Consider the following 66,836-nt stretch of genomic DNA (forward strand, 5'->3'; position numbering starts at 1 on the left):
CCACCCCCAGTGCTCATCGTGGGTCTCTGATTTAACCCCATTGCGGGCAGTTTGATTTTTCCGTGACAAGCGCTTCTTTGGGGCCCAGCGTGCGGTTGATCGTGGCCCATGGTCCATGTATCCTTTACAGGGAGGTGTGGCTGGCCGTGGGGAATGTTCCAGAAGTGCCGGCCAGGTCGGTCAGGGGCGAGGTCTGCCTGGGCGCAGCAGACCACTGGCCTTCCGTCTGTTTTCCCTCCCGATCCTGAGCGAGTATCGCTGAGAACCGCTGTGGGCTTGTTGGCTTCCACCCTGCTGTCGCATTGGGGCTGTCGCGCTCCCGAGGACCGGCCCGGTGCACCCTCGCCTCATGCCCCCGTCCGTCTCGGGCAGAGTTCTGTGTGTTGCACTCCCCCTTCCCCGACAACAACATAGCCCAGCTTAGTCAGCTTCCTTCAGGGGCGTTTCCACCTTTAACCGCTAACCTGACTCCCGTCCCTGCTGATGCGGGCGCCGTGTGGACAGTCAATGCAGCGTGTTGTCACCCCAGTTTGCCCCCCCCGCCGTGCCCCAGGACACACCGCCATGACCGCCACTGCTCTAGTGGCTCCGCGTGTTCTAGAACCTCGAGGACACGGAAGCTACTCCTTTGCGGATGGATGGCCTCCTGGGCTCGGCGTGTGGCGGCTGCCCGTCCACAGTCTGTGTGCCCTTAGCTCGTGTCCGCGGACACGCCGCTGTGTGTTTGCTCACTGCTGGACGTTTGGGTCATTCTGCTGTGCTGGGTGGGGCCACTTTGCACACTCAGTCATGGGTCTGTGTGGACGCGGTTTCATGTCTTTGGGGCAAATAGCGAGAATTTCGGGGCCGCAGGAGGCGTGCTCCTGTCTTCATAAGTTGCTGAGAAACTTCCTGGCCGGGCGCCCCGCACCCCCGCGGCACCCCCGGTGACACTTGGCCGCGGTCACACGGCTGCGTGCCGCTCAGGGGAGCTCGTACTTCCTGTCCGCTTCTCAGGCCCCGCGGCGCTGGGCTCCGCGCTGCCTCTCGCTCAGTCGACCGTGGATAGAGTCTCTCATTACGTCCCGCTTTCTCTCAGTGAGCTACTATTTCTTCCCATCTGTGACTGTATTTTTCATTTTCTTAGTGGTGTCTTGAAGAAAAGCTTTTAAGTTTGACGGAGGGTGATTTATTACTGTTCCCAGCGACAGTTCTTGCTTACAGAGCCTTTCTGAGAAATTTGCGTATCCCGAGGCTGTATGTGCATCTGTATTTCCTTCCAGAAAGCTGTGTTCTCGTTTCTGTGTTTCAGTTTATTGTTTTAAAGATTTTATTTGCAAGAGAGAAAGAGAATGAGCACGAGAGAGTGAGCTCACCAGCAGGAGCGGCAGAGGCAGAGGGAGAAGCAGGCTTCCCGCTGAGCAGGGAGCCCCACGTGGGGCTCGATCCCAGGACCCTGAGATCATGACCCGAGCCGAAGGCAGAGGCTTAACCCACTGAGCCCCCCAGGCACCCCTGGGCTTTGCCTTTCAACACAACTTGGAGAGCTCATCTTCTGATGAGTTAAACTCACTTCTATTATTGTAATTTCTGCTACACTGGGATCTGTTTGAGCTGTTTCTCTGGTTTCTCTGTTTACTTGTTCTATCCCGTCCCAGAAAAGAAAACTTGACCTCGCTGACTAATCTTGAGGGTTATACGTTCTACTTTTTCTCTCCTGGTGGCTGCTCCCACCTTAAGACCAAGGTTTATATGTTCAAAGAGTTTAATAAATTACTGTCCTGCTACCCGCCACCAAATAAAGCAAGCGCTTAGGGTGTCTTCAGGAACCTGCCCTGCTACACACCAGCCACCGCGGAAGGATCTAGAATTGTAGTGACTTGTCCATGTGGAGGGCTTCATTATTCAGTCGGTAGCAAATCTCATTAGGCCTTCCGGTGACTGTGGGGTTTCCTGCGTATAGGATCTAATTTCTGGTCACTCTCCCTTTTCTGCCCCGCCCAGCTGGGATGCCAAACAGGATCTCGTGTCCCTTTCCGAGACTCTGGACTCAGAGCGTGTTTTTACCCCATTGATGTCAGTGATAGTTCCACTGGATGTAAAATTGGAGTATTTTTTCTTCAACACTTCGGGTCGTTACGCTCCTGTCTTCGGACGCTGACCTGACTTCTAAGGAGTATTTCCATTGTCTTTGTCATGTTTTGCATTAAAGAATCTAAGGGTGTAGGGTTTTTTTTTTTTTTTTTTTTTTGGGGGGGGGGGGGGGGGCGGGGGGGGGGGGGGGGGGGGGGGCTGGAATCTGCAGCAGGCTCCCTGCTGAGCACAGAGCCCGACGTGGGGCTCCATCTCGAGACCCAGAGAGCATGACCTGAGCTGAAACCGACAGACGCGTAACCAGCTGAGCCCCCGGACGCCCTCTAAGCGTGTATTTCAAAAGTCAATCCCATTTGGTTTTCGAGCCTGCAGCGCGAGGTCTCAGATCTCCTCTAATTCTCTGATTTCTAAAACGATGTGATTTCCGCGCTCCGCAGCCCTTGTCCTCTTGCCGCCATCGTGGGACCCGCCGTGCGACACCGACACTGACATTCTCTCTTTTTCGTCCCATCTGAGCCCCGGGAGACGCCTCCCCACGGATGGTGCCGCCCGGGTTCCCGGGGTGTCCAAGACCGCCCGGCCACCGGCCTCTTGTCTCGTGCCGGGCTGCGCACCGCCCCGTGGCGCTCCTGGCCACGCTCCCCTCTCTGAAGGCGCCGTGACTCCTGGTGAACGGGGGAGAGCGCGCGTGTGCGTGGCGGTCTGGAGGCTGCGCTGTCGGCCCAGTTGGCCTCTTGGCCCCCCGATGCTCTGTCTCCCCGACCCCGCAGCTGTGCAGCACGCGCGTGTCTGTGTCCGTGAGCGCCTGTGTGGGAAGGTGAGCGTGTGCCCGCGTGTGTGTGGAGGCTCTGGGTGCTACCGTGGCCTCATGTGGACACGTGCAGTCAGCCATAGCGGAGGGCGCAGGATCACTGTCCCCAGCCCGCCGACCTGGGTCGGAGGCAGCAGGCTGCGCCGCGGCAGATCAGGGCGGGCAGGACGGGAAGCCGGTGCCCTCTCCTGCCTGGGCTCTCAAGCTGGATGGCCGCCCCCTCCCCTGCCTCCCGGACCGAGCAGCCCAGGGCAGGAGTCTGCGTCTGCCCCCGCTCCGCCACAGGGTCCCGCTGGCCAACCCTGGCCGAGCCTTCACACCCGGGGAGCCGGCCCCATGGCTTCTACTCACTGTGAGATGGCGGCCCCCACACTTCTGTCCCCCCTTCTGTCCTCAGAACCTGCTCTCCCCCGCCCAGACCTCTCACCCCGGGGCTCAACCTCCTGCCAGCAGCCAGCCCCGATCTCCGCCTGCCCTCATCATCTCTGTCTCAGGACCACGGAGGAGGTCCCTGAGGTCTCACCCACAGACCGTGTAAGAAGCTCAGAAGCCCCAGAGGCCTCCTAAGTCGAGGTTCAGACCTCACCCCACTGTGACCCTGGCCCTAGGCTCCGCTTTCTTTGTCCTCCCGCCATTCCTGGGGGGTGCCGCGGTCCAGGCCTCCCACGCTGCATCCCTGCTAGAGCCTTCTACCAGCGTCCACTTCCCTCTTGTTTCTGTCTCTGCTCAAATGTCCCCTCAGAAGCCTTTGTTGGCCTCCGCATCTAAAGGAGGCCTGCCCTGAGCTCTCCCTAGCACCAGGAACGGGGGGTGGTGTTGACAGGCTGTGGCAGGTGTGGCCCCAGACCCTCTGCTGGGAAGGTCTCTCCATGAGCAAAAGTGGGACATGGCTGGGGTGGGGCATGGCACCAGCTGCCCTATCCAGGCCACTGGGTGGGAGTGGGGGGCACTGGCACTGACAAGGCATGGGTCCAGCCGGTCAGGGTCCCCATGGGGAGGTGAGCCAGCCGCTCCTGTGTCAGAGATGGCCTGCTTAGGGAGGTGAGGGGCCCCCGAGACTGTCCAAACCCCACACCTCGCTGGGCCCAGGAGGCAAATCAGCCGGGGGGGGGCGGCTGGGCACTGCGTTTGAAGCCCACCCCACCCACCGTAGCTCAGAATGCAGCTGAGAAGTTGTGTCCTGGGGCACGGAGTCACGACGTAACAGGGAGACGGTGGGACAGGGGTCCTCAAGGCCATGGAAGGGTGGCACTTCTCTCTGAGGGCCCAGGGTGGGGAGCCCTGGCCTTGCCCAGGGAGGGATGGGCTCCGGGCCCCAGGGACACCCCTCCCTGGAGTGAGCAGCCCCCTTGGCCAGCACGATGCCGTTTATCTGAGTGCGGAAAACGGTACAAAGGAAAGGCGCCCCACCACCCTCCTTCGGCTCCCAGGTCCCTCCTGGACTCGATGCTCCTGCCTCTTCCTCCCGCCTGCACCGCCGTTCTCGGTGCCGAGTCTGGGGAGGGGTGCAGGGTCACTGTGGGCAGCATGGGGGCCATCCTGGCAGGAGAGAAGGGGGGACAGCTCTGAAGGAGGTGGCAGGCAGCGGACACCCAGCCCACCAGGCGCCGCAGACTCGAGACCCCCGGGTCTCAGCGTGGCCAGAGGGTCTGCTTCTCATGGCACCGCTCGTACGTGTCCCCCACCCAGGGCCCTTTACCCACTTAGGTCAGGTGCCCACTGCCGGGCACAGGTGGTCTCCACTCCTGACATGCTCACCCCTGGCCGGGGCCTCCCTGGGCTCCCCTGTTGCCCCCACATCTGCCCTTGGGCTGGTGAGACCCAGGAAGCCTCACTTGTACCTGCACCTCAGCCAGCCGGTAGGCCCTGCTCCTTGGCACCCGCACTCTGCCCGTGCTGCCCCCAGCTCGCACCTGCTCCCCGGGACCCCCTCCTCCCGCAGGTGGGGGCTCACCTGCTCCTCCTGGGGGTCCTGGAGGCTTGTTCCCTTCCAGCCCCAGGGTGCCCATGTGACTGAGGGCTCTGGGTTCGCCTGAGCAGGAGAGGGCTGTGTTAAGCTGAGAGGTGCAGGAGGTAATACTCTCCCTTCTTGGGGACCCTGTCCTGACAGACAGGAAGACGGGTGCCTGAGCCCCAGACAGACACCAGCTCTTGGCTCCACCAGGTCAACAGTGTGGTGGGGGCCAAGTGGGGGAGGCTCGGTGGGGGGTCCTCATGACAGCCCGGGCCAGCTTGTCGGAGAGGGGGTGGTCATCCCAAAGGCCGTGTCTGGAGAACCGTGATGGGCTGTGGTGGGAAGGGGCTTCCCACAAGCGAGGCCCTCTCCTCTAACCCGATGTGTAGCCAGAGGTGGGAGGCAGCACCCCTCCCTGCCGCTCCTTTCTCCCCATCCAGGCCCACGAGCTCTGTCTCCCCTATCAGCCTCCCATTCATCCTAGCACTTGAGCTGTGACCAGCGGTGGAGCCCCAGTCAGGCGGAGGGACATAGCACAAGATCATTAGACCAAGCCCCCTGCTGCGCCCAAGCACGTGAGGAGGACAGAAGGGAGGGGATGGCAGGGGCCCCTTTGAGGACCCCAGGAAGTCCATTCCTGCCCTAAGCAAACTCGGTGTGTGCTTGGGGGCCCCAGGAGGATGGGGAACCGGGCCCACAGGACCCCCAGCCCAGTACAGGGGGAGGGGCTACAGAGCACCTGACCCTCCCCACGGAGCCAGTACCTCTGTTCTCAGGGCGCAGGCCATCGTCTCCCGCTTCTCCAGGGAGCTGGGCCTCACCGAGTGTGCTGGGGGGCCCGGGGGCCTCCAAGATGGGTGTGGGGGGCCTGGCGCTCTCACAGAGGAAGGAGTGGAACTTCAGTACATGAGCTGGGGGTTGGGGTGGAGGGGGCATCAGCAGGGTGGGCGTGGAGTGTAGGGCGCCCCACATGCTTTCCCCCTCACTCCATGGTGCATGGCCAAGGAGAATGGCCACGCCAGGCTGGGCTTGCTGGTGACGAGGGGCCCAGGTTGCTGTGAACACAGAGGCTGCACGGGAGGCCCGGGAGCCTCTGGGGTCCTCACAAGGAAGCTGCACCACTCACCTTGGATGGCAGACTTGCAGGCCTGGCCCAGGAGCTGGTAGATGGTGGCCAGGGACTGTGGCTCGTCCTGCAAGGGAGAGTGGGCCACGTGGCCACGAGCCATGACCAGTGGCACAGGGGTCAGTGGCTCCCCATACTTCCCAGGAAGTGCCCAGACCCCAGAGAGGGGCCTACTCACCTTCTCTCCTCGCTCCCCTTTGGGTCCTGGTAGGCCCTTAAGCAGAGGAAAAGGAGAAAGTGACAGAGAAGTAAACTGACAGCAGAGGAGCCACATCTGGATCCCATCCTGGCTCCCCTCTGGGCGGGGTGAGGGCTGCATGCCGGGGCCCCAGGTCAGCTCCCCTCTGGGCAGGGTGCCCCCTGACTCTGCTCCCAGTGGGGCAGGGGTCCCACCCGTGTGGGCGGAGGAAGACCAGGCAGGGCGTAGCCTGATCCCAGGGAGCCGCAGGGAATGCCCCAGGGACAAAGGGCCTGCCCTTAGCAGGCAAGCACAGGACGAAGGCCCAGATACCCACGGGCCTGTACAGAGCATGTCCCCACCCATGGGCCTGCTTTCCTCCCCCTCCCCAGCTGGAGCCCCCACCCCCAGCTTATAGGCCCCATGTGCCCCCCCACCCGGAGCCCAGAGCCCCTGTGTCGGGACCCCTCTGTGAGGGAGCTCCAGGCCTTCTCTGCTCCGGGTGAGCCCCAGACCCAAGCGCTTTGGAGGCCTGGCTCTATGAGGCGGCCTGAGGCTTTTGCTCACATTTGCTCCCTGCCCCCCAACTCCTGGGGAGGTGGTAGGTGGGACTTACCATGGGCCCCACGGCCCCCAGGGGTCCTCTCTCCCCACTGGTGCCCCTGGCCCCAACCGTGCCCTGGAAGCCCTACAGAGGTGCGGGGTTAGCTGTAGGCCCCCCAAGAACGTAGCTCCTCCTCCCTCCCGCCCTGGCTCCCTGTGGTCTGGGTCCCTGCAGCCTCGGACCCAGAGTGGATCCCTTCACGCGTCCTAGCCTCTCATCCCCACCGCGGGGCTGCTCCACGCCCCAAGCCCAGGGCAGAGTCCCACCTGCCCCACCTCTCAGCCCTGACTCTTTCCTACAATAGCCCTTGACTCTATTCCAGCTGTCCTGACTCTGACCATCCGTTCGGGAGAGGCACCAGGCTGAGCCTGCCCGGCCTCTCCACCTCCTCCCCCGCCCTGCTCAGAGCAGCAGGGACCCCGCTGGCTGGGGAGGGCAGCCGAGGAGGAGAAGGGGCCCCGGTCGTGTCCTGCAGCCTGCCTCACCCACCCACCCTCCCCAGGCCCACCTGAGTCGGTTCCCACCATGTGGGTCTCATGCAGGGGTGCCTGGGGAAGTGGGAAAGACACTTGCACGGTGCTCGACAGGCCCCGTGGACCTCTGCAGGTTCCAGCCCAGGAGGAGAGGTCTCCTGTCACCCCCTTCAGCTGGGGCCTGCTCTGTGTTCAGCCCCAAGCCTGGGCAGGGGGGTGGGGTGAGGGGTTGGGGTAGAGCGTCGCAGGGCATGTGGTGCCTACCCTGGGGCCTGGAGGTCCAGGCAGGCCGGCGCTCCCCTCAAGGCCTTGCATTCCCTGAGGGCAAAGGAAGAGGCAAGCTGGGGCGGGAGGGGGACTGGCAGCCCTACATGCCGTCCCCCGGATGCCCACATGGTCGCAGACACGACCGGTCCCCAGGAAGGTGGCGCGCACCCCTGTGCGTCACTCTGAGAGCTGAGGCGGCCAGCCCAGCTCAGGGCCTGCCTCCCCGCCCCGGGGCACTGACCGTAGCCCCCTCCCTGCAGGCCAGACCGCCACCCCCAAGGCCTCTGGCCAAGACCCTCCTGTGGCAGGCTTCTCTCCCACCTTTGGTCCCTGGAGGCCGACCTTCCCGGGGGTGCCCTGGTGACCAGGATGGCCCTAGAAGGGAACATAGATGGCTGGCCAGGCTGAGGCCAAGGTCTGAAGCTGGGGAGGAGGCCCGGTTCCCGAGACCCACGTCCCCAGTCCATACCCTCCCCGCCCACGTGCCCCTAGTGGTCTGACCCCACTACCTTCAAGCCTGGGAGCCCATGGTCCCCTTTCTCTCCTTTGACCCCTGGCGGACCCTGGAGAGAAAAGAGACTCGACAGGAAGTCTGTTCTGGAGGAAGGGGGAGGCAGGACCTACCCCAGGTCCCTGCACGGTTCGGGCCTCAGTCCCTGGTGACCCCTGCTGACCTGCAAGACCCTCAGGTCCCATGTGTTTGGGTGGCCCAGGCTCTCAGATGCAGGCAGGGGAGGGGCTGAGAAGGCCTGGGGAAACTCTAGCAGCCCCTCCTTCAATCCTGTCCCTACTGGTACCCCTGGCCCTCCAGCTGACTTTGGTACCCAGACCCAGGCTTGTGCAGAGACGTCTGCACCGCACTGCCCACCCCAGGAGGGGTCCTGCGGCCACCCTCTCTATAGCCAGGAATGGACCGATGCCACAGCTCCAGGTCCCAGAGCCTGGGAACCTGTCCTCCCTTCTTGACCTGGAGGGATGCAGAAACCGCCGTGGCAGTCCCAACCCGGACGGGCAGTCACAGCCCTCCAAAGCCCAGGCCCCAGACTCAGGCCTGGCTGGAGCATCCTCCCCAGTCTCTGAGGGACAGGGGACACCCACTGTTTCCACTGCTTGGCATCATGGGGGTGGTGAGAAGATGCTCTCAGGTAACGCTCGTGAGCCAAGTGTGTAAGCGTACCGACCTCCACAAAAAAAAACGGCGGCCGCTCTCACACACGAGCATCAGTGAGAACGTCGCCAGTAAGACGCCGCAGACAGCTCCACGCAGCATGGCGGGAAGGACCCAGTTCAAGCAAGGCAGCCCAGGATCCAGCAAGACACTAAGATCAGTCACCAAACTAGCAGCTCCAGGATGAGAGGTTGTCAGGCTGTGTCCACAGCAGCAAACCTGATTTAGTACCCCCACTCGAGTTCCAGTCTAGTAAGACAAGAACGCACAGACGGGACGGCCACACCCCAAAGCCTCTGTACCCACCCCGCGCGCGGTCTGCACCGCCACGGGCAGTTAAACGTGGTCAAGACTCAGGCACATGGTGGTTTCCACAGAGCGTGAACGCCCCCAAGAATTAGTAAGAAAAGCGAGCCGGTGGAAAGGGTTCAAAGGATATTTGTCCAACAAGAAAATTCCAGCAACTTCCACGGGGAGCTGGAGCTGCTTTAGGAGAAAAGCCTGTTAAACTGGCAGCAACAGGGTCCCCTGGTCAGAGCGCTCAAGGTCAGGGTCATTTCTGGGGCTGGGGTGGGGAGCTGGCCCCTCCCTGGGGAGGGCACCTAGCTTCTAGATGTGGGGCTCCCTCTGCGTTCTCAGGAAAGATAGGGTCCGGCCCCATGGGACTCCCCACTACTCACCCTGGGCCCTGGGAAGCCCTGCTCTCCTGGGGCTCCGTTCCTTCCAGGGAGGCCCTGCAGGGGCACGGTAAGGGCTCAGCGCAGTCCCCCCAAGGGCCCCACAGTATTGGCCTGGACTGCAGTCCCCAGGTTTAGGTGGAGAAGGGGAAGGGTCTTCCAGGACAAGAGAACCCCAGCCTATCCTTGCCTCCCACAGACTCTGCGTAGAGCAGGCTCCTGTTCTGGCAGGTCCTGTTTCAAATCCTGACCCTGTCTGGTATGGGCCACGGAGCCCAGAGCCAGTGCCTGTCGACCAACAGTCTCACTGCAGGCCCTGCCCCATGGGTGATGGTCCAGGGCCTAGAGAGACGCCTCGCCTCCCAGAGTCCCCCAGCCAGAGTACCCAGGACAGAGGCCGCCCACGCAGCTGTGATGTGTGGCCAGGCCATGTCACACTCACTGGTCCACAGTGCTGCAGCCCCACGGGGAAATTTGGGATATACTGGACCCCACACAGAGAGGGCTCAGCTCAGGGGAGGGCAGCGGGGGCAGGAAGGAGAGGCTTGCTGGGAGGGTCGCATGAGGCTGGGCGCACGAGGCAACTGTGGGACGTGAGAGCCCCTCCCATCTGTGCAGCCGGCTGGGACCGCTGCTCGGTGCCATGGCCATGGAATGTTGCCAGGAGCCCCTGGTCACCCCAGGGGAGGAGAGGATGGACTCACTGGAGGTCCTTGGGGCCCTGGGGGCCCAGGGGTCTGCGAGGAACAGGTGCAGGCAGAAGAGAAGGCAAGGCAGGTCTCTCCATCCTTCTGGGAGAAAGGAGACCCCACTCATTTAGTGCGTCCCCAGCTGTTCTCATCTGAGCTAGAGCTCAGAGTAGCCACAGACTTTGGGGTTCTAGGACGCCTGGCAGGCTGGGAATGAAGGGCAGGGACCCCATCCTGGGCGCCACCCCTCAAGGCTGCCCTGCCTGGGCTGTCTCACAGTCCCTCCCAAGTCCCGAGCATGGCTAAGCCCAGGGTGGGTCCAGTGCGAGGAACCCGGCCACACCTGCAAGGTGTAGAGGCCGACTGAGTCTCTGGCGGTGCCTCTGGCTTTGCCGGCTGAGCCCCTTCCTGGCCCGCAGCATGCACCCCAGCAGGAAAGGGCAGTGGGCACCCCTGCAGCTGGGGACTTCCTGACACATTCCAGCCTGCCTGGCCCCAGGGCCTCAGGCTGCCCAGGGTGCCAGCTCTGGCCCAGAGGCCACCTCCTCCAGGAAGACTGTCCTTCTCTCCCCCAGCCCCATGATGATGGACATGCTTTCTACCCCCAGACTCTAGGAGCCTTGGCAGGCGCTGGCCCACCTACTGCCGCAGGGAGCTCGCAGCACACGTCCTCCTCTGCCCAGGAGTCACTGCACACGATGTGCAGCAGCTGGAGCTGGAACTACGACAGAGAGGGTCGGCCAGACCAGGCCGGGTTTCCGTGGCCCCCTCCGGCCCAGCCCGGCAGGACAAGTCCCATGCTCACTGTGGCTGAGCTGCTCCGGGGGTCCCGGGCCTTGGCCAACCTCCCCAGCATCACGAAGCCTGTGGCAGGTCGGCTGCCCGCCTCCCCAGTCGGCCTCTCGGCCACCTTCTGGCAGTCCACGTAGAGCCTGACCTTGGAGCGGCCCACAGCCACGTGCACCTGCCGGACACCAGCACGGGTTCCCCCACTGCCCCAGCCAGCCAGGGGGAGCAAGGGCCCATCACCAGGGTGGCAGGACCCTGACTCCACCTCAGGTCTCATGGGACAACCCCTCACGGGGCCTCAGTTTCCCCTTTATAAAGGAGACTGAATCGCACCCTCCCAGGGGGGCCCAGGAAGGGCTGGAATGCTCTCACACCCACATGAAGACATCTGTCTAGAGGGGAGTGCGGAGCAGAGGCTCAGACAGGCCAAACATGACTTTCCAGGAAAACGGGGGTGCAGGGGCGGGCCACGGTGTGTGACGGGGGCTGCGGGTGGGAGGCAGGCACGTCCTCCGTGTCCTGGGGGGGTCTGTCCCCAAACTCAGAGACTGGAGGAGGGTCTTGGGGGAGGCACACTCCAATTGTTCAGGAACCTTCCAGGACCTTGTGGAAGCTTCCAAAGAAAATCTTCCTCACTTCAGGCAGGTCAAAGGTCACCTCTTGCAGGGTGGCCCTGGGGTCGTGGTTGAAGTAGGTCAGAGACTTCCTGCCAGCTGCAGGGCAGGGGTGAGGAGCGCATGGGACCCCCAGAGCAGAGTGGGGCAGTCCCAGGCAGGGCAGCACACCAATGCACCCCAAGCCTCAGGGGCCCGAGCATGGACGTGGCTTTGCCTGGGGCATCCTGGGCTGGCGCGGCACAGAGCTCCTCCGGAAGCACAGACCCGGGCCTGGCACCCTCCCCACGGACTGACCATCCAGCAGGACCCCCAGGATGGGCTGCAGGTCCTCAGCCGTCATCTGCCATAAAGCGAAGGCCTCACGGGGAGTCTTGGGCAGCACACGCAGCACGAAGACCACCGTGTGCTCCGGCGGGGGCGCAGCCAGCTGGGGGCTGCTGTGGGGGCACAGGTGGGGGTGACTGCAGGCCCAGGAGCGGTGGGGGGGTCCCACCATCCCCCAGACCCACAGCGCCGCAGTGTGGGGGTCTGCGACCATGCTGGGCCTCTCCTGCCTCCATCCCCAACAGTAACGTGCGGTATGTGGGGGACAGAAGCACCCCAGGCTGGTGGGGGCTCAGCCACACATGCTCTGTGGCTGGGACCAAAGGCCACCCTACCAGAGTCAGTGTTCACGACACTCCTGGGCAGGGTCCTCCAAGACCCCATTCCCTGGGGGCTCTACAGGGGCAGAAGGGGGCAGGTCACGGGGGCCTGGCAGGAGTGTCTCTGGGCCTGTGTCCTGGGGTCAGGAGCCCACAAGCCCACAGGTGGCTCTGCCCTTGGGAGTCGACCCCGCTGACCCGAGCTTGTTGGTGTGCTCAGAACAGACAGGCAGGGGGTGTGTCTGTGCCAGCGCCCACTGGCGCATGCTGAGGGGTGGGAAGGGCAGGGAACAGGGTGTCAGGTCACCCAATAACATTGTTCCTGCAGGCCTATAGCCTCACTCTCTGCCCTTTGTTTGCTCTTAGGGTAACCAAGAGCCCAAAGAGCCAGCCCTGCACATTCTTGAGGTTCTCTAAGCAAACTGACCCCAGGGCCTTGGCACAGGCTGCTCCTTCTTCCTCGGTGCTTTTCCCCTTCCCTATTGTCTCCCTGGTGGCCCTTACTTGTCTGCCACTTCCTCAGCAGGCCATCTTGACCCTTCAACTCTTCCCAGCCTGGAGCCCCACTCTGGCAGCTATCACGGCAGGGGGGCACTTGCGCTGGGTGCCCTCCCCTGGGGTGGCTGATCGCATCTGGGGTGGGGGCCCCACCAGCAGAACCGTGAGCTCCGGAGGGTAGACAGTGAGCGCCTGAGAAAGTCTGTCACTTGCAGAAAAGGGACAAGGATGGCAGACCAGGCGTCGTGCCAGCCTCATCCAGGGAGGACAGATTCAGGGTTCCGGACACTTAGAGCAGCCCGCCCCGATAGAGACCCCAGATTCAAGCTCGGACGGGAGGAAGGGGCCACTGAGAAAGAGACCGGCTTCAGCCACCCACACGCAGAGGGAAGACCTGTCACCCCTGAAAGAAACGTTAGCACGGGAGCAGGTTGGGGTGGGTGGGAGGAAGAGGACGGTGAGGGAGGCATGAGCTCAGACGGGAGGACGGCGGCCGGCAGAGCGGCACCTTCCGCAGCCGCGCCCGTCACGCCAAGTCCTGAATCCGGGCGGCCTGTGGTGAGTGTGGTGCAGCGAGCTGCTGTGTGGTTTCCAAAGCTCTGGCACTGAGCGCGTACAACCCGCGAGCCTAAGGAAGGGCCATGCGGGGCGTGGCCCAATGAGCTGGATTCCACTGGCTCCACCAACAGAGTGGCCGTGAGGAGCCACGCCGCCTTGCCCACGGCCGGTCCCGGAGCAGCGCCCGCGGGCACCCAGGGGCTCGCAGCTTTGCCGGACCCACACACACCCAGGACGCAGGAGCTCCCGAGGGCACAAGCTTCTGTATCTCCAAGTCTGAGCAACGCTGGGGCTGCGCGGGAAAAGGACCCGCAAGTGGCCGCATTCCGCCCCAGTGAGATTTGTTCATCTGCAAAACCCTGCCTGCCCAGGGGGGTCACCTCGTCGGCTCTGGGGGGCTTGCACCTGCCACAGCCTCCCCAGGGAGACGGGGGGGCATCACGGGGAGGATGCGGCCACCCATCCCCGCTCTGCAGCTGCCCCCTCTGGGTCCCTGTCCACTCCCGGGCCCCCCACCTGGCCCGGCGGGTCAGCTGAGCATCCTTGAAGAGCGTGAAGGTCCAGGCGCAGCCGAACGCCGCACGCTCCATGGCAAGGCCTCGGAGGGACGCGTGCTCCTGCTCCCAGCCCGAAGGCCGCCATGAGGTCGAAGCAAGGGCTCCGTCCGGCCCCGGCCGCACCAACCCGCACCCGTGATATTGGACTGATACGGTCTTAACCGTGGGCTCACTGTCTGCGCTGCACAACAGGGAAGGTTTCCATGAAAACCCCGATCTCCCTTCTGCGACCTCTGTGCTGCTGGGTGGCGTGCGGAGCGCAACAGGCAGCACACCTTGCCAGCAGGTCCCCAGGGTCCAGGCGTCCAGGTGCCTGGCTGGGTCTGGGGTCTGGTTGGGTCGGGCTGGGTCTGGGTCTGGCTGGGGGCTGCCTGGGCATGAGGGTCTGGGGTCTAGCTGGGGTCTGGCGTCCAGCTGGGGTCTGGCTGGGTCTGGGTCTGGCTGGGGCCCAGAGGGGTGTGAGTGTGGGGTCTGTCTGGGTCTGGTGGTCTTGGTGCCCATTCACTCGTCCGGCCTGTAGCAGACACGGGCGCGCTCTCCCCTGCTCCGTAGACCGCTGAGACCTGGATCCTATATTTGGTGGCTGCCAGCAGGCTGGGGAGCGTCACATGGTTGCTGGGTCCTGGGACAGAGATCTGGGAGGGGGGACACAGTCACCTAAGCCCCCCACCCCAGACCATCTCTGCTCTCATTTGTCTGTGTTCTGCCATGGAAGTGTTGCCCCCCTCCACAGACAGGGTGGGCTCTCTCCCTGCCACGGCGCCCGGGACCTGGGGGCCCGTGAGGAGCCTCCCTGCTCCGCCAAGACCCACCGACTTCTCCGGTCCTGAGCCTGAGGCCAGCACGTAGGTGAGCCAGTAGTGGAGGACGTGGCCCTCGGGGGCGTCCAGGTGACTCGCAGGCTGCTGGGTGACTCGGAAGCCAAGGCCAGGTCGGAGGGCGGGCTCCGGCGTGCTGTGGGGTGGGCAGCACCTGGGGGCTCAGAGAGGGCGGCCTGGAGGACGGCCAGCACACCCCGCTGCCACATCCCTCTGCCCCCTAGGCTCGGCATGGGTGGGGCCACTGGCACAGTCCTGAGGACAGCCGGGGATGTGAAACCTTGCCACCTCCCACCCCGGAAACACCTGCCGGGGATGCTCAGGGAGAGCCTGTGGACCCAGTGGCCAGGCCACAGGGTCAGGGATTCAGGGAGCTGTCAACGGTTCTGGGAGTCTGAGATCCTGGGCCGGGAACTGGGCGAGTCTGGGGTCCCTCTGGGCTGTTCCTGGTCCTCAAGCAGCTGAGGGGCACAGCAGGGGTCACCTACGGGGGGTGTAGCAGAGGGACACCGGGTCAGGTAGGCCAGGATGGTGATCTCGTACCCCAAGTGGCTTCGGAGGCCAGGCAGGACCTCCATGCCCAGGCTCCCTGGGACAGAGATCTGTGGAGAGAAGGGACAGGCATGCGTCTTGAGGACAGGGGTCCTCATGCGGGGCTCTGCCCACAGGCTGCGGGAAGTTGGGTGCCCCGGGATGAAGGGCCAGGGTCTGAGCGCTCCTGAGTGGGGGTGGTCTTCCTCTCCCTGCCCCACACCTCTCGGGCCTTCCCATCTCCCATGGGCGTCCACTTGATCTGGTGGACAAGCACTCCAGAAGCCGAGGCGGCCTCCCACTCCAGCTGGACCTCGTCTCCAGGGAGCTCTGTTGCCGAGAGCTTGCTCGGGCTGGGGACCTTCCCCGGGAGACAGAGCGGGGACACCGAGGCTGGGGTGGCGGGGCCTGGACGAGCAACAGCGGGAGGAGGGGCCAGTGCACCCCGCTGAGGCTCGAGGTCCCACATGCTCCCACCCTGGGCAGCTCGCCAGATGCCTGCCCCCGTGCTCTTGGAGGTTTCACAGCTGCAGGATGACACCTGGGGGACCACACAGAGGGGAGCCCCGGACCCCTCCAACAGCCATACCCACATTTCTCCCCTTTCCCCAGGGCCCGGTTGCAGGCTGGGCTGGTCTGCTTCTCGAGGGGCCCCAGGTCCTACCCTCCAGGGCCCTGTGCTCCACCTCACACCTGCCGTGTCTACGTGCCCCCACCTAGCTCAGCACTGCCCACAGCTGCCCCTCAGCTGACGCGTTAGCTTGAACCAGCCATCGGGGGAGAGATGAAGCCGGCCTGGGGACCCCGGCCCGACCTCGGTGCACTCACGCATGGTCAGCTGGCCAGTCAGCGTGGAGGAGCCGCCCGCGGGGTAGAGGCAGGTGACGCAGACGGAGTAGGTGGTGGAGGAGAACAGGGGACCCAGAGTGGCTGAGGTGGCATTCCCAGGGGCCTCCACCTGTGAGGCAGACAGACACACAGGTGCAGGCCTGGGGCCAACTCTCCACACTGGGGAGGGGTCAGACTCTGGCAGGAGGGGACCCCGGCCCGGGACGTGTCCTAGATGGGGGAAGCTGCCACGCAGGCAGGGCCTCCTGGGCCCCCGCCTGCTCCCACCCCCTCTCTCAAAGAGCCCGACAAGCCTCTCGTGAGGCCCCGGGACCTGCAACCCACTGCCCGGAGGTGGCTTACAGGCCTGCGTCTGAGTCCTGGCTCTGCACCTGTCCCTTCCCTGCGCCTACAGCCTGGGGATCCCAGAGGCCGGGATGGAGGCTGCTACTCTCGGTCCCCCCACAGCAGCCCAGGCTGGGGCCCGGGGGCTCCTCCAATAGCCAGCAACTGTGAGCGCAGGAGGGGGCTGGAGGGCTGGGCCCTGTGTTCACCTTGTCCCACTGGACCCCAGGGCCCCCAGGCAGGGGGCCTGCCCCGAGTGGCTGCCCTCACTGGAGACAAAGCCGACCCTGAACAGCACGGGCCTCGGGGCGCCCTCCCAGAACACACGGGCCGAGTCGTGACTCACGTCCAAGAAGCCGAGGTGTCTGCGCGGCGCCAGGGCAGCTGGGGGACATGTCACAGCCTCAGGGACCGGCCCGCACCCACTCCCCAACCAGCAAGGCCACCAGAGGGCTCTGGGAACCAACACCTGGGGGAAGGGGCGCTTGTCCAGGGGGCAGCCGCCGGGGGGTGGACGCTTACCGGTCCTGGCACGGATGCCCCGGGCCTCGCTGGCCTCCGGCCCTTGCAAGCTCTGCACCCGGACATCGTAGTCTGTGCCAGGCTCCAGGCTGTCCCGCAGCACCTCTGGCTGCCCCACCCGCACCTGCAGGGGTGCGGCAGGCAAGCTGGCCCCTGCCCGTGGCACTGCCCAGCCCCGCAGCCCCCAGAACGCCCTCCTCTGCCTCCCCTCCCAGGGGGCCTTAAACCTTTCTGCCCTCTTCCTGGTGGCGCAGGGGGGCTGGCGAGCATCGCACCAGGTACTGCGTGGCCTCTGCCGATGGCCGCCAGGTGAAGCGGACGGTGGTGGGTGTCACTGCAGCCAGGGTCAGTGCCTGGGGCGGAGGCAGAGGCGCTGGGGGAAGGGGGACACTTTAGGGACACAGCACCTTGCAGAAAGCATACGCACACACACGTGGGGGCCTCACTCTAGTGACAGAGGGCCCCGGGCCATGCAGAACTTGCGGTGGGTCTCAGTGGAGACGGAGATGGGAAGGTTGGGGGCACCCACAGACCCATCCGACTCTGCCCCCAGACTTCGCTTTAGGCCACGTTTCCAGTGGACAGCTCTGGGGAAACATGGCCGCCCTGTGGGTTTCTGTTTAAGACTGCCTGCCCTGAGGGTGGAGGTGCCAGGATCCTAGGTTAGAAACCCCATGGAGAAGCCACACGGCGTAGGGTCCAGAAACGGCAAATCTACGCTGACAGCCGCAGACCGGGGAGTGCCAGGGGCTGAGGGGTTGGGGGGCCAGGGGCAGCAGCTTGGGGGCCCGGGCTTCTCTCTGGTGAGGAGCTATTCCACAGCCAACTGTGGACAACGGCAGGACCCACGGCTGCTGAGCCTCATACCACACGGTTGAGTTGTTGCAACGTGGGAATTACGTCTCAAGAAAGCTTTTAAGGGGGCTCATGGCGGCCCGAGAGGGCAGGAGATCCACAGCAGGCGCGAGCAGCTCAGAAGAGGACACCGAGGGTCAGGAAGACCCAGTGACACCGCAGGCAGGCTGAGACCAGGCCACGGTCTGCACCACCCCTGCTGGTGGGGGTGACCCCCGAACCCCAGCGTGATGCCATCCCACCCACCTGTGGTCACAAGGCCCCGTAGGCCCTCGCCGACCCCAGCCTCACCGACAGGGAACACAGACACCAAGTACTCGGTGCCGATGGTCAGGCTGTGAAGCGTCATGGACGAGGTAGGCCCATCCAGCACCATCTGGAACAGGAGCCACAGTTGAGCCTGTGGGGTGGGCAGCGCAGGGGTGTGGGGCGTAGGTGTGCAGGGTGCAGGGTTGCGGGGCAGGAGCAGGGGTGTGGGGCACAGGGGTGGAGGGTGCAGGGTTGCGGGGCAGATGCAAGGGTGTGGGGCAGGCACAGGATCAACTCTGGTAGGGCTGAGGTCAGTCCTTGCTTCCCACGGTGACCTCGGCCACCACACAGCCATGGGTGGCGTAAGGATGCACGCCCACTCCTTTCCACTCGCGCTTGTGGGCCACCCTCACCGTGCCCTCCATCCTGCGGGACAGCTGCGTCACGCGTGGCCCTGACTCTGTCCACGGCAGGCAGAGAGCCCCCCTCACCTCCTGCAGGGGGCCACCCCTGGAAGGCCGCCACGTGACCAGATACTTGAGCGGCAGCTGGGGGTCTGGGGTCCAGGACAAGTGGACGCTGGAGGGGTTCGCCTGGGTCAAGATGAATCTGGTGGGAGTGAAGACGGTGTCCGGGGCCGGGGTGGCCACAGCTGCTGTGACTATGGGAGGGAAGGAGGACGGTCAATGGCCCAGCAGGTGGCCTGCATTAGCAGCTACCCTGCTCTCCCCAGCGGCCACTTCCCAGAGGGACAGGTGTCCCCCAGGCTGCAGACACCTTCAGAGCCCTGGGAGCCAAGGGGAGGGGGGCTCAGGGCATCCCATCTGGGGGCCACAACCGCCCTCTCCCTCTGCCCAGAGGGGCCAGGCAGGACTGTGGCCAGTGAGGGGGACTCTGCTCACCGGGGCCCCGGCTCCCGCCTTGGACCTTCTGGCAGATGAGGCGGCTGAGCAAGCCGGCCAGGGTACCAAGCTGGGGGAAGTCCTGTACACTGTGGACAGTGATGTCCAGTGGGGGGATGCCAGGAGCCGCAGCTCGGCCTCGTCTGCGTTCTTCACACCTGCTCACAGGGTACAGAGGTGAGGACACACCTGGCCTCACCCTCCCCACGCTGTTGTCCCATCCTGCTAGCACGACCAGGGGCCCCTGGCTTGAGTCACCCAGCGGTCTGAGGGACCTCTAGCCCAGGGCAGAGGGTTGGGAATGGAAGCTGCCCGCCCGGCCATGAGAAACCCAGCCGAGGGTGGGGGCTGCTCACCCACAGCAAAGACGGCGACTCCCAGGTCCTTGAGGACGTGGCCAGCGGGCACGGGCATCATCCTGGGATTTGCCGTCCGTCACTAGGACCACCACCTTGGCCGCCTCTGGACGGGGCCCCGCTCCAGGCTTTAGGTTCTGCTCCCGCACGTGAGTCAGGGCCAGGCCTTGGGCAATCAAGAGTAAAGGCGTGTGGCCCACGGGACCCTCTTGCCCGACACTGCTCCACCGGCCCCTAACTCCAGCGCAGGGCTCACCGAGTCAGTCCCGGCCGCGCCAGTGGGGGCTCCAGAGGCAGGACCCACCACAAGACCCAGGGGGCTGCCTGTGGGAGATGCTGCTTGGGGGCTGCTTCCGCGGGCGGCCCCTCCCAGGAGCTTGGACCCATCAGAGGAGCCACTCGCTTCCAGCAAGGCTGGCTGACGGGAAGCCCCGTCTTCATCCAAGGTCATTAAGGGGTGATTTGCTCTTTATGAAGGTGTGAGTCAGGCTCAGCACCCACATCGCCCTCGGCTTCAAGTCTGGGAGGCTGGCCTGTGGGATGGAGTCGGGGGGACTTTGGGACAGAGACCTGGACAGACCCCCAAGGCCGGGGCTGCTGGCGGCCCAGGTGCACCTGTGAACGTGTTTCCCCCTTTGTAGTGGAGGCTGCAGACGGCTGCCAGCACCTTGTCCTTGCTGCGGAAGGCACTGAGGTCCCACTCGGTCTGGGGGTCTCCACTGTACTGAGTCAGGCCTGGGCAGGGGCAGTTCTGGGTGCTGAGCTGCCCAGCACACACACGGCCTCACTGGGACACCAGACAGGGTACACGTTTGCACCCGGACAGGTCACCAGATCATCCCCCAGCCCCTGCAAAAGCCCCCACCCGCCCGGCCTGGGGGGGGGTCAGCCTGTGGGTGGCTGGCGACCCCGATCGGCAGGACTATCTCTGGTTTCCCCAGGAGGCTCTGTGCCTCCTGCCCGACTTGCCGTTTCTCAGAATTGGGCCTCCCCTGGGTGGGGGTAGGACTTGTGGGGACACCTCGGGCAGGGCAGTAGGGCAGGGGGTTGGTACCCACCAACTTGGACTTTATTTGGCCCGATCTCAAAGAGCTCAATGACGCTGGCCAGGAAATCTTTGACCTGCTAGAAATGACTATGGCCAATACTCCAGGACCCGTCCATCAGGAAGATCATGTCCACGGGTGTAGGGGGTGTGCAGCGGAACTGGGGGTTGGCTGGGAGGGAAGGGAGGGAGGGAGGAACTGGGCCAGGGCCACACCACTCTAAAAGCCCCTCCCAAATGGCTCCAGGCTGTGCTCCAGCCCCCAGGGTCTCCTTCCCTGTGTTGGTGGACAGAGTGGGGCCATGGGGCTCTGGCCTCAAGTGTGGCAGGTGGCCAGGTCTTGGGGACCCTCACCGGACTCAGAACACCCTGTGTGAACCCTGGTTCATGGTGTCAGTCCTCTGAGTACCCTCAGGAAGGGCTAATGAGACCCCTAGGTGCCCCAGCACCTCTGCCTTCCAGTGGCCTCGGCAGGGCTGGTCCCCGGGTGCAGCTGTCGAAGTGGGGACCAGCGGACAGAGACTAGCCAAGGGGTGTCGACTGGGGGGGCGGTCAGCATGGCTGGCAGCTCTGGCCTCAGGCCTCACTGGCTGGGACAGTGGTTTGTTCTGAGCTCTTTGGACACAAAGTCTATAAACTCGGTGCCTCTAGGCCGAGCCCCAGACCCCAGACCCCTCGTGAAGACTCCTGTGTTGGGTGAGTGCAAGGAGATGCCATCTGATGTGGGGCACAGCCCTGCTCAAAGCACTATGTGGCTGGGGAGACCGTCCCAGCAGATACTAAGTCCATGGGGAGACAGTGAGGGCGAGAGAGGGGACGTGTCCCCCTGAGGAGAGAGATACCTTTTTCTATCCCTACTGTGACTGACAGGGAGACAAAGTCAGGGACATCCTGGTCTGGTAGAGGAGGCTTAGCTGGCAGAAACGCCACAGCTGTCTGCCCTGGGTCACACAGCGGCTCCACCCCCGGCCCCCCCAGGTCCACAGAACCTGGTGTCCCGGCAGTTGTCCCGGCATTTACCTGGCGTCTCCATCGTTCCCGCAGAGCCCTGGGCCTGGCTCTTCCGCTCCAGGTCTGTGGAGGGCTGGGAAGGGGCCTTGCCCCCTGAGCTCCTGGCTAGGCACTGCTTCTTGCCAGGCAGCCCTGCAGAGGTCACAGCTGGGTTACTTCCCACCTGCCACACTCAGGTGCGGCAGCAAGGGGCATGGATGCCCGAGTGCACCCCCAGCGGGTGGCCTGTCCCTGTGAGCTGGGGTGATTGCCGGAGGGCGGCCGGCTTGCTCAAGGAGAAGCTGGAACGGGAGGGCCGACACGAGGGAGAGAGTCCCAGCCGCCTGAAGGGAGAGCGTGAGACGCAGACGGTGACCCTCCCTCACCCCATTCTGCGCTACCAAGATTGGGTGAGTCTTGACTTGGGGACGAGGCAACTCGGGGCTCAGGGCCTGGGCTCCCTGTGTGGGAGGGTGTGGGCTCCGTGGCTGCCTCCAGGGGCTTCTGGCTGCTCCTGCTTGCCGCGTGACTCTTCAGGTCCTGGACTGCAGGGGGACACGCGGGGCTGTGAGTGTCCCCGACCCCGGGGGGCCTGCTCCTCACACACAGCCCCGCTCTGAGGCCGGGTTCCCTGTGCAGGTCACAGACTTACTCACAAACTCCCTCTGCGCCAGCAGGGCGTTCCCAGAGCCGGTGAGCTTGAAGATCTGCACGGTGTAGCCCTTGGAGGGGCTCAAGCCCCCCACTGTGGCCTTGGGGGTCTTGGTGGTCAGAATCACCTCCTGCTCTGCATCCCCTGGGGCAGGGGTGGGGAGAGAGACTGAGACTGGGCATGCGTCCAGGCGCACGCGTGTTCGTGTCCGTGCACATTGCGGAGTGGGGAGTGCCTTTAACCTCTAAAACTTAAAAAGATTCCCCAAGACTGCTAGTTCACGTCGCCTCCGTCAGAAACCAACACAAGCTTTTTCTGAAGTAAGACAATGTCACAGAAGGTCCTAAGGTACTTCCGTAAGTTTTCACAACGGCTGACGCCCAGTGACGGGCAACCAGGCGTGCAAGGAACAAGAGGAAGGGACAGAAAGTGAAGAGAAACAACAGACGATAGGAAGAGACCCACTGGTCATCCAGACAATGGAGCTCGGGGCTTTAAGGCAGCTGTGCTACCTAGTTAGGAGACTTAGAGATAAGCCTATGGATTCAGGCATCAAACTAGAAACAACTAAAAAGAAATCCTAGAATGTAAAAACCAAATGGACATTTTCCAAATGGAAATTCTAGAATGGGAAAACAAAAACTGAAGTTGGGAATTCAAAGAACAACTTAACCACCTCTTACATGTCAACGAAGACATAAACAGTGGAATACAGGTCAGGATAGAAAACACAGAATTAGGAACGGAGAAATACGGTGTCTGGGGGGCTCAGCAGCGAAGCCTCTGCCTTCGGGTCATGAGCTCAGGGTCCCGGGATTGAGCCCCGCAAAGGGCTCTCTGCTCAGCGGGGAGCCTGCCCTCCCTCTCCATCTGCAGCTCCCCCTACTTGTGTGCACTCTCTCTAATAAATAAATAAATAAAATCTTTTAAAAAGTGGAGAAATAAAGGAATTAAAAATATAGAAGAAAGAATCAGAGGCAACAGAGCTGGTAGAGCCTTCCGTGTGAGCTGGACGAGGGGGTTGGCGGTGGGCGCCTCACAGGCCTCACCCTCCCACTCCTGTCCCCGCTGTCCTTCCCTCCCGTTGACACTCGGGTGCTGGGCTGGAGGAGCTGAGCCCAGAGCAGTGTGCCAGCCACTGGCCCTGCCGGCCCTGCCGGAGCCCCATACCTGCCACGGGCTTCACCTGCACCAGGTAGCCGAGGCCGCTCCCCTCCACCTCCCTCCACTTCATCTGCAGCCGGTCCTCGGGCAGCACGGCCAGCCTCAGGCGGCTGCTCGCTGGGGAGACAAGACCGGGGGGTCAGCACTGACCCCTGGACAGCAGCCGGCAGCCGTGGGGGCCCAGCCCCACCCACCGGGGGACACTGGAGAACCCAAGGCCTTATCTGGGGCTGGAGGGGGACTGGGTCCTCTGAGGGTCCCAGGTGCCAAGGCTGCCTGGTAGGTCCAGTGAAGAGACTGCCCCCACCCAGGGAGGCCCGCCCGGCTCTGTGAGGGGCGCCCCTGCCCTGCTGACCGGGGCCCAGACCAGCATCCAGGATCAGTAGGAAGAGCCCTGCTGGGGTGCCGCGGCTGTCCTGGGAGGAAGAGGGGGTGTGGGGGCCTGAGGCCCGGGGCACGGCCTGGCCATCAGGGAAGCTTCCGGGAGGTCCGTGGCAGGGTGGGTACTTTTGGAAAAGGGGGACAGAGATGGGCTTCTTCTGGCTGCTCCAGTGAGAGCTGGGTCACGGGAGGATGGCAGGGTTGGGGGGCGCCCGGGGCAGACACGATGACCAACGGTTCGGAGGGGGAAGCAGCTGGACTGGGTCCCCGGATGTGCCCGGTGGCTCCCGGGAGCGCCGGGCTGAAAGGCAGGAGCGTCTCATGGTGGAGCCATGAAAAGCCATTTGTAAGCAGGACGCCCTCCCGAGTCCTGCTGATGAAGAGCGCTCTGTCTCGCGGTGCCTCGGACGCGTTGGGGGAGACATTCCAGCTGCCTTGGGACTGCATGTTAAGGGGCCTCGGTGGGGCACAGGGCAGACAGCCGGGGCCTGCTGGTGGGGAGCCTCCCAGAAGCGCCCCCTCAGCAGGGCCATCCCCGGGGAAGGCAGCCCGGACCTGTAGGACCCCACCCTCTGCCCTCCTAGGGTCCAGGAGACCCAGGTCTGCCCAGAGTCTGCAGGGGCCCTGCTGAACCCGGAGCATAAGGTGTCCGTGGGCTCACGAGCGACTTGGCCCCACCATCGCATGAACCTGTCAGAGCCACGGGGACCCGGGGACATGCCCCGATGACCACGGCCAGTCTGCATGCCAAGCCAGCGCCGAGGAAGAGCGGGCAGCAGACCCGTGCCTCCCACCACTCGAGGTGTGGCCACACGGCGCGCCCCTCTGCCAGGCACGCGTTCTCAACAGAGACTGGGAGTCAGACACAGCAAGACTCCGGCAGTCGCCCAGGAGTGGCGTCTTCCAACGGCGGAGTCGCAGTCTCCTGCCCTCACAGGACTCGCTGGGAGTGGCCCGGGCTGGGGGCCAAGCCAGGGCGCTGGCGGCCACCTTCTCAGAACAGTGCGGGCCGGTGCCCCTCGTGGGGAGCTCAGCGAGGACGCCAGCCATGTTCCGCAGCTGCGTCCCTTTTGGGCTATTCCAAAGACATGGTGATGAGTGTCACAAAGGCAAGCACTGTCAGTACCCGGTAGAAAGCCATCAGTTTGGGTCACAAAGGCGCTGCAGGGAGGGCTGGGCAGCCCTGCGTTCTCCCTGTGCCTCAGAATGAGCAGGGAAAGGGCGAGAAGTGAGAGCCCATGGCAGAGAACGGTGCTTTGCTTGGAGGACAGGAGGAAAAGGGGGTTTTCCTCCTTACTCTGGCTTTCTGCTGCTTGGAAATTTTACACTGAAGAGGTGTCCTGATGGGGCGCCTGGGTGGCTCAGTCGTCACGCGTCTGCCTTCGGCTCAGGTCATGATCCCAGGGTCCCGGGATCGAGCCCACATCGGCTCCCCGCTCAGCTCCCTGCTCTTCTCCCTCTCCCACTCCCCCTGCTTGTGTTCCCTCTCTTGCTCACTCTCTCCGTCAGATAAATAAAATCTTAAAAAAAAAATAAAGAAGTGGTGTCCTGAAATAGTGCAAGATAAAGCGTGGATGGAAGAGAGAATTCAGTGCCGCGTGTCAGTAAGTGTCCGAAAGCGCACAACAGCGTCCCCACGCGGGCCCGACAGATAGCAAGTCGGAAGGTCCAGCGAAAGCTGCGGGTAGCTCTTGGGGCAGAGGACATAGGTGGCCTCTGGTGTCGTCTTTCCTCCTCGAGCACACATTCAACTCAGAACTCCAGGGGAGTCAGGAGTAGGCGTCGGAGACCCCTCCTGAGTGGGGCCTGTGCCCTGCCCTGGGGTGGGGTTGGGCGCTGACCGGTGCCACATTCCCAGGAAGCGCCCCCCCATGTCCTTACCTTGTCCCTGGCCGAGTCCCAAGGCAGCACCCAGCCACAGCCAGAGGCAAGGCCCAAGATGCGAGCGTGTGAGGGCATTCATGGTGCGTGGCCTGCGGGAAGAGTCCACTCGGCCACCTTCTGTCTGTCCGTCCATCGTCCGCCCATCAATCCAGCCAGCCATCCACCCGTACCAGGCACCCCACATGCCGTGGTCTGGAGCTGCCCCTACAGTGGACCTGTGTCCCGCATGGCCCGTGCAGGTGTTTCCCGGGGTGAGCGGTCAGCTGCCCTTCCCCTGCCCACCCTGGAGGCACCGGGCTGTCGCAGCCTCTGGTCCCGCATCCCGCCCTCAGGACATTCTCACAGGCCGGCACCAGGCCCTGACTGCCGGCCCGGCCACTCACTCGTCATGAGGACAGACTGGGACAGCTTCTGCCAGGGCCACGGGGCCTGGGGAGGGAACAGAGCCATGTAGGGGCAAACCCTGTTTGCAGCCCGAGGGGCATCAGAGCTGGGACCTCAGTCTGAGCACAACCCCTTGGGGGCCACGCAGCAAGCCCTCTGCCAGCCCCAGGAGGGTTGTCCGGCCTGAGGACTGGCCCCAGTCGGCCTCTCGGCTGGGAAGTCCTTGCACACAGGTTCAAGCCCCACATAGCCTGGGGGGCTGCCTCTGTGGACAGTGCGGAAGGGACACACAGCACAGAAGCTCAGGACCCCAGCCACACCCAGGGAGGGGGGCACCAGCCCCACAGAGCAGAGCCGCTGAGCTTGTGGGCATCTTCGGGGCTGTGAAGGGCTGGGGGCCGGTGCATGGGCTCTGGACTCTCCCGGGCCCCGGAGTCCCCTCCCAATCCACATTCTGAAGCCAGACCCCTCTGCTCCCCAGAAACTGGACTTGGTGGGACCCTTGCGGGGACCCCTCTTCAGTCTGCCCTCTCTGCCCCAGGCCTCTTTGAAAAGGCAAGATCATTCTCTGATCGTGGACCTGGGCAGACCCCTGGTGGCTCTCCTTGTCCACCCAGCCCCCCAGGACCACAGGCGAGTCACTAACCTTCTCCTGGGCGAGGGTGGCATCCCTGGGTCCCCATACATTCCCCTACTCTGGTCCTGCTGCAGCTACGAGAGCCAGGGTTTATTAAGGTCCCCGTCACTCCGCCCCTCCACGTCACTGCCTGCCCCTGGCCCACCCCTGGCCTCCTCCCCTCCCGGGGCTCTCTCCCCCTTCCCGGCTACAGCCCAAGAGTAGGGGTACAGAGTTCCTGCGTGAAGGACAGTTGCCTCAGGGCAGGGATCCCACAGCACCAAACACCTTCATCCCTCACTCCACACCGTCGGCCCCAAAGCAGGGATCACGGGGCAGACACCTGAGGGACCAAGGCCACTATGTGTGGACAGATAACAGGCCGGTGCCTCTGGTGGCCAGTGGTGGGGAAGCACAACACTTCTTCTGGGCTGCCCTACCTTTTGGCCCAGTGCCCAGGCCCACACTGGCCCCGCCAGGAACCCTTCCTTTTTGTCTCCACTGCCCTCTGGGTCTATAGAGCCACACAAGTGCGCAGCCCCTCCCAGCCACCGGGACAGCCCTAAGCCTGCTGCTTGGGCGGGGACACTGGCCAGACCAGACCCCATTCCAGCCCCAGCCCTGGACCCACCTGACCCGGGATCACCCACCCAAGGTCACTGAGGGGTGAGGGGGGCTGACTACCAGGAACCCCACAGGGCTGGTAGCCTGTGCTGACGCCAGCTTCCGGAGACAGGGATGCTTTGGAGGGGCTGGCGCGGCAGGGGCTCTCGGGCTGGGAGGCCACAGTTGGAGACACGGCGCGTGCTGGAGGCCGGCAGCCTTCGGTGGTCAGAGGTCTGGGTCCGGATGCTGCTGGGGGAGGAGGGCCCTTACCCGACTCCCACGGGGGCTCAGCGCCCTCCCCACACTCTTGTCCACAGGGAGGACACTGCCTCGCCACTGCCAGTCTACCAGCCCCAGACCTGGTAACACTGCTGGGCGGTGAGGGTGCACGGTCCCGGACCTGGGCCAGGAGACCAAGGTGGCCCTGCTGTAGGTGCCACAGCGTCCCTCTGTGCACCCTGCTAGCCCGCCCCGCTAGCCCTGTCCTGACCGCTTCGTGAGCCCTGCTCTCTCCTGGGCAGACAGTGCTCCTATGCCAGGAAGGGAAGGGCCTCAGGCCTAGGCCAGCTGGGGTTCCGTGACTTGCCAGAGCCTGAGGACCCATGACTGGACACCAGGACACCAGTGCTGATGGACGCAGAGCTCAGGGTGCTGGGCACCTGCCCGGTCCTGGGACCTACACCCCGGCCAAGCCCCACACGCTCAAGTGTGCACCAGCAGAGAGGACTGGATCCAGCAGCCACAGACAGGCACTGGACACATTGCGTCCACCTGTGGCTCGTGGGCACTCGGGACACACACACACTCACACGCACCCCACTGAGGTGCTACCCTCCACACACATAAGTCGATCAACTCCTCAGCATCCTTGGCTGGGCGCTGTCCGCCCTCCCCTGTGTGCTCACCCTGGAGTCCTGCACAGCCTCTGAAGCCCCAGAGACTAGTTAGCAATGTCAGGGCTGCCCCGGGTCACTGAGAAAGAACAGGACGGCCCCACGTGCTGGCTGGCCTTCACTCCAGCGTGCAGGTAGGGACCCTGAGCGCACCCCGAGCACAGATCCCACTTCCCCCAGTCCCCAGCTGATGCAGGGGGGTGAGCCCCCTTGACCGTATCAGTTGGGTCAGACCCAGCAGGACCGGTGGGATGGGGGTGGTGCACACCAGACCGTGCAGAGGGTAGGGCCCCAGGAAGGCCGCAGCTCCGGGTGTGAGGTGCCAGGACAGTCGCAGCACCAGGGCTTGGAGGCACGGTGGCTTGCTGGATGACTAAACGGGGTGGCAGAGGTTGACCTGTGTTAGGGGCATGGCCCAGAGGAGATGCAGAAGCTCACGGGGAGGCCCAGAGAGAGCAGGGCCGGCCTTCTAGCGCACCTGCCAGTCAGTCCCAGCACCCTCCACGAGGGGTCTGCAGCAACCAGGAACCCTCACCGTATGGTGGTCGTACAAGTCCCTGGTCAGCCCAGTATCCTGGAGCTGGGGCCTGGGGGGAGCTGCATGCAGAAGACCAGAAGGCTTGAGGGCAGCCTCCTGGCCACTGGCCCAGTCTCCCCGCCAAGCTGGCCTGAGAGGCAGAGGGCTGGCTAGCCAGCACGGGTGGGTGAGGACCCCTGGGACCCAGCCGGAACTGACCCTGGGACTGTCCCGTGTAGGACCCATCCCCCTTGGGACCACGCCCCACCCAGATCTGCCTCCCGAGACCAGATGACCATGGGAGACCACCCAGAAGAGAGCTCTGGAAAGTGCACTCAGCGTCCCTCGGCTCCACGTCTGACCGCTCCCCCGCGGGGGCCTTCAGCAGCGCGCAGGCTGAGATGGACGGCGCGGGGCTGCCAAGCACTTCTGCCCGGGGCCAGGTGAGCTGCTGCGGGCCCTGGGTCCCAGGCCGACACCCGCCGGAGACCTCCTTGCCCTCCCACCTGCATCTCCGGGAAACCCCCACCCCTGCAACCACGCTGGAAGCGGCCTTTGGGCGCTCACCCGCATCACTGCACCACTCTGTGCCAGCGGCCCTGCCCGGGAGAGGACCAGGGAGGTGCTTGAGCCCCAGCTCCCCGTGCGGGGCCCCACCCTGGACCACACCTGCACAGGAGCACCTGTCTTTGTCCGCGAGGGGACTCGGAACGCCACGTCCCAGCACCGCAGAAGGGGGTCTGGGGAGCACAGTACCCCTGCCCGCAGACATGTGAACACTCACCACCACCCTGGTTACTGAATTTGGCATTGAAGGGGGCTCCAGGCCAAAGGCAACTCACTCCCAACGTACCATGGCCTCCAGGACGAGACTGCAGAAGAGAATGCAGCCTGGGCCCCGCTGAACCCACCAGAGCTGCAGGCAGAGCCAGAACTCCCACCCCCCCGGGTGAGGGCCCCGGTGTGGACTGGGGGTGGTCACCTGATGCTCGTGCTCCCTGAGCACCGTCACCCTGGGATGCTAGGCCCCGGGCTGGCAGACTGACCTCGGGTTCAGCTCTCGGTCTCCCCTCGGGGCCAGCAGGCTGCCAGCTCAGTGACCGAGCCTCTCAGGCAGCAAACACACAGCTGCTCCACGCTGGCTGTCCCTGTTCCTCCGGGGGTGTCAAGCCAGAGCTGTGGGCTACTGTGCTGTTCTGGACAGCCCCCTGGTGACTGCCAGCTCAGACACACCGCAGACTGACCCTTCTGCGGGGAGGGCCTGTCCTGGGACATGAACGGCTGGTGGCAGCAGAGCTCGTGGTGGGCACATCTGGCACCCAACGCCCAGTAGAACCCAGGCACATGCAGTGCCTGGTCAGAGAGCAGCGGACAGTAACGCAGGGACCAGAGGAAGGGGGTGTGGGGACGGAGCACCCAGCACAGCTGCGGCTTGCGAGTCCATCAGACCGGTGGTTTCGGGAAAGGCACCTCGTCCATACCGGACTGTGACTGTGAACAAGGGGGTGGTGGCACGGGGGACACCAGGTGGTCTCTGGGCACACGAGGAGACCCACGTCACCACGAGCCAAGCCCTGGGAGCAGAGCACAGTGCTGGCAGAGACGCAGGGGCGGCAACCCAGCCCCACGGAAACGTTCCTTGCTCTAGACAGGTGGGAAGACCTGGACACCACGCAGCTCCTCGACGAACCCTGGCGAGACCACCCCGCTGACCCGCACCCTGACCTGGGCTCAGGAGACGCGTGCCGGCTGGCCTCCCCCTCCCGTTTCACTTCCACGTCCCCATTTCTCAGCTGTCTGTGGTGTCCTCGGCGAGCCCCCTTGGCTCCGGTGGGCCCGTGCTTGTACGGACAGAGGACCCGGGTGTCGGGGGCTGTGTATGGCCACGCGCGGAGATCTGGACAGGCAACACAGGAGAGCAGCCCGGCGGTGACACCAGACCTGGCGGTGACACAGCCGGGGGCGCCCCGGGCACATCCCTCACGCAGAAAAGCTGGCCTGAGATGAGCCTGGGCCTGACATAGCAGAGCACACGTGCCTCACACCCAACACAGCACGACTGCGCTGCGACCACTCGGGAGGGTTTATTAGGGAGGGCATCGACCGGAATGATGGCTTAGGGGCAGACCCGCCCCACCCGTGTCACCCCGGCCAGGTTTCTGCAGGCTGCCCGAGAACCTCAGGAGAGCTGGGACGTGGACCGCAGGGCGGCACGTGGCCTCCGCTGCACCGTGGCCTTGCAAGGCCGGTGTCCGTGCGAGCTGGCACCCTCCCCCCACCCCCACAGCTCCCACCCAAGGTGCTGTCTTCACGCGACGGCTGGTTTCTGGGGTCGGATGGGAGGAAGTGTGGGGCAAAGTGCAGACGCAGGGGCTGGGGCGCCGCAGGCCTACCAGTCCTGGTTGTCCCAGCCCTCGTCCACCGGCATGACGGGCGGTGTGGCCTTCTTGGCGGTCTTGGCTCTGCCCTCCCCGCTGCCCCCCCAGGCCTCCCCGAGATCACTGTGGTCACTGTTCTTATTGGTGGACGCAGAGCCCGAGCCCCACACATCCCAGCTGTCCGAGCTCCTCTTCTCGGCAGAGGCGTCCGCGCACGTCCAGCTGTCGCTGCTCGGGGACCTGTGGCCCTTGGTGGATTCAGCACTCCCAAAGGTCTCCCAGAAGCTCTGGTCCACGGTGCGGTTCAGGGCGTGGTCTCCCCCGCTGTTCTGGTAGCTCTGGCCCTCCAGGGGTCTTGGGAAGACAGAAGGACACTGAACAACAGCCCCAGCCACCAGGCCGTCCCTCGGTGTTCTCCCCCAGACCCTGACGCCCACGGGGCTGGGAGATGCTGTCTGCTTGGGCTCCATGCCAAGCTCCATGCTCCACCTCAGAGCCAAGGGGCACAGAACCTGCTGGAAGCACTCGGGCCTCCTGCCACCATAGTCTGGCTGGGTCAGTCCCACCCCAAAAGGAGCTTGTCGTGGAGAACAACGTACAACGCCGGTTTTCTGCAGTGACTAAGGGAAAAGGGAGCCCTGAGCACGTGGGCCCTGCCTGCGCTGAGACAGAGGGGGCCCTGCAGAGCCCCCCAGTGGAGCTGTACCCCGACCAGCGCAGCCACATGGCGTGAACCACTAAATGGTGTGCCAGGAAGCCGTGGGGCCCCGTGAGCACAAGAAATGTGTCCCCTCCCCACCCCACCCACCCTGCAGCTGGGTAACGGGAAATAGCCAGACCAGGCTTCCCGCAGACAGGCCAGGAGGCAAGCCCAGAGCGGACGGTGAGCGTGAGCGAGGGGACAGGGCTGCCGAGGGCCCCGCTGGCCCCACCTACCCCGACCAGAGCAGGGGTCAGTGCAGGCACCCCTCCCTCCCAGGCCTCCTCCCTCCCTCCCTGCCCCGGGCAGCAGCAGTTACCACAGAGTTGGTATCTCTAGGGTTCTGGGGGCTGCGGTGATCCCTGCTCCCCAAAGGGGAGGACATGCTTGTCCCCCAGGGGGGATGCCAACTGCCTCCCAGAGACCTTGTGCGAAGAAGCCCAGGAAACCGGCGTACCTGTCTGAAGGGTCCTCTGCTCTCCCAGAAAAAAAAGTGGTGACGTCCCGCCATCCCCTGCTGCCTACCCCCTGGACCTGGAAGGGGACAGGAGGTGGCAGCTCAGGGTGGGTTCTCACACATGGGGTCCCGCTCCCAGACCCGGCAGAGCTTAGAGACGCGAACAGCACGGCCGGGCGCAGGTACACGGCGGCGGCGGTGGCAAGAGGCTCTGGGGCTCAGTGGCTTGAGGAAACAGCTTGTGTGCGTGGCCCCTGCAGCCCACGCAGAGAGGGGCGGGCTGGGCTGCAGGGGACACGCACACCCAAACCCGCCTGGAGGAAGACGGCAGCCGAAGCCCGGCCAGCCCCCAGCATGTCAGGAAGGTGGCACTCACCAGGGAAGAGCAGTGGCAGCAGAACGAGGGCAGAAGAAAAAGAAGCGACAGTTAGCAGACGTGACAGACCCCCCCGGCCGCTGTCCCCACATTCCCCAGGTGCCCACGGCAGCGTCTCATGGCACCTCCTCACCACTCCGCGGACCCTGTGGCCACGCGAGCGCGTGGGGATGGAGAGCCCGGGCCCTGGAATGTGGAGACTGGCTTCCGGCCGCGCCCGAGCGCCAGGCGGGCCTGCCCTACCTTGGACGCCAGCTGAGAGACCCCACTGGACACATCGTCAAAAAGCCTCCCCTCTTTCACCTGCGTGGGTTGGAACAGCGCCGTCAGCCGAGCGGCAGAAAGCCCCCATGGCCCGTCCGACAGAGGCCAGCGCTAGCCGCACAGACCCGCCGCGGCAGCTGTGTGCGACCCCGTCGCCCCGCGAGAGCAGAGGGGCCGCCGACACCAGCCCAGGCCACTGCAGCGCGGCATCCTCCGCAGGGGAGGGCACCACCTCCCGAGGCCGCGGCCCACCGGGGGTCCTCCCTGGCTCCGCCAGCCGCCTCTGCGCTGCCCACACCAGCCCCACCCCGTGGGACAGAGCGCAAGGCTGGGCCTCCCAGAGCCAGGGGCCGGGGCCCCGCGGGACGCGCAGCCCTGGCGGGACTCGGAGCTGCTGGAAACCCCCCCAGCACCAGCTGCTCCCCTGGAGCGCGCGCCTGCGGGGCTGGGGAGGAAGAGAGGGACACTCGGCGTGGGGCTGCGTCACCTTCTCCTGCGCAGGTTTGAGGACGTTCTCGTTCAGACTCTGGCCCAGCTCTGAAGCCTGTGTGAGGAGAGGGAAGTCAGGCGAGCCCGAGCGGCGTGTCGCCCAAGATGCCGGTCAGCACGGTGGCCGCGAGTTTGGCCAAGCAAGGGAAGGCGGGAGACGGTGAGCAGTCCACTGGCACCCGGACACCCCGTGCACTCACGGCAGCCGCGGCACCCAAGGCCCCCTGGCTGTGGGGTGGCCGGAGACCACTGCTCCAGGCCTACTTGCTCCGGAAGGAAGGAGCCCAGAGCGGCAGCAAACCCGGTGGCCACCCGTGAGTCTTCCCGTCAGCGCCCACACAAGCACCTCGCATGAGCACAGCCACCTGCCGGCAGGGCACACGCCACCCCCCTTAGCTAGGGCGCAGGCAGGTGCACCCCTCCAGCAGGCACCTGCCTCAGAGAGAAGAGGACAGAGCCAAGGGGTGGGGCAGCAGCAGGACAACGGGGCGGCTGAGGAGGAAAGTTCCGAGCAGCAGCCTCAGGGGACGGGGTAACTGCACCTGCCAGCGCCTCGCCACAGGGATGACCCTCCTTCCGCTTACTCAGCTCGAGGTGACGGAGCCGGGAAATGAACCTCCTGCCCAGCAGGAGCCGTGCCCCCTGGGTTCTGGACCCCGGGCCCCTCGTCAGGGTCTCAGGTCCCTGAACAGCACGGATGGGCCGGATGGGCGCCCAGCGGGCTGGCGAGGCGCTCTGAGGGTGAACGCACATAAGCGAGGACACACACAGGCCACGGTCCAGGGAAGCTCAGGGCAAAGCACGTGGTCGGCACGGAGACCGGGAAAGGCATGCACGAGAGCAGACCTGGGCCTTACCAGCTCGGGCTGCTGCTTGGAGCCCCAAAACTTTACCCAGACAGCAAGGGAGCGGGTTGGGGCGGAGGAGGGAGAGAGTGAGTGAGAGAGGGAGCGAGCACAGACTGCAGGAGCAGCGTCGGGCGGCACCTAGGAAGCACCTCCCGACAGCTTCATTGGCCTCACGCGCCTGTGGTGTCACCCCAGCAGAGGTCCTCAAAAGGGACCTCGGTGTCTGCTTACTGCCACGCCTCACTGCTTTCCACTCCCAACGTACAACTTCCAAAACCACACACGCAAGCAAGTCAAGGGCCCGAGACAGGGACAGGCCAGGCTCCCACACCAGCTGCCACCCCCACCCCGGGACAGCCTCCAGGGCTTCTGCCTCTGGCCTTAGTCCTCACGCCTGGAGCACAGGCGGTCCATGCCCTGCCACCACCTGGGGACTGCCACAGCAACCGACCGAGATTTAGGGGAAAAAAAAAGAACCGCCAACACCAAAACCACTGCCCACAAGAGAAACCAGGAAAGGAGGGGTAGCCTGTCCCCACCCACCCCACACGACCTGCAGCCCCGGCCACACCGGGCGTCCTTCCACCCGCGGGTGACGACAGCGGACAGCACATGAGCCTTACTGCTTCCGGGTGCCTCAGCCCCGCAGGCCCTTCCAAGCACAGCTTCTCACCCTCCCTGCTAACCCACAGGCACCAGAAGTCACACACACAGAAGCACCCCTCCCCGAAGCACAGGCCCCAGAAGGGCAGACCGGGCAGCGTCCAGACACCGACAGGACAGGACTAGAAGTTCCAACAGCATGAGACACGAAAGCACAGCACAAAATACGAAAGCTTCCTCTGTTACCTTCTGACTTGCTTGAGATCCAAATTTGGTTGCCTGGAAAGAAACAGGGGGCTTTGAGATTGCCAGTCTTGATGCCGGACCCCCGGCTGCACATCCCCAGACCCCAACAAACGCTCAGCCCTAGCCTGTCCCCTGCCAGCCACGCCCTCCCAGCAGCTCCGAGGGGCCCAGCGAGCTGCACACTAGGCCACGCCTGCTGTAGGAGCAGCACGTGGCACACAGGCCCAGGGGAACAGGTCCAGCGTCAGGGGCGGCCACCCCGTGGCCCAGACCATGCCACCTGCTTGGCACCCAGCATGTTCCCACCCCACAGCACCCCATAGCGCAGCACCCCCATACACTTTCAGAAATGAAGAAAAAAGCCCGTCCACAGGTGCTCCTGCTGAAAGGTGCCTGGACCTCCTGGCTGGGGCCCTGCAGGGATGAGGCCCAGAGAGAGCCAGCAGACGCCATGTGCCAGAGTGGTGGTACCACAGAGCTTGGCGCCCGAGGCCGGGCTCCTCCGGGCTGGCGGGGGAGGATGCAGGGGACTAGGGCCCACGGAGCGCACGGAGAGACATCCACAGTGCCTTCGTTCTGGCCTGGAGCCAGCCCCGGGCCCTCCCTGCTCCAGGTCACCTTCCTCACCAAGGCCACCCTGGCCTGGAAACCTGCTGGACGTCCCCGACAGTGTCCCTCCGAGCTGACGTCCCCAGACAGGCTTCTGCCTGCTCTTTTCCAAGGTCCACGCCCCACCTGTGTGTCCTGACTAAACCCTGACCCTCCCTCGCCTGGGCGGAGGAGGCGAGGGGCAGAGAGAAGTCCGACTGCCCGAACCCTGCCCCATGCCCAGCAGCAGAACCGGAGGGCTGCGGGACCACTCAGCCTGCAGGACCGACAGGCCACACCAAGCACAGCCCAGCTCTCCTCTCAGGCGCCAGGCCCTCTGCACAGCGCTCATCTCCAACACAAACACGGACGCCCAGCTCGGAAGCAGCGCACGGCAGAGCCCTGAGATCTGCTGCAGCCTCGGGGACTCAGTGGAAGCAGAGCGCGGCCTGGGCCCAGGAAGAAGCCCTGAGGCTGGGAATGGCCTCCACCCCTCGTCAGAGCCCCTTCAAGACCCCTGTCGGGCCCCGGAGCCCTGACCAGCACAGCCCATATGGGCCCCGCGGGCAGGCTGCTGGGCTGGGCTACTCACCCCCTCCTTAGCAGCGGAGGCAAACTTGCTGGCTCCGGTGGTGAAACTGCTCCAGCCCTGGGAAGAAGCCACAGAGAGGCCACGTCGAGGTTCCACAGGTGACCATCCAGGCAGGCTCTGCCTGCTGTGCCATCTGCCACTCAATGAGGAGCTGATGGGTTCTGCACCCAAGCGCTGCAGAAAGGCCACCTCCGGGGTCCCTTCCCACAGTGGCAACCCTGCCTCCCAAGGAGAAAGGCCCTCCGGCCGTGGGCACATCCGGACGCTGCGGCAGCCGGGGCAGCACGTGCGTCCATGCCGTGCTCCGCCTGACCATCCAGACGGCCCCACGTGCACACACCTGCTCGTGCCTTTGCCCTGGGCCCTCCACCTCCCCTCGGAGGAGTTGGGGCCTGACACCTAGTCTGCAGGCAGACCTGTTCTGAGTTCGAGATCTTCCCCTAAGCCCCCAAAGCCAACTGAAACTACCGAGACCCATACACGTCTCCCTCAGAGCCCAGCTTCCCAACACAGCCTCCCCCGCCACCCCCACGACGAAGCAGAGGAACCTTTGTGCTCAGCAGACAACCACGTTCGGCTTTTTCGGGGAATTAAAGACCCGCAGGAGGGGAAGACAAACACAAACTCGCTGCATTTGGTGGGACCTGACTTCATAACCTCCCAGGCAGCAGGCTCCGGGCTGGAGGCAAGCCCTTCCTCCCTGGAGAGGGGACCCTGGCCGTCTGGGGCCCCAGGAGGCCTTCCAGCAGCCGCCACCACGCAGCTGTGGAGTCACGGCCGTGAGGTGTGACGGAAGTCCCAGCGCTTTGGGAATAGCACGTGGGCACGGATCAGAAGGGACAGCGGACAGCAGCGCTCAGATCCCCCAACCCGTACTGGGGACGCAGAACCCTGCAGCAACAGCGGACACACGGGCACTCCCGGTGCTTCCTGTTTTCACCCTCCCGTCTGCTCCGTCGGCATTTGCGTCCCCACAGTGCCCCGAAGACCCCGTCCTGTGAGCGCGGACGACGTCTCCTCGCCTTCTCACACGCACGGCACACGGCCGGGACCACTGCCAGACGTCGCCGACCACAGCCCCAGGGCTGCAGCGGGCCCACGGACAGCACAGCAGTGAGCGAACGTCGTCTAAGGCCACAGTAAGTTGCTTTGGAAAACAGTGGTTTGACCTGAAGCGCTGGGGGCGGGGGGTTGACGGGGGGACAAAGCGCAGGGCCGCGAGCGCCAAACCCAGAGGGTATGACAGCCAAGCGTGCAGCTTCGAGAGCTCACCGGCGCGGGGCTGGCGGGCAGAGGGCCCGGATCGGCTGTGCCCAGTGCTCTCGCAGGACAGGAGGGCCGGAGGGCCCCGCACAGGACGTCGTGCTTGGAAGAGATGGGCCCGGTTAACCGGCAGCGCACGCTCTATAACGAGGTCACTGAACAAGTACGCGCGGGGGGCCAAGCAAGTGCGCCGGTCGCAGAGACAACTTTGCCGAGGGACGGGAGGCATCCCGCAGGCGGCCAGCCGGCCATGGGCCTGTGGGGCAGGGCGCGGTCCTCACCGAGCACAGGGATGACACGGCGCTGCTGAGGAAGTCCTCTTCCCTCTTTGGGGGTGGCACCGTGTTCCCAAACCCCACGTAGCGGTTCTCCTGGGCCCTGGCAGGGAGACAAAGAGCAGCTTGCTCCTGAAAGCCTCACGGCGGGAGGCGCCCAGGTCCCGGGCGGAGGTGAGAGGGCCCCAGGGAGGACGTGCGTCCACAGCAAGGCGGGCACACACGTCGGGCTCTCCTCCGGGAGCTCTGCGTCTACCCGGGGAACCCCGGCCAGGCCCACAGCCGACAGCCGGCTACCACGAGAAACGTCGAAGTGACCCAGTCTGACAGCCCCGGGGACAAACCCGCTTGCAGGTCAGGCTGTTCCCAAAGAGGAAAACTGGTCTTTCTTCCCCTGAATGTTAGGGTTCTCGCCACTTAAAACCACCCTGCAAACCTGGGCTGGCTCAGGGATGCCACAACCAGCCCCGCGTGTCGCACGTGGGCTCCGTGCATCTTGCTCACAGAAAGCAGAGACGCCCGCCCTGAGGGCCCGAGCCCCCTGCTGCCCGGGGGCTCACCCCTGATAGGAGCCCAGGTCATCGTTAAGCCAGTCTTCAAACGCCTTGTCTGAGGAGAAGCTCGAGTTCTGTGGGTGGCCAGGGGCTCTGAAAGGGAGAGTCAGAGGTCAGGGAGGCCAGCAGAGGACGGACAGGCGCCCGAGGGAGCCATGCGGGCCTGTACGCTGTCACGTCCCCCTGGTCACACCTGGGCTCCTCCAAGAACAGAGTACTAAGGCCAGCCGGCCTCCAGGTCTGTCTGAAAGGTGGCTTAGGCTCCGCTGGCAACAAGCGCCTGCCCACACTGGCAGGGAGGCAGCGGAGAGGCTGGAGGGACGGAGGCTGAAGCAGGCACATAAAACACACGGTGCAGGGCTGCGGCGAGGTTCCCTGGGCACCCATGGTGCACACAGGGAGCCCTCTCTGGACCAGTCACCCCAGAACACCAGCCTCTGACCCGCGAGAGGATACAGGACGTCCGGCACGGGGATCAGCCAGTCCCCATCGTACCTGCGGCAGCCCTGAGAGCGGGCAGTGCTCGAGAGGACAGGGGAGGTGAGCGACACTCAGCCAGAGCGTTTCCTCCAGAGACACATGCGTGTCACGGGGATGGCTCTGGAGGAATGGGGCGGCGGCCCCTTCAACTCAGACGCAGCTTACAGGCAGCATTTTTACGGAGAGCCTGTACTGCTCCAATGACCCAGAGAGCCGTTCCCACGCCAGCACGAGGGTCCTGAGCTACGGCTAAGGTCGGGGCCAGGGCCAGGCCCAGAATGCTCTGGGACCAAACAAGAAGCGAGAGGAGTAGCTACCGGCGGGCAGTGGACGACAGCAGCTTGGGTTGTGGTGGGGTCCAGTTCTGGGCAGGCGAGGACTCGAGAGACCATTCTTGGCCTTCAGCCAGAGTGGCCACCTGCCAAGGGGACACAGACGTCAGACGGCCCTGGACTTTCAGGAGCCATCAGTGCTGTCACCCACCCTAGGGCTCCCAGGCTCAGTGGCCACGGGCGGGGGCTCTCTGCCACAGGTCAAGCCGAGACAGGCTGTCACTCTAAGCAGCTGTGCTGGCGAGTTCCCCGTCAGCGGCTCCAACCCCTAATGACGCGCTGCGTCCTCGGTGTCCCAGCACCACATACAAGGGAGCCGGCACACGACACTCCCCGGGCGGCACGCCTGATCTTCAACCCCGCTAACCAAGCGCCCACCTGCTTCCCCCCCGGTGGGACAAGACGGCCCGTGCGTCCCATCTGGGGACAGACTGCACAGCCCTGCGAGCATGTCAGAGCCCAAAGGAGAAAGCCAGCTCCCAAAGCCCTCAACACAGCCAATGGGCAGCGCCTCGGCACCGCTGCTCAGCCAGTCCCTACCTTGTCCCTGAAGAGCGCCGCGGCCTTGCTATTGTACTTGTCCTGCAGGGACCAGCAAGGGTCATAGTCCTCCTGAGACTCCAGGAACTCCCGGAATTTCGCATTCCCTCCAGCTTTCATCTTCTCCAGCTCCACGTCCTTCCACTTGTCCATGGTCACAGAGCGCACGAAGCTAGAGGCCAGAGCACCAACCTACTCCTCAGCACCGGGCGTCCGAGAGCCCCCTCCCCAAGCAGGCTGTGACTCTGGCGCACGCACTGCCCGCGACACCCTGTGGGCACGCTGAGCTGACAAGCAGCATGTGTCACCCCGTCACCGTGCCCTGACAGGAGGACCTCAAGGCACGGGGGGCAGGGCACTGACCTGAGGTGCACCCCCAGCCCGCGGTGCTTCCCTGAGCACTCCAGGCAGATCCAGATGCCGTAGGTCACGCTGACCCACTGAGGGTTGAAGGCGCCACACTCAAAACACACCTGTGGGGACAGCCACGTGCGACTCACCCAGGCACTCGGGGCCCAGGGACCCCAAAGACCTGACGGGTAGCCCCAAGAGGGAGCAAAGGAGAGGCTGGAGCCACACTAAGGGCAACGGGGAGGGCTCTCAGCGGTCTGCTGAGTCTCAAAGCACCCGAGCCGACGCTTACGCTGTTTTCATCCTGCGCTCGGACTTCTTTCAGAACCTTCCTCGTTCTGGGGCTGGCCATGATGCTGCAAAGGAGAAACACAAAGCTGTAAACTCACCAGTAGGCTACTTCACAAGAAAACAAAGGAGTGCGACCCACGACCACACAGAGCCTCAGGGGAATCCCACGCGGCCGCCTGGAAGCTGCGGGGTCCCGCCGCAGCTCACTACGGGCAGCACCGGGGAGCCGCTCACGGGAAGAATCTGCCTGGGGTCTCAGCTGTTGAGCGTCTGCCTTCGGCGCAGGGCGTGATCCCACGGTCTTGGGATCGAGCCCCGCATCCGGCTCCCTGCTTGGCTGGAGGCCTGTTTCTCCCTCTGCCACTCCCTCTGCTTGTGCTACCTCTCTCGCTGTGGCTCTCTTTGTCAAATAAATAAAATCTTAAAAAAAAAAAAGAAGAAGAAGAAGAAATCTCCCCTCCGTGTGCTAAGAAAAACCCAGAGCCATCTGCACGGTTCCAGCCAAAGGCAATGCAGAAGTTAAGAATACGGTAACTACGGGTGTCCCCTTTGTGCAGGCCTCCTGCACCACCTGCACCACACACCTTGTAAGATGCCCCAGTGCGTGACGAAGCCTGCGGCAAGGGGTGGTCTTTCTACAATGTACACAGACTGGCTGCTCAACCTGACGGCCCACCTGAGAGGCCAACACGTCAGACTGGGGCCAATGAACTTTGAAGACACGGAACCCCAGTTCTCTGCGTGCCTCTCCTTCCTTCCACTCTGCAGCCTGTGGCATGGGGCCAAAGCGGTAGCCCCGACCGCTACGTGCAAAGGCTGGTCCGTGAGAGGGTCTGCGGGGCAGCCTCCGCAGGGCCATCCTGGAGGGGGAGGTGGCAGATGGCATGAGCACAGCAGGGCACACCTGCCACCATGCCTCACAGGGACACTGCTGGGGCACCACAGCCCCTAACTCAGGCTTAAGAGAAACACCACTTCTGTCCTTACAGAGCTCCCAGTTTTGGCAAAGCTCAAGTTCAACCAACAGCCCACTAGAGTCACAGCCAGGAAAACAGATACAGCGGATTGAAGCTGGAGGAGGGGGTGGGAGGCAGCACGGGGCTGTCCTGTGCACACAGCCACCCCTCGGCCCTGGGTCCCAGGCCACTCTACCGCCACCAAGACACAACCGCGTACGTGCCCCTTGGGACCCTGCCCTTCCCTCACTGGTGAACAGAGCCCGTGAGCCGCAGCCCCTGGCTCTCATGGCAACATGTGCCTGCTGCACAACATGCAGGGGCCCTGTAAGTGCCTCAGAACTGGGTGCCCGCCCGGCTGCTGGACACCTCATGCGGCCAGCCTCTCCGCGGAGTGAAGCTGGAGCTTTCTGTTGACGCGCAGCGTGAACGTTCCCAGAGGATCTCTGCGCCGCACCCCACCTGCAACCTCAGCCCACAGAAGTCACGGGCAGAAGCCCTGACTCTCCGCACAACCAAACTCTCTCCGTCTGGAAGGCCAGGACTCCTGCGTTCATCAGTGCCCACTCTGAAGCTAGCTGGAGGAAACGACACATAAACGTCGCTTCGGTTTTCTATAACTGAGGGACAAAACCCGGAGTTCACCTGCACCTCCTCTGTGCTCTGCAGTTTTCTGGGCTGCTTGTGACCGTCCACCCAAACCACCGGATCTCCAGGGCAAACACCCGAACACAACACCCTGGCCAGGCGCGGTCTAGCGGGATAGTTTCATCACACTGAGGTCCATGTCCGCACGTGAAAGGCATCAACAGGCGCACACACACGTGCAGAGACATCGGGCTGGATCTGAATTCAGAGCCCTCCGCACACGCTCGTCTCCCGGCGGCCACGGGAGAGCCCCCTGTGGGCTGGTGTGCGGCCCCGCTGTCTCTCCAGAGAACTGTGCCTTCCCTTGGAGGTTCACATCCCGGTCAAAGGGCGCCGGCAAACAGAAGTCAGAACGGGGCTGAGCGTGCTCTGAATTTCTGATTGTGTAAAATGAAATCAGGCAGAACAGCTGTTTGCAGAAGGACCAGCAAAGTGACGTGTGGAAAGGAAACCCCCTGAGGACCGGTTTCGGACTCAGACCCTCCACCTCTCTGAGATGCTGCCTTTGAGACGCGCACGTGCATCTTCAATTTCAAAGCCACAGATAACGGTTTGTCTTGAAAAACCATCCAAGAACTCTTCAACGCTTGAAACCGAGATGGAAGAACGCGCCTCCGGCGAAGGCGCAGAACTCAGCAGCCGCTGAGCCGCTCGGGGCGCATCTTCTTGGTTCACCGCCAAAGCCCCTTGTCAACTGCGCGGCGCTCAGCCCTGAGGCTTGGGCTCTGTCCGCGCCTGGGCCGGGTACCGGGGATGGCTGACGGGCCGCGCGGGTGCCAGGGCTGCCCCAGTGGGGAGAGTGTCGGAAACCGCGGAGCCCCCAGAGCACCGCCCTCCTGCGCGGACGCACGGAGCTGCGGGGAGCCTGGGCGGGCGCGTCCGGGAAAGCAGGCCCGGAAGCCCGGCACCCCGGGCCAGCACCGCGGGCGCACGGTCGCGGCCCGGGAGCGGCAGGAGGCTCAGGCTTACCCGGAGCGAGCACCACGCCCTCCCCGCGCCCTGGTCTGCGGGGGGCCCCGACCGGGGACCGAGAAGGGCCGCGGAGCCGCTGCCTCTCCGACGGGGTCGCCCACCGCGCCGGCCGCCCCCGTCCCCGCCGGACCGAGCCCTCGCTTCCCAGGGCGGGAGCCCCTCAGCCTGCAGCCCCGGGCCGTCGGTCTGGTCGCTGCGCCCCTACCGCGAGCGGCAGGGGAGCGGCGCGGCGCGCGCGGCCGCGGCCGCCAGACGCTTCCAGGCACCGAGGTGGGGGCGGCTGCCGAGGGGAGAGGCCGGGGGTCCGGGCGGGGATGTCCGCCCCAGCGGGCCGGGGGCCCCGGGCCACGCCCTTACCCGGCAGGGCCCGGACTCGAGCCCGCGCGCCGAGATCCGCCGGGGTCCACCGGGGTCCGCGGGGGGTCGGCCGGCCTGGGCGCGCCGCAAGCTGCTCCGGGGACGCGCGCCGGCCGCCCGCCCCGCCGCCACCAGCTTCCGGCTACGTTGCGCCTCGCGGGGCATCCCGGGAAGCCGGGGGGTGGGGCGGGCGGCGGGGGCGGGACTTCCGCCTTCGCGCGTCAGCGGGAGCGCGGCACGCCCCTGTCGCCGTGGGGACGCGGAGGGCCGGGGGCGGGGCCGGCGGGCGCGGAGGATGCACCTGCTGCCGAGGGCACGGCTCCGGGCCGGTTCGGCCACCGGGGGCGGATCAGGAAGGCGCTGCGGGGACCGGGCTCCCAGGGCAGGGGAGCTGGCCGAGTCCGGCGTGCGGTGGGGGCGATCCGGCAGGGGAGGGACCGCCGCCCTGAGCCGGAGCCGAGCCCTCGGGGCAGGCCGCCGGGGAGCGGGGGGAGCGGATGTGCGCGGCGGGCGGGGCGCGCCGGCCGCAGAGTGGGGCGCGCGGGTCCCGGGCCTGACCGCGCCTGCCGCGGGACGCAGTTCGCGGGGCTGCCCGGCGCGACGGGGGTCCCGGTGCTGGACGGGCCGCTGGGCGCTCTCCGGACGGTCCGTTCGGCGCAGCTGCGGGAGCGGCCTCGTGGGACGTGCTTGTGGAGCAACGCGGCGTCCGTCGAACGTCCCGCTGACCGGTGCAGCCGCCGCGGCCCGGGGCGCAGCCTTGCCCCCGAGCCAGCGCCGTCAGGCCTGGTCCTCCCGGAGGTGCGTGCGAGGGAGCGCGGCTGGGGTCTGTTTCGCTGCAGTGTCCCGAGGGCCCCACGCTGGGTGCCGGCCTGGCCCAGGCGCCTCGTACCGACAGGCCGCGCCCTTCCCTCGGCGCCGTGTTCCCCGATTCGTGCGTGTCGCGGCCGTCAGCAGGTGACCCTCGTGATCGCGGACGGCACCCGCTCATGCAGGGCCCGCCTGGCCGGACGCTGGAGCCACTTTGAAGGTGTGGACGCCGGGAAGGAAGTGGCCTTGAAACCCGGGCGCCAGTCTCGGGGCGCACTGTTCGCTTCTCTCGCTCCGGCGCCCGGAAGTTAGGTGGCGGTGCGGCGGGAGGGTGTCCTCTGGGCTCCAAGCAGAACTGCCCAGCGGCCCTCCAAACGGTCGTGGGGCTTCCGGCTTCTGCCCCACGGAGGGTTCCAGTTGCTCCACAGCCTTCGACACTGGGGACTGCCAGTCCCTTCAGGGCAGCAGTCGCGGTGGGCACAGTTGGGGTCTCTCTGCGTTTCCCTCCATCCGTGGCTGAAAGCTGTCCTGCGTGCTCGTCTGAACTTCCACCACTCCCAGCCTGCCTGGTGTCTGGCTGGCGGTGAGGACCGTCTTGCAGCCGGAGGGAACCCTCAGGAAGGAGCCGCTGGCGTTCAGGGAAGGAATGGGCGCCACTAGGGTCTACACGGTGGCAATGAGACTAGATTTCAGCACAAGAGCCTGTGGTCAGAACTGTAGGCTCCACAGGTTCACACAGAGAGAGCTGTGTGCTGGATTTCCAGTGGGCTTCTTGGAGGAGGTGGGCTGGGAGGGGCAGAGGATGTTTAAAAGGAGAAGAGGAAAAGGGAAGGCCCTCCTGGGAGGCAGAACTGGAGCCAGTATTTGATACCCACGGACCAAACACGCAGTGAAGGCGGAATGTTCAGGTTCCTGAGCACCAAGCGGAAGAGTTAGCCCCCCGCCCCGCCCCCACTCTGGGAGGCCTGGGGCTGTGGTCATCCCGCAAGGCAGGTCCGTGGAGCCGAGACCCGAGGGGTGGCCTTCCAAGGTCAGGGCTAACACATTCCCTCACGGCGTCTGGAGCTGTGGCCTCTTCCCGCGATCTGAAGGCTCTTGCAGTGTCCACACAACAGGAGACAACAGGGACAGCAGCAGAGTCTGGGCAGGGGAGTGGTGACGTGGAGCTGCACACTGACCGTGTTCTGTTACTCCGTCGGCACTGTTCAGATGACTTATTCCTTTGGAGCTGCTGGCATCGGTTAACTTTCAGTCACAGTAATCCGGTGTTGCTTGTGGTTTCCTCCCCAGGCTGGGAAGCTCTGGATGGGACTAGAACTGAAGGGAACTCCTGGGGCAGTGCAATGAAAGCCCCACAAAGCTGTAGGGCGTCAGGCTGCCACACAAGCTGGGCAGAAAGGAAGTCACTGCGAGCCGGGCAGGAGGGCAGATCACCTGTGAGGCCGCTGTGGGCCCTGGCCCCAGTCTCCCCGCTGGTGAAAAGAAGTCTGCGATTCCCCTGCAGGCCAGGAGCCCACACTTCCTGAACACTTTCCAGAGGCCAGGCCCTGGGCTTGATCAGGACCTTGAAAGCGGCATAGCCCCCATGCTCTGACGTTAACCCATTGTTCAGATGAAAAAACTGAGGTGTGGGGGCACCTGGGCGGCTCAGTCGGTTAAGTGACTGCCTTTGGCTCAGGTCATGATCCGGGAGTCCCGGGATGGAGTTGGGCATCAGGCTCCCTGCTCAGCAGGGAGTCTGCTTCTCTCTTTAGCCCTCCCCCCCACAACGTGTTCTCTCCCTCATTCTCTCAAATAAATAAAATCTTTTTAAAAAATGAAAAAAGAAACTGAGGTGCAGAACAAAGAAGCCATTTGCTCCAGGTCCAAAAGGCAGTTTAATGGTGACAAGGTGTGCACCTCGCTTTTGTACCACTCTCCTCCAAGTACAAGAAGGCAGGGGTGTGGAGCTGCGTATCCCCAGGGGGCAACCGGGTGTGTCTTTGGATCAGGACGCCCAGCGCCAGTCTCGGTGGCCTTGTCTGGACCCCAGAACGGGGTCTCCAGCCAGCGGCCCGCAGAATGGCAGGAAGGAAACAGCTGGAGCTCCGCAGGGCCAGTGAGGGCCACGCGTGTGCACGTGCCTAAGTGTACGCGTCTGTGAGCGTGTTTGTGTTTGCATGTGTGCGCGTCGTGCACCCGTGTTCGTGGGATGTGCATGTTGCCGTGTGTGCACATGCGTGTGTGCCCTCGGAGCTGTGACGTGGAAGTGCCCACGGACGTGTGTGCCGGTGCGAACGCGCTTGTACGCATGTGCACGTGCGCGCGTGAGTGGGGCAAAGGTGTGTGCAGGCAGGCTGAGCGAGGGTCCGCGCCGAAGGCCGGGTGGGCTCAGGTTCTCCGTAGCGAGTCACCCAGCTGCAAAGCGACAACAGGTGCGGCTTGGGGAGACAGCCAGGGCAGGGGCCACAACCAGGGCTTCCTTGAGGGGCAGGCCCCGCTGTGTCCGCGCTGCACAGCTGCCCAGGCTCTGACGCAGTGCCCGACCCCGGCCCGCGGCAGCAGCTGGCGGACGCAGTCCCAGGCCGCTCGGACCCCTGGGGCCCCGGGCTCAGCGGCAGTGGAACGCCGCCTGCTGAGCGCGGCAGCCCCAGCCGCAGGCACTCGTCCAGGGCTCCGGACCAAGGCGGGAAGTAAAGGCCGCCTCAACCCTCCCTCGAAGCGCGTCCCCGCTGCGCGTCCCAGGTGCAGACCCGCGCGTCCGTGTGTCGGACGCCCCGCGCGGACCCGGCGGTTCTCTCTCGCGGCCGCCGGGAAGCGGTGTGGAGCGGCGCGCGCTCCCGGGCCAGCCCGGACCCCCGCCCTGCCCTCCGCGAGAGCGCCGGCCGCCTGGGAAGCTCACTGCCTAACCTCCGAGGAGCCTCGGGGAGGGGCGGGACCAATGCGCATCCTGGAATGACGTTCTGATCCCATCAACGGGGGGTGGGGGGGAGGCTCCAGGGCCACCCGAGAGGTAGTGCGGGCCTCGGCGGTTGCCAGAGCCCACGGTATCACTCTCCACTCGGCTTATCTTGGAAACCTCCTGGGTTGGGCCCAGCTGGGGCGCAGGGGTGTTTCACACACCTGCCAGGGAGGGAGCCTCTGGGCCCGCAGGCCCTCCCCGGACTCCAGCTTAAGCCCGTCTTGAGGACACCAGGGCCCTTGCTTGTTCACTGGAACTGTTTTTGAGGAAACATGGCCGGGGGCTGAGGAAGCTGCAGGGGTTCCCGGGAAGGCCTGGGGCCAGGACCCCCTGGGACACAGGGACACACTCCCGTTGAGCAGGCAGGGCGACCTGGGGGGGGCGGGGCGGTGCGCAAGCTGCGCTGTGGCCTCTCAGTGGAGGCCAAGGGGAGGAAGACAGGCCCAGCAGTTTCTCCCCTCTCTCTCTTACCTCTCCCGTGCTCTCAGTCACCACCTGTGGGTCGCACCTTGTCACCCTGACCCCAGCCAGGAAGAGCCCCACAGCATGGCCGGCCAGTCCGGGACTCGAGAAGGGGCAGCAAGGCACCGTTCCCTGTGGGGGCTGGGCCGCTGCCTTGCAGAGCTCCCTTCTGGCCCCCGGAGTGGGAACCATCCAGGGGAGAAGGCAGAGGCTCAGCGTCACACAAGGTCACACAGCTTGTGCTTGGGGCTGTGGGACGAGACCCGGGTTTATCTGGCGTAGAACCACTGTGCCCTTTGTCCCCTGGGCTCACCCACTAATGTCAGGAATTCACTCACCATTTCCTGCCCAGGCACCCCCCAGGCACTGTGAGTCTCCAGGATAAAGTCCAGTTGTCTGGACTTGGCACTCCTGGCCTCCCAGGAGCTTGGGCTCTGGTCTGGTGAGTGCCGTGCCACCTGTCCCCGAACGCAGGCCTTCCTCCCTGCTCTCTGCTCGTGGGGATCACACCCACTCCTCTGCGTCCTCCTTCCTGCTCTGCCCCGCCCACGCCCTCCTCCTCTCCCTGTCATTCAGTGTCCCTCACACAGAGGTGACTGGAGGTAAGCTCCTGAGGCCCAACTGCTGGGTCCCACTTTGCCACCAAGATCACAACAGGTTCAAACCACAGTGGGCAGGAACGGGCTGAGGCTGGGGGGGCGGGGTCCATTCACCCACACGGCCAGGCAGGGAGATGAGGAGCTGGAAGGATGCACCCCTTGCTCCAGGATGCCGTGCGGGGCCTCTTGGGTCCCGGGGCTGGCCCCTCCAGCGGGTTTCCCAAACCAGCCTACGAGCAGCACCTCCCTCTGTGGTGCTTCTCCCTCATCTGCCTTTGCAGCAGGACCTCATTCTTCCCAAGCGCAGACCCACGGTGGAATTTCTCTAACCAGCCCCGTACTGCAAACCGGGGTTCTGTTATCACCATGATCGCTTTGTCACTAAATAAACCCACTAAGCTGGGTTTATTGCCCTGCAGTCCCTTCTTTATCCTAGGGTCCCAAGATGCAGCTTCCAAGGCTGCAAACTCCCTGGTTCACATCCACCTTTGTACCAGCATCCCAGCAAGAAGCCTGGCATTCCCTTGGATTGGACTACCTTGGGTCATGCGTCCACTTCTAAGCTAATCAGAGGCCCAGAGGATGGTCTGTCCAGCCTGTGGCATCTGAGCCCCAAGCTCTAGCCCTGGAGCCTCAGGGGGAGGTGGGTTCCCCAGGACCAGAAACCTGAGGAGGCAAGACGTGGGAGAGCGACCAGTCCATGTACCCACACTGCCCTGCAGCCCACCTCAGGGCCCACAGGGGACCAGGCCAGCTTCCCCCAGGAGAGGTAGAGGCAGGGTGTTATGTTCCCCTCCGTGTGTCTAGGGTGTAGCGTGAAGCCGGAGGGGACAGCTAGCGTGATCCACAGGCTGGTGGCAGGTGGGCGGGGCTCAGCCTGTTTCTCTGTTTTCTCGAGGTCTGGCTGTCCCTGGAAGGGAGAGAGACTGGTAAGGGGGACGGGTGGGTTGCCAGGAGAGGTGGGACCTTGGCCTGGGGAGGGGAGGAGAGAGCATGTGGCCCAGATGTGGGCATGTCCAGTTTGGGGCACTCAGGGAGGCCCAAACGGCTGACTCGCAGAACAGGAACAGCACCAAGGACCTGGAAGGGAGAGGGAGCACGGGCTGGTGACACCCCAGGAGGGACAAAGAGCTGCTAACTGACCCGCACCGACCCCGAGGCCAACAGGACCTGTGAGGTGTGGATCAGAAGCGTGAAATGTAGCCCAGTCCCGATGGGGGTGCTGAGCGGGCTGCCCGCTCCCTGTGTGCGTTCAGGGAGGCCCGAGAGCCTGCGTTCTTAGCTCCCAGGCCTGCGCCAGCCATCATGGACGGAGCCTGCGGGGGCCAGCCTCCTCCCAGGCGCCAGGGGCTGCTCCTTCCAGCTGCCAGCGGCAGAGGTGAGGGGCACCTACGCTGCCCTGACCCCGGGCTCCTGCTGCACTCACACAGGCTTGGAGTCCAATCCCGTCTCTGCCATTTCCGGGCTGTGGCAAAGTCCCCGGGCACCCTTGAGCCTCCGTTTCCCCATCTGTAAAATGGGGACATCGTCAGGCCCTCCCTCGAAGGTCCTGGGATGGAAGGGAGCCCTACAGCAGCTCTGCTTGGGCAGCTCCTCTGTGCAGGGCCTCCTGCCACTTGTCACCCTGGGGACAGTGGACGAGAGAAACAGAGGCTTCTCCAGGGGCTCTGGAGAATAAATAGAACCAAGGAAGTGAGAGGGTGTCAGCTGGAGCCCTTCCTGGGCTGCTGAAGAGAGGGCTGCTGAGTCCTCCCTAATGGCCCCCAGACACTGACCTCGTGCGACGCTTATGTGCCCCACGCCAGAGCCTCCGCTGCGAGAGACAGACAGAGATGAGGAAGGGAGAGTGAGCATATGCCAAGAACTAAACGGAGGGGGAGGCTGCTGAGCTCTGGAAGGACAGTCAGACAGGCCTTGCAGACCTGCTTTCCTTCTCCTTGTGCTTTTCCTGCTTGTTTAATGAGCTAAACGCTTAAGGAAGGAACCCCAGCGCCCGCCTCTGCCCTGCTTTCTCTCTGTGATCCCCCAGTCGCCAAGAGGAATGACGAGGTCCCCAAGGAGACCCCCGAGCGTATGCTCTGGGCTCTCCTGGAGACCATCCGGGAGCTGCAGACTGGGACTGCATGAGCTCTGTGTCCGGCTCGTCCTGTGTGTGACCCTGGGCTGAGGCTGGCCTCCCTCAGGCTCCTCTCTCCACAACAGGAAGCGTCACCTGGCCAGGGTCCCCAGAGAGCACTGTAGATGGAGCAGACAGTGGTGCGTGGGGTCCCCAACTTACGTATGAGCCCAGCCACCCTACCCGAGGGCCTGGGACAATGTGATGGTGGCACGCAGGCCCGGGGACATGCATGCTGGGGCCACCCTGGGGGATGGACAAGGCAGACTAGGCAGCCCCCGAGGATCTGAGCTCCAGACTGGGGTTGGTGTGGCCCAGAACCCACTGCTGCCCTAGGCCAAGGACGGAGACCCCAGAGCCCCAGCCACTCCAGGGCCACCATGTGTCTCCGTGGTGACACACTCTCCAAGTTCGGTGCAGTTCATGATGCCCTCTTCCCGGAGGCTGGGCAGGGAGGCTGTGCCAGGGCCCCAGGGAACCCAGAGCACCAGTCACCAAGGCCCGCTGGCTCTGGCTCTTGGCTTTCTGCGATCTGCTGCGGGCAGAGCTGTGCGGGACACAGGGGCAGCCGGCCCAAGGTGCCAGGCCGGGAAATTGGCCTGGACCATCGGGCCAGAGGGGAAGGAGATGGGTTCCCCAGCAAGGTGGGGGGGAGTGTCAGTGCATGGGGAGGTGGAGGAGGAAGTCAGCGGAGGCGTGCTGGAGAGGGGTGGGTGTGTGCAAGGCTGTTTCCACGAATTAACAGCCACCTTGGGGGAGAGATGCCCCATTCGAGGTCTTGTTCATCAAGGGCCCTGAGTCCGGCCCGGGAGCTCCGAGATGCTGGAGGAGGAGAGATGTGCTCTGACCCAAAGGGCCCGCAGCTCTTGCCTCTGAGCCTTGGGCAGGGACCCGCTGAAGGGCAGGGCTCTGTGCTTCCCAGCAGCAGAAACCCACTGGACCACCTGAAGCCCAGGAGCTTCTCCAGGAAGGACAGGGGAGCCTGAGGAACAGGCTTGGTGCACAGACCAGCAGCTGCTGGCCGCAGGGACCTATGCTCAGCTCAGCACCTGCAGTCCCGTGTGAGCATCTGACCGGCCACACTCGGCCGCGTGCCACCCCTGTGTCTGAACCGGCCCAAGTGGGAGGGTCCAGAGTGCACCCCAGGGACCCCATCAGTGTGTCCCCCTGTGTTCTGATGCCCTGAGGTTGTGTGTGCATAGCCTTGTGGCTTCATGGACGCCCCCATCCGTGTGACCTCTGTGAGGACAGGCGACCCCCAACAGGAACCCGGGTGCTGTTGGGAAAGCAGGCCCCAGCACTGCGTGTCTGCCTCGGAGGGCAGAAGGTGGGGGCCAGACATGGGTTCAGGCTGAGAAGCTACCAGAAGCAGTGAGGGCATCACTGTGTGCCCGGCTGGGGTTGGAAGGAGGCCACACTGATCTGGGGTGTTTGCGTCTGGATGGAGCCAGGATTCCAAGGATCCTGTGGTTTGGAGGGGGCGTGGCGGCATCTACTGGGGGGGACCAGGGAGCGGGAACGTGGCCGGGGACATCAGTCGGGGGGGTGAAGCCCCCATGGGGGAGAGTTTGGCACCTGGAACACCCCTGAGGAGGCTCCCAGGGGCTCGCACCGGGCTCCCCTGCAGGTCAGGGACACAAGCCCACCCACATGGGAAACACATCGCATGCTGTTGGTGGGGTGGGGGGACCCTCCTTTCAGGGCAGGGGCTGGGCACAAGCAGAAAGGGGCTCCCTCTTTCTACTCTTCTGTGATCACCCGGAGAGCGGCCAATGCCATTATCTCTCAGAGGAAGAGCAGAATGACCACCACCCACTGGGCGGCCTTGACCCGGTCAGGAGGCAGGGGCCAAGCTGCCTGTTCTGCGTGGTTCTGGGGATCGGCCTCTGTTTTTCTGGGAGTGTCTGTGGATGGTTAGAAATTTCTCCCAGTTTCTTCTGAAAACACTTGCACACGTGGCAATTTCCGTGGCTCCGGGCGTGTGGGAACGTGGCATATTTTGATAGTGAGGGTGAGCCAACCCCACACAGGCCTGGGCGCGTTTCCTGTTGTTTCTGGTGCAGGGCGGGAGGGTCCAAGAGAGCGTCCCAGAACCTCCGTCCGGCCTCTCCGAGCGCAGCCCTCGAGCCGTAGCCCCAGGAGACACGTTCCTAATGCCCGGAATCTGTGAGTGTGACCTTTCTAGGAAAAAAGATCTTTGTAGATGTGATCGAATTAGGGATCCCAATATGAGATTGTCTTGGGTTCCCCTGGGGGGGGGGGACTTACGTGGTGTCACAAGTATCCCTATAAGGGACATGTGGGACAGAGACATAGAGGAAATGCTACCTAGGACAGAGGGGGAGGGACACGGCCACCAGCAGCCACAAGAGCTGGAGGTCCTGGCTGGATCCCCCCTCAAGTTCTGGAGGGAGCACAGCCCCACCCATACCTTGATCTTGGACTTCCGGCCTCCAGATCTGTGTGAGAATAAATTTCTGCTGTTTCAAGCCCTCCGGATGGTAGCAAGTGAACACAGCAGGGTTACGCGGCGGAGGAAAAGGAAAGCACGCACGCAGTGCTCGCCTGAAGAGCCCTGCTGCCCGGCAGCTCCCCGCTGGGCACCCCCAGGAAGAAACAGCCCCACATGTGTTGAGTGTCCGGCTCTCCCCTCTGGAAGTCAGGGGAGTCTCCCTGCCCCCGTTGTCCTAGACCTGCCCCTCCCCACAGCCACAGCGACAGGGCGGTGTTGACATTTCCAGCCTCGTTTTGAGGACTTAGTCCTTTGGGTGGGTGTTGGGCTCCTGGCCACCCCGCAGCCCCTTGCCCCTTGCACAGGCCGGTGGGGTCTGCAGGCAGCCTGTCTCTGTGCTTTGGTTACAACTCACCGTAGTGCACTTTCTGGCTACCCTGATCTGGCAGGGGCAAGGCAGGCCAGGGGCGGGGACAGGTGTGTTCACCTTGGGTGTCCGTGCAGAATGAGGCTTGCTTGGCACCACTCAGCTTTCCAGAACTGTAGTGCTCAGCCAGCAGCACGTGGAGTGAGGAGCGAACTCTCACCGCCTCAAGGTGGCTGGGTCCCAACACTTCACGGCACTGCCCACTGTGTGACCGGGCTGCGTCACAGCGTTCTTGTCCACGGGATGGGTGACTCTGCGCCCTGGGGGTCCCGCTGCCTGCCGCAGCAGGGGACACACCATCAATCCCATGCAGACCCCACACGTCCGAGCTCAGGGTCCCAGGGGCTTGGGCCGACCCCAGCCCCTCCACCGAGGACTTGGACTCTGGAACAGGTGATGGCTGTCAGTTCTGATACTTTGTGGTGCTGGCAGGAGGAGGCTGGCCTGGTCCCACTCTCGCCTGGTGTCTGATTCCAGGTGGAAGGGCAGACAGTCGCCGTGATGGTCTCACTTGGTGTGATGCCATCCGTGTCCGTGCACAGTGCCGCGTGCATCAGGGCTCGGTTCCTACGGACACCCAAGCTACGCTCCATCCTACGGCCACACCACACTTGTAAAGACCTGTTAACCTGTTCAAGGACATGTGGGTTGTTTCCTCTTTGGGCTCTTCCAAATGACGCTGCTACACAAACGGGTGCACACGCTTTCCTCCGGCTGATCCATTTCTTCTGAGCTGGTGCCGGCACTGCTGGTTCCCATGGTGACCCTACAGTCAACGTCTCAAGGAGCTTGCCAGACAGCCTTCCCTGGGGCTGCACCATTCACGTCCCCAGCAGCGCGGGGAAGGTGGACTCTGGCCACCCTGGTGGGTGTGAAGCAGAGTCCCCTTGTGGTTTTGACTTGCATTTCCATCTCCAGGTGACTGGGAACTCCAGATACATCGTGGTCTCCCGCGTGGGCCTGGGGCTGTCCCGTCTTCCGTCTGCAGATGGGACTGGGACAGCCCTCGCCCGCAAATCCTGGTGCAGACAGGAGAATGTATCCGGGAGAGATATTCTGGGAAGCCATGGAGCCAAGGGCTCCCACGCTGCCAGCTGGTGACCTGGTCTGCCACCCCGTCCCCAGGAGCATCCGAGACACTTTCCTTTTGATAAAACTGAAACCACACTTCACGGCAGTGAGGAATGTCCCAGGAGACATTTGTCCATGTCTGGAAACATTTTCGATTGTCGTGACCAGTGGGGATGCCATGTGTCTAGTGGAAGAGCCCAGGGGTGCTGCCGGACTCCCAGAGTGCCCGGGCCCCAGAGCACAGAGTCACTGTCCCCTCGTGCCTGGGATGCTGGTTTTGAGAGGCTCCATCGCCTGTAACATCAACCCACCTATTTTTTTCATTGAACATCTTCCTAGGAAGTCCCTTTCCGGGTGTTCTGAAGGTCAAGATTTGCAAAGAAGATCAAAAGCCTTGGGTGGTGAGTCCAAGTTCCCATGTGTGACCCTGTCACTGTAGCAGCCCCCCCCCACAAGCCTGCTGAATCATCCCCATCAGGAACTAGACTTCCCATGGGGGGTGCTTCTAGAGGCCCCTTCTTCTCCCTGGCCCACCCCCACAAAGGCCAACGGATTGAGCTCCAGGGACCTCCCTGTGCCCCACTCTGCCTGCTCCCTCCCTCCTGCCCATCAGCAAACAGCCCCTGAGAACACTCCCCCTTCCACCAAACCGGGTCCTCCCAACCCTTCTACTTACTGGGGTCTGAGAGCCGCATACCTCCATAGACCCCGGGTTACAGCTCTGCTGTGGCTTTCTCTCTACTTTGCTAGGGACTCTAGACCTTGGCCTTGCTCTTTTGTTAAGTGGACAGTGGGACCTTTAGCCAATATTGTATTGGTGAAAACTCTTGGTGCTTTGTAAATCCCACAGGTGGGGTCAGGGATTGAGGTCACCGTGGGAACCTGATTTTAGATCACCCACCTGTGAAGGGGCCGGTGACCATGGGGTGCTCAGAGCGTGTGGGGTGAGCACCAGTACCGCTTTGCCCGGCTGAGTGGCTCAGCCATGGAAGCCATCACCAATGGGGCTGGCACTCTGGCCCTGGACTACTGGAGCCAAGAGCAATGGCCTGAGGCTGAAGTGTCACCCACACCCCCACGTGCTCTGCTCAGGGACCACCTGCTGGCTCCCCGTGTAGGAGTCACTTCCCGAGGACCAGCCTGATCATGGCTCACACTGATGGAGAACTCTGGGGCTCCCTGTGACTCAAGGATAAAAGCAAAGCCTCTGTATCCCCTCTCACCTGCCTCCCTTCTCCCATCTGCCCTGACCCTGCTCAGTCCCACCTCCAGGCCTTCGCATGGCAGGGTTGTCCCCCAGCCCTGCCTCAGAGGCACAAGACCTATGTATGCCTCAAGGCTGCGATGCTGGGGGCTCCCTAGTGTCCCTACCCCCAGACCTGACCCTGCCCTGGCACAGACACAGTTGGAACAGACTTGGCCCCCCTGTCTCCCCACATTCTCTGGGCCTGTGAGCCCTTGGTAGACCATCCCACCCTCCCTCTCCTCCTGAGTCCTCAGACCTGGGAGGGGACCTCTGGGCTGTGAACCCTGGCCGGGAGCCCCGGGAGGTGTTGAGGAGGTTGACGGGGGCAGATGCAGGAGGTGCTCGGTGGGAGGCGACAGGCAGGGGAGGGGAGGGCTGCTGCTTCCGCCCACTGGTCTGGGGCAGGCTCCGGGCTCTGGTTCTGTACTCGGGCGGCAGCGCGGCCGGTCGCCGCTCCACGCCTCCTGACGATTAAGAAGGGGTCCCGCGTCCCTCCCCGGCTCGCGCGAAGCCCCGGAGGGAAAGAGGGAGAGGCGGCGCGGCTGTTCCTCGGAGGCGGAGCTGGGCCAGGGGGTCGGGGGAGCCCGGGACTGAGGGGCGGGAGGCTGCGGGTGGGAGCCGGCTGGCGGCGGTCCGGAGTCTGTGGGGCGGGGGCCGCCTCGGGGTGGAGCCGAGGGCCGCGGGGCGGGCGGGGAATGCGGGGCGGCGGGGGCCGCGGGCAGAGGCGCCCAGCAGCCGGCGCGCGGGGGTGGCTCAGGTCCAGACTCGGGGCCGGCGCGGACGCCGTGGGCTGCTGCTCCGGCCGCCGCGCGCTCATCTTCCTCCGCGCTTTCCAGCTGGTGAGTGGCCGCTCCTGCTCGGGTCCCGCGGTCCCAGCGCGCGGGGTGCGGGGAGGGCGGGGTCTCCCGCAGGGGACGGTCAGATCCGCGGGCTTCGGGGGCCGAAGTTTGCCGCGGCCCGGGAAGGGTGGGGAGCCAGCGTCCTGCGCGCGACCCCGCTGGCCCCTGAGGCCAACCTCCGTGCCCCGCTGGGCGTGTGCGCCCGTAGGGAAGTGGGGGCCGCCGCGGGGACCCGATCGCCGGGGACAGGTGCCAGGGAGCGGCTGGAAAGGACCCGGGCGGAGCCTCCGGACGACGGGGCTCCTGTGCGTGAGCGCGCGCTCCCTTTCCAAAGCCAGCGCCAGGCCCTGGGTGAGCGGCGCCGGCCCATTTCTAAGGCCCGGGAGCCTGGGGGTGGGGATGTGCTTGCGACTTCCCGAGTGTATGTTAAGGGTGTGTGAGCGCGGCCCTGTCCCCTTTGGCTCGGGAGGATGGGGCCCCCTCGCCCTTTCTCTGTCCTGGAGAGATGGGGAGGAGAAAAGACCAGCCAGCCGGCGCCCAGAGTTGCACCTGAGACCCTTCTGTGTTGGGGATTAGCTGCTCCCCTGGATCCAGAGCTTTGCCTCTCTTGCAGATTGCTTCACTCCCCCCTCCCCCACCACACTCGTCTGGGCCTGGCCAGGCTTCCTCTGCCCACCCAGGCCCTGACCCCTCAGGCCCGGGTTTGTGGGGCTGTCCTCCGTGGGGCTGGCCAAGAGCTCCAGGTCCCAATCCCCCACCTGTGCTGGGCAGGGCTGGGGTCTCAGGAGGCAGGGAGAGGCAGAATCTCTGCCCTCAGGCACCTGTCTCTTTCCTCCAAATCTGTAAAACCGAGGAAGTTCTGGGCTCCGGGATCCGAGCCCTGATGCGACCTACTGTCTGCCGCCCGGCGATGGGGCGCATGAGGGGCTGGGCCATGGGCTGGCGCAGGGCGACCTCTGGGCAGAGACGGCCTCTCCCGTGCCCGGGGTGAGCTCCGCAGACACCTGAAGGGCTGTGTGGTGAGCCAGGAGATGGGGGTGCTGGGGAGGGGGCTTCGTTTCTGCTCATCCTTGTCCCCTGAAAACTCGCTGCTACAGTCTCCGTTCTGTACCATGACTTACAGCCCTACCGTGCGCTTCCTTCTCTGAGGGAGTTCTGCTGCCTCTTCCTGTAGGTGGAGCCTCCGAGAATTCTTTTTGCATTTCTAAGATTTGTGTATTTATTTGAGAGAGAGAGAGAACCTGAGCAGTGGGAGGGGCAGAGGGAGAGGGAGAGGGACTGTCAGGGGACTCCTCACTGAGGGCTCGATCCCAGGACCCTGAGACCATGACCCGAGCTGCTGGAGAACTGAGCCGCCAGGCGCCCCTGTGTGGGTAGTTCTTTAATTCTTCCTGGCCTTTGCTAGCCGTGACCCAGTCCTGCTTCAGGTGCTGGGAGGAGGAAGCCCCAAGCCCAATGCTTCCTTTGGTTCCCATTTTTGGGGTGCTGTGAGGGGCGTCCCGGGACACGTGTCTGCTCTGTGCTGCTCTCCTGCATGCCACAGCCTTCCTGCCCCACAGGCCCGCGGGGGATGGGCAGCTCCAGACCAGCCCCCTCCCCCACCACCGAGGCCAGGAGGTGAGGCTGCGGTAAGGACTCCGGCTGACACAGTGTCCGTGACACTCAAGTGCTTTCGGGCTGAGCTGATTTTCAGGTTCTGGTGGCCAGAGGGCACGCGGATGCAGATGCTCCTTCCTGACGGGGTCCCAGAGCCCCCAGCACAGTGGCAGGGCCCTTAGGGTGGGTTGGGGGAGTGGGGGTGGGACCTACATTTTGGAAGATCAGTGCAGGCTCTGGGAGCTACTGAAGCGTGAGTGTCCTCTCTGTCCTGAATTTCAAGATCCATAAGGGGTGGGGTGGGGGCAGGCAGGAGGCCAGGCACCAGCTGGTGAGCGGCCTGGGCCTTCCGGGGCCACTCTCTGTGGGGAGGACACACGGCTTGGAGGCCCTGCTGAGTATCCCCACCTCAGGCGCAGGCTTGTGATGGGGATGGATGCCCCGGGAGGGGACAGACAGACTTGCCTGAGCACATGGCGGCAACACTGGGGTCTGTCCATTGGGCAGCTGGGTCTCTGTGCACCCTGCCCGGCGTGTCCACGGCCCTGAGTCAGCCCTCCTCCCCCCTTCCTGGCCTGCTAGTGCCCTCCGACCTCCGTCCCCTTCCTGGAAGGCCACCAAGCAGGAACACCCGTAGTCCCAGGGATGCCCCCTGTGGTCCAAAACCGTGGGCACAGAGGACGCAGGGCATGGTCAGGGAGGCCGAAGTTGGACAGCAGGCACCTCAGACGGGAGGGGACAGGGGGCCCATGGTCTTCCCAGCAGCTGCCTGGCCCCCTCCTCTTTGCTCTGAGGGCGTCCCTATGAGGGGATGGGCCCAGCTCATGGGTCCCACCTGCCCACTGGGGTCTCAGACTCCGACTGAAGCCTTCTTAGCCGCAGTGTCGGTGCCGCACGTCCTTCCAGATGTGTACCGACCACTCAAGACCGTGTCGGTTACAGACCCCTCATCCTGTGCAGGGCAAGCAGTGGGGAGTCTAGTGACTGGCCAGACCCCAGCAACACCCGCTGGGCATTAAGAACAAAGTGGGGACAGAAGGTGGGGGCTTGGCTGGCCCTGGTTCTCCTCAGAGACTGCCTGCGTCTCAGGAGACGATGCCTGTCACCTCCTGGCCTCGGTGGGGGCCGGGGGGGGCTGGTCTGGAGCTGCCCATCCCCCGCGGGCCTGTGGGGCAGGAAGGCTGTGGCATGCAGGAGAGCAGCACAGAGCAGACACGTGTCCTGCCCTTGAGCCGCTCCCAGTCCCCACGCCCCGCTGTCTCCCAGGATGGACCCCAGCCTCTGCAGGGCACACTTGGAATGTCCGCAGCCAGAGACCTGGAAACAGCTGCCGCTGCCCCTTTGGGACCATACATGGGAGCTGGCCGTGCCCCGGGTGCACCCCCGGCCACTGTTTAGGGGGCTGGTCAGAGCCCCGCAGGCAGCCGGGGTGGGGGCAGGCCCAGGCGCTCCTGTGGGGGTCAGGGCGTTTGTGAAGTCCACAAAGGCCCACCCCGCTGGGCTCTGTCTGTCCCTCACTGCAGTGAGGAGCAGTGTGGCGCCTGGAGACCCATCTGGCCTGCTTGCTCATGGTTCCAGCTCACCCAGCCTGTGGGAGGGACCTGGAGGGGGGCTTGCTGGGAGAGGTTTTCCTCTGGGACTCGGCAGGTGGCCCCACACAACCCATGCAGCTGAGTTGGCTCTGGGTCGGGGACTGGCTGTCCCCAGGCCGGTGGCACGCTGGCGCACAGTGGGGCCATAGGGGAATGGTGGAGTGCGGCCAGGAGCCCTGCCAGGATGCTGTCCCCTCGCTGCCGCCGTTGTGCCAGGGTGTGGCCCCTCCCCTCCGACCCTTGCTGGACATGCCGTGTCTTGCATGGGTGGGAAGGTGCTGGGTGCGGTGGGTCTCGCTGTGTGTGCTCCTGGGTACGGTCTGGTTTCTCCCAGTGATAGGCCAGGGCCACAGAATGGCTGAAGGAATGTACGGACGCGTGTGCGCCTGCTGGGGCCGGGACGCACTCAGAGCCGGTAGGTTGCCCCTGCGGATTAAACATCACGTTCCTGGGGCGCCCAGCGGGCTCAGCGAGGGGGGCACGCCACTGTTGACCTCAGGGTCGTGAGCCCTGCGCTGGGCGTGAGGACTACTAACAAAAGAGAAAGAAAGCAAGGCCTTAAAAACCATCGAGCTCCGCGAGGTCTGTGAGTGCCTCTGCTGGTCCTCTGTTGGCCGTGCCCGCAGGGCTGGAGAGCGGGAACGGCCACAGTCCATGGAGTGAGGGGACAGCCCAGCAGACGGGGAGGGTGCTGACCGGAGCTCCACAGGGCCTCAGCGCCCACTCCTGCTGAGAGTGTCCGAGAGCCGCAAGCCTTGGCCCCAGGTTTGTGGCTGGGCCTGCAACCCCGTGAGTTAGAGCAGCCCGGCGTTCCCATTCTGGGGATGAGGGAATCCAGGTTGGGGGGTGGTGCTTGTCCAAAGACGACCTTTCCAAGCAGAAGGGACACTCCCAAGGTGAGACTTGAGGGCCAGTTGGATGCGTTTGGAGATTTCTGTTGGAAGACCCAAGACCATTGCCGGCGCCGGGTGGTGGTGATCGGACGGGAGACGCAGGCGGGGGTTCTGCCGCCCTCAGGCGCCCGCGCTGCCCCGAGGTCACTGCCCTGCAGCGGCAGGTGTTCGACTTCCTGGGCTGTCAGTGAGCGCCCATCCTGGCCACCTTTGTCCACATCGTCGTGGTCATTCTGGGGCTCTTTGGGACCATCCAGCACTGGCCTGGCTATGTCGTGGTGGTGAGTTTGTCGTGCTCCTGCAGACCCCCATGGGCAGGGGGTGCAGGATGACCAGTGGGAGGGCTCTGGCGGCATCGTGCCCTAGAAGCCACAGGAACATCCCGGAGAGTCCGGGATTCAGCCGCCGCAGCCTGAGCCCTGTCTGGGGCAGGCTCGGGGAAGTCACCAAACAGAGCGTGCTGGCTGCAGACTCGGGGAGCAGAGTTGCCCCTGCTAGCCCCCTCCCAGGGTGCTCAGGAAAGGCAGGTTGGCCCCCACAAAAGACCTGAGTTCACTTTCCCCACCCCTCCCCGTCTCGACTTTCCAGCTGTGTGGGCAGCCGTCTGGGTTACCTGGAATGTCTTCATTATCTGCTTCTTCCTGGAGGCGGGGGGACTGTCGAAGGTGGGTAAGTCGAGGGCTTGTGGCCGGGCCCCTGAGCATTATACACGGCTGCTTGTGGGTCACTGTCTCTCCCGTGATCGGTTCGTGGCCCTGGCCCTGGCCCTAGCCCTGGCCCTGGCTCCCAGGACAGCCCCGGGCCACAGAAGGGACTCATAAAGGTTGGGGGAAGACCTGTGATTTGATGGGTAGACGGGGGCTGTGGGCAGTGCGGGCAGTGGGCTTGGAGGAGGGCTGGGGAACAAAGAGGTGCAGGGGGGCACCACGAGGGGCAGGTTCTTTCAGATGCTGGTAAAGCCCACCGCCCTCTCCCGGGCAGGCGGGCACCCCCTCCAAGCCGCAGTCTGCCAGAGTGGTGGTTTTATCTCACCCGAAGCTGAGAGCCAGGGGTGCAGGTCGGGCTGGACCCCCGCTCCGCCGCGGGGCAGACTGGCCGTTGCTTTGTGGGGCCACAGCTGGGGCAGCAGAGCAGGGAAGACAGACGTTAGTTCCAAACCTAAAATGACAGTGGTGACCAAGGACATGAAGGAGGGGCCGAGAGCACTGTGAGAATACACCCTCAGGGTCTGACCTGGGCAGGGAGGCCTTCCTGGAGGAGGGGGTGTAAGCAGGGTAGGGGGCCAGGGCAAGCAATGGGAGGCCTTCTTGCAGGGGAGTGACGAGCAGGCCTTGGGGTCCCTACCTCCCTTGGCTGGAGGGCAGGGCACCCCTCCCCCTTCACAGGGGCCCACACTGGGCTGTGGGGGGTGGGTGGGCCGTGTCCCTGCTGCTCACCTGGTCCCACCCTCACCCCCAGAGCAGCGAGCTCCTGACCTTCAACCTCTCCCGCACTGCTCCTGGTGGCATGAGCATGGCCCAGGCTGCCCGCGTGAGGAGCCACAGGCTGGTCTTGGGTCCCTAGACGGCCTTGGTGCCAGGCATTGGCTGCGCCCTGGGGGCATGGCTACGCTGCGGCCCTGCATGGGGCCCTGCAGTGGGGAGGGTCAGGGCAGGAGAGGAAGCGGGGAAAGGGGTGGGAGAGGGGCTTACAGGTAAGGAGTCACCCCCACCCCCATCTGTCCCTCAGGCCCCTGGAGCCTCAGTGTGCTGCTCAGCAAAATAGGTTCGGAACGGGCTCCAGCCCCAGGGTGGGCACGAGGGTGGGAGAAAGACAGAGCCCGAGGCTCTGTTGATGCTGTCGGTGGGTTGGGACCAGAATGAAGGTGTCTGTCTGTCCCCTGCCGGCCCTGAAACCTCCATCACAGCCCCTCCAAGTCACACAGACACCTGACATGAGGGGGGCAGAGACGCAGCTGGGCTGCACATGCTGTGTTGATAGGGGTTGTGACCCCATGAGTACAACTACAGGATGCCCCGTGCCGTGTGATTTTCAGATCAGCAAGGACTACGTTTCAGCGTTGCACGCTCTACGCGGGATTTGTGACGTACACGACATCCGTGGTTCATCGTGTATCTGAAATTCGCATTTAAGTGGGTGTCCTGTATTTTATCTGCAAGCCCTGAAAAGAGAAGTGTTTTAATGCAGGGGCCGGGCGTGGGCAGGAGCATCTCAGGCCTCAGGAGCTGGGCCAGCGCCCGGCCCCCTCTGCCCCTCCAGACTGGGGACTGGGGACTGGGGAAGCTGCCCGGACAGACTCCGGCCATAAACCGGTGGCTTCTCCAAGCCCGTTTCTCTTCTGCGACCCAGACGGTTCTCTCCCCACTCCCTCCCCACCATGGAGGTCTGGGCACTTGGCTTCTGACCCCCATGGAGGGGCTCTGGGACTAGATGGGCAGGAGGGAGGAGGAGCGAAGCCGCAGCTTCCTGGGAAGCGGGGGTCCTCTGCAGGGCGCCCTCCACCATCTGCATTCAGGCCAGAAGCGCCAAGTCTCCTGAAGCCCGTGAGGGGGCGCCAGGAGCTACTTCTACCCACGTTCGGGGACCCCACTCTGAGGGGAGAGTCTGAACTCAGCGGCAGACGGCTGCTTGGCGCCCGTGCCTCTGGCAGGCTGCCGTCGGGTGGGGCACATGGTGCGGGCACACGGTGCGGGCACACGGCGTGGCTGAGGTCCATGTCTCATCCTCCTGTGCCTGCCTCGTGTCCCTAGCATGTGGACGGGGAACGGAAGCCCGGTGAGAGTGGGGAGCGTGTTGCTGGAGGGGTCTGCAGGAGCTGCTGGCTGCGGCTATGACCTAGGATCCTGGAACATCATGGCTGGAGACAGTGACTGCGGGTCGGGAGTCTAGGAACGGCTTAATCCACCGGTGCTGGCTTGAGATCACTCACGAAGCCTCCGTTGGCGGAGGCTTTGGTCACCTGAAGGCTGGACCGGGGCTTCAAGGGCTGGTTCCAAGGGGGTTCCCTTGCGTGCACCCCCCAGGGCTGCTTGGGTGTCCTCACCATAGGGCGGCTGGTCCCACAGGGCAAGCAGGTGGAGAGGGACGGGCAGCTGCATTGCCTCTGAGACCCTGTCTTGGATGTCACACTTGGTCATTTCCAGAGGATCTCAGCGTTTGCACAGGTCAGCCCTAGTCAGGGTGGGAGATGGCCCTGCAGGGCATGAGCTCCGGGGAGATCCACCAGGATGGCCCTGCAGCTTCTGCAGGAGCCCAGGCTCTCCCTGCTGTTGGTTCCCTGCAGTGACAAGGCAGACGGGGCCCAGATGCCTCCCTTTCTTCCAACAAGGCCCAACCTCTCTGGATTGGAGCCCTAGGGAGGCCCTTTCTCCCCATCATCTTCTCCAGAGAGATAAGGACCCATCTGAAGAAGAGGAAGGTGGAAGCCCACAGTTTTACTTAAGGCCCGGAAACTGGCTGCAAGATGCTCATACCCAGAAGAGGCCATTCCAGGAGGGGTCCAGGAAGGGCATCTGCCCCATGCCCTCTTTCAGGGCTTAGGTGGCTGTGGACACAGCTGTCTGGTCAGCAGAGCCCAGACTGGCTTTGACCATGAGCATGTGGCCTCTGTATTCTGGAAAGCATGGCCCCATCACCAGGCCCCTCAAAGCTGGGGCTGGGAAAACCCTGTGGGCTGCAGCCCCTTCTTCTCTCTCAAAGTCTCCAGGAGCGTCCTCTAGAGGCTTCCCCCGGGCCCAGATGGAATGGGTGTCCCTCCTCCAGGTGTCACCTTCGGTGGGCTGTGTACCCTGTGGGTCTGGAGCTTGCCCTGAGCTCACACACCCAGAGGCAGAGCCTGTTACAGGGATGCTGTCTGGCCGAGGATGCTGCTCAGCAGGGGGTCTCTCAGGGACCGCGTCCTTTTCGGGGGGGTGTGTGTCTTATCCACGGATGCTTGTGTGACACAACGAGACTGGTTGTGAGTAGCAGAGGCAGAGGTTAGGGATCATGGAAGGAGCACGAAGAAACAGACTGTGGACTCCGAGGTGGTCAGACAGCCTGGAGGGCCCTGGAGGAAGGGGAGGTCAGGGAGCTCCTCCGAGGGCAGGCTGGCCGGGCAGCCATGTGCAGGCGCTTCCCTGTGTGGGGAAGGGAGAGGCACTGGGAGGAGCTGGGCCATTGTGTGCGAGGCCCCTGGAGCCGGAGTCCGCGCTGGGCTCCTCCCTGAAAGGGACACCAGCTGCTCCATGCGTGGCCAGGCCACGCCAGCTGGGCCGGTGGTTTCTGGCTTTTCAACGCTTTAGTCTCCCAGGGACACCGTAACAAAGTACTATGACAGGCCACTGGAAACATTTGTTTTTCTCCGTTCTGGAGGCAGGACTCCAAAATCAAGGTTCCGTAGGGTCGGTTCCTGCCAGGGGCTCGGGCGGAGGGTCTGTCCCAGCTTCCGGTGTCAGACGTCCCCACCGGCAGACGTGGCTCTGTCTTCACACAGCCTTCTTTCTTGTGTTTTGTGTGTCAGATCTCATCCCTTTTCCTTAAATCTCAGCATCTGGGGTGGCCTCGTCTTAATTTTGTCATCTCTTCAAAGAGTGCTTCCAAATAGGACCGTATTCATAGGTCCTGGGGGTGAGGACTTGATCATGTATTTCTGAGGCTACAATTCAACCCACGACAGCAACTAAACAATTCCTCGGGGCCACACAGATGGCTTCTGGCTCCTGGAGGACACGCGTGGCAAAGCGCTGCCCCCTTGGAGACCAACCCAGGCCCCTTTCCGAAGCTGTGTGTCGTGCAGGCTGTGCGGGTGGTGCAGGGCCGGGTTAGGCCTGGGACAGGCCTAGCCGCAGGCTTTGCTGGCCCTGGGGAGGCCGGGCAAGGAACCTCCTGACCTGATGGTCCAACGGAACCCACTCGCTCCTGTCCTGCCTCGTTTCCACCACAGGACCCAAGGCCTACCAGCACGGAGCCAGGTGGCTTTGCCCCAGGACCTTGGAGTGTGTGTCCATGTGAGCCTTGACCCTCACAATGGAGTCCAGTCTGGCTAGTGCTTCTCCAGCCCTGGGCAGTGCTGAGGCCCTGGGTCTGGCGGGCGCCGCCTGCGTGAGCCACTTGAGCCCCGTGTCTCAGCTTCCTGTTCTGTGGCCTGGGAAGCAGTGGGGGAAGGACCTGTTGGGGGAGGTCAGGTCAAGGCTCTGCAGGAGGAGCTCAGTCCGTGTTGGCCAGTAGCTCCATGAGCACCGCAAAGGACACACGGAGCAGCCCGGGTGTGTCCGCTGCGTCCCTGGAGGGAACTGGTCAGATCTGGAGGCTCCTGACTTTGCTTGGTGTAAGCAGTGGCGTCGACATCCCTGTGTCCAGGGGGGTTCACAGGACAGAGGTTCGGCATCCAGCAGCTGACTCTGGAAATTGAATTCTGAATCTTGGGCAACGCTTGGCTGCTCGTGGTGGTCCACATGCCATGTTTTGGCAGCTTAGGTGGCTGCACACTTCCAGCATTCCCTCCTCTCTGGTTTTTATAGGCCCAACGGATGATGAGACTGGGGCATTTGGGGTGCTGTCCCCACGGCCAGAAGCCAGAGCCGCCCTTCCCTCTGGTGCTGCAGACCTCACTCACTGATACAAAGTGAGGGTCATGGTTACCTGAAAATGTGTGGGAACTCAGGCGGCTTCCTCGAAAGGAGAAAGAACCGGCTTGGCAAGGACACTCCTCCATACATTTACAGAATTTTTAAAAAGGCAACGCAAAGGAAACTGGGGAAGAACAAATGAAGATTCCTGGTGGGAGTTTCCAACATGCTGCTGCTGGTGGGAGGAGGGTTCCGTGTGGCGATGGGAGAGACGGATCCATTGGGTTGCAGGGATGGACTTTCTTTCATGAAATGCAAGATTCTAAAGACTGGTTCGCTGGTATGTGCTTTGCCCCCCAGGAGTCAGCCCTCTGATGATTGTTCTGGAGGGCTTGGAGGGGCGAGCCCTTAGCTGGCTGGCCTGTGGTCTGGCTGGTGAGGAGAGAACCTGCCATGGAGGCAGAAAGCCTAGTGCTGGTGGAGCGGGGTCTGCAGGTACCATGGGCTTCTGGGAGCTTCGGGGAGCAGCTGGGAGTGGGGCGCAGGGGACAGACAGGAGGTGGGAAGGCAGAGGTGGGTTCATGGGGTGTCCTTCCCCAGGACCCTGTGGAGGAAGAGAGTGGGGGTGGGTGGGTGGGAAGAGGCTTCAGCACCACGGCCAGCTCCAGCCCGGCCCTTCCTGGGAGGGACACCAGGTTCCCATAAGAGTTCTAGAGGACTCCTCAAGCTTCCCTCTTGAGGGGGAGGAGACCGGCTTGTGGCATCGAGGGGGGACTGTTGGGCCTGATCTGTGTGTGAAGATACCACGACCCAAAGCTTACGTAAACCCCTCAGGCCTCACCGTCACAGATGGAGGGTCGGCCGTCCCCGGGGAGGCAGCTGGAAATGCTGTCCTTCCCCTTGCTTCCAAGACCGTGCTGCTGGCCACCTTCCCGTCCACCCCATGCCATTTCTTACCCCACCCTGGGTTGTGCTAGTCTCACAGACAGACCCCACTACCCTCTCTCAGAAGGTCTGCTGTGCCGTCTCTCCATAGCAGGCCCCCCGTGAAGCACCTTTTCTCTTTGTCCCCCCGACCAGTCAGGATCCTTGCAAGACCGAGGTGGTGCCCTTTCGTTGGGTTAATGCCCAGGGGCTGGTGAAGGGGCTGTTCCAAGTCTGGGTGCCATGCGAGGGACAACCAGCGTATCCCACTCCCCTGGGGTATATAGGCACGGAGCCGTTGCCCTCTGGCCCGCAGGGGTGTGGGGAGGAGTTACATCCAGGCAGAGCTCATTGGAGCTGTCCCCCTGCCCCTGGGATGCAGAGCTGCAGAGAAGGGACAGAGGGGTCCACGCTTTGTTTCTCTCCCTCCTTCTCCTGCTGGGCTCCCCATTGGCTGACCCAAGCAGGAGGACGCTGGGGCATGGACACCATCCACACCACAAGGGGTGGGGAATGTGGAGCAGGGTCAGATGCAGCACCC

General features: G+C 64.0%; 3 protein-coding genes across 10 annotated transcripts in view; 1 reads left to right on the forward strand and 2 right to left on the reverse strand.

Annotated features, from left to right (window-relative positions):
• Positions 1-4,313: 4,313 nt before the first annotated feature.
• Positions 4,314-25,284, reverse strand: COL20A1 (collagen type XX alpha 1 chain). The gene is given in 40 exon segments (XM_032878692.1): positions 4,314-4,423; positions 4,839-4,916; positions 5,603-5,749; positions 5,983-6,031; positions 6,143-6,178; positions 6,759-6,830; positions 7,484-7,537; positions 7,808-7,861; positions 7,996-8,049; positions 9,335-9,388; positions 10,036-10,122; positions 10,664-10,741; positions 10,826-10,984; positions 11,413-11,522; positions 11,721-11,860; positions 13,643-13,750; positions 13,752-13,784; positions 13,837-13,855; positions 14,189-14,318; positions 14,496-14,560; positions 14,563-14,655; positions 14,990-15,019; positions 15,022-15,103; positions 15,256-15,393; positions 15,847-15,990; positions 16,453-16,589; positions 16,728-16,851; positions 16,955-17,100; positions 17,829-17,958; positions 18,323-18,483; positions 18,734-18,850; positions 18,853-18,891; positions 19,090-19,135; positions 19,137-19,255; positions 19,705-19,824; positions 20,148-20,306; positions 21,526-21,669; positions 21,777-21,920; positions 22,947-23,057; positions 25,203-25,284. Coding segments are annotated over 40 exon segments (3,819 nt in total). The 3' UTR covers positions 4,314-4,397.
• Positions 25,285-30,447: 5,163 nt separating this feature from the next.
• Positions 30,448-42,919, reverse strand: ARFGAP1 (ADP ribosylation factor GTPase activating protein 1). 8 transcript variants are annotated; one of them, XM_032878803.1, is made up of 14 exons: positions 42,782-42,918; positions 39,850-39,913; positions 39,570-39,679; positions 39,207-39,378; positions 38,652-38,752; positions 37,861-37,947; positions 37,307-37,403; positions 35,763-35,819; positions 34,583-34,615; positions 33,743-33,772; positions 32,884-32,940; positions 32,376-32,435; positions 31,757-31,833; positions 30,450-30,953 (listed from the first exon to the last, which is right to left on the reverse strand). In XM_032878803.1, the coding sequence occupies exons 2-14, from the start codon at positions 39,907-39,909 to the stop codon at positions 30,611-30,613; spliced, it is 1,284 nt and encodes a 427-aa protein (XP_032734694.1). In that variant the 5' UTR covers positions 39,910-39,913; positions 42,782-42,918; the 3' UTR covers positions 30,450-30,610. The 8 variants fall into 8 exon arrangements, with proteins under 8 accessions (XP_032734698.1, XP_032734697.1, XP_032734694.1 ...); XM_032878807.1 differs by lacking the exon at positions 32,376-32,435 and having other exon boundaries at positions 30,448-30,953; positions 31,757-31,827; positions 42,782-42,919; XM_032878806.1 differs by lacking the exon at positions 32,376-32,435 and having other exon boundaries at positions 30,448-30,953; positions 42,782-42,919.
• Positions 42,920-55,597: 12,678 nt separating this feature from the next.
• The window catches only part of NKAIN4 (sodium/potassium transporting ATPase interacting 4), a 13,828-nt gene continuing 2,589 nt past the window's right edge, over positions 55,598-66,836 (forward strand). The window contains 7 exon segments of the mRNA XM_032878704.1: positions 55,598-55,741; positions 59,966-60,107; positions 60,411-60,487; positions 61,281-61,308; positions 61,311-61,466; positions 61,551-61,611; positions 66,452-66,533. Coding sequence (XP_032734595.1) covers positions 55,598-55,741; positions 59,966-60,107; positions 60,411-60,487; positions 61,281-61,308; positions 61,311-61,466; positions 61,551-61,611; positions 66,452-66,533 — 690 coding nt within the window.

The sequence above is a fragment of the Lontra canadensis genome, unplaced genomic scaffold (genome assembly GCF_010015895.1).
Source record: "Lontra canadensis isolate GAN:19392208 unplaced genomic scaffold, GSC_riverotter_1.0 scaffold65, whole genome shotgun sequence".
NCBI classification, from domain to species: domain Eukaryota; kingdom Metazoa; phylum Chordata; class Mammalia; order Carnivora; family Mustelidae; genus Lontra; species Lontra canadensis.

What these genes read in the sequence shown, in the direction of transcription:
- ARFGAP1 (XM_032878803.1), bottom strand. Translation starts at nt 39,909, where the DNA reads ATGGCCAGCCCCAGAACGAGGAAGGTTCTGAAAGAAGTCCGAGCGCAG. An exon ending in GAGCGCAGGATGAAAACAGC is followed by an intron (nt 39,680 to 39,849) that starts GTAAGCGTCGGC and finishes CTGTCCCCACAG; the next exon opens with GTGTGTTTTGAGTGTGGCGC. An exon ending in CCAAGCAGCAGCCCGAGCTG is followed by an intron (nt 32,941 to 33,742) that starts GTAAGGCCCAGG and finishes CTCCTCACACAG; the next exon opens with GCTTCAGAGCTGGGCCAGAG.